Raw genomic sequence first — 70688 nt, 5'->3', positions numbered from 1 at the left:
GGTGCTATATGTTGTCTCTCTCAGTGCATAGTGACGGTGCTGTATGTTGTCTCTCTCAGTGCATAGTGACGGTGCTGTATGTTGTCTCTCTCAGTGCATAGTGACGGTGCTGTATGTTGTCTCTCTCTCAGTGCATAGTGACGGTGCTGTATGTTGTCTCTCTCAGTGCATAGTGACGGTGCTGTATGTTGTCTCTCTCAGTGCATAGTGACGGTGCTATATGTTGTCTCTCTCAGTGCATAGTGACGGTGCTGTATGTTGTCTCTCAGTGCATAGTGACGGTGCTATATGTTGTCTCTCTCAGTGCATAGTGACGGTGCTGTATGTTGTCTCTCTCAGTGCATAGTGACGGTGCTGTATGTTGTCTTTCTCAGTGCATAGTGACGGTGCTGTATGTTGTCTCTCTCAGTGCATAGTGACGGTGCTGTATGTTGTCTCTCTCAGTGCATAGTGACGGTGCTGTATGTTGTCTCTCTCAGTGCATAGTGACGGTGCTGTATGTTGTCTCTCTCTGTGCATAGTGACGGTGCTGTATGTTGTCTCTCTCTCAGTGCATAGTGACGGTGCTGTATGTTGTCTCGTTCAGTGCATAATGACGGTGCTGTATGTTGTCTCTCAGTGCATAGTGACGGTGCTGTATGTTGTCTCGTTCAGTGCATAGTGACGGTGCTGTATGTTGTCTCATTGCATAATGACGGTGCTGTATGTTGTCTCTCTCTCAGTGCATAGTGACGGTGCTGTATGTTGTCTCTCTCTGTGCATAGTGACGGTGCTGTATGTTGTCTCGTTCAGTGCATAATGACGGTGCTGTATGTTGTCTCTCTCATTGCATAATGACGGTGCTGTATGTTGTCTCTCTCTCAGTGCATAGTGACGGTGCTGTATGTTGTCTCTCTCTCAGTGCATAGTGACGGTGCTGTATGTTGTCTCTCTCAGTGCATAGTGACGGTGCTGTATGTTGTCTCTCTGAGTGCATAGTGACGGTGCTGTATGTTGTCTCTCTCAGTGCATAGTGACGGAGCTGTATGTTGTCTCTCTCAGTGCATAGTGACGGTGCTGTATGTTGTCTCTCAGTGCATAATGACGTTGCTGTATGTTGTCTCTCTCAGTGCATAGTGACGGTGCTGTATGTTGTCTCTCAGTGCATAGTGATGGTGCTGTATGTTGTCTCTCAGTGCATAGTGACGGTGCTGTATGTTGTCTCTCTCAGTGCATAGTGACGGTGCTGTATGTTGTCTCTCAGTGCATAGTGATGGTGCTGTATGTTGTCTGTCAGTGCATAGTGATGGTGCTGTATGTTGTCTCTCAGTGCATAGTGATGGTGCTGTATGTTGTCTCTCTCAGTGCATAGTGATGGTGCTGTATGTTGTCTCTCAGTGCATAGTGATGGTGCTGTATGTTGTCTCTCAGTGCATAGTGACGGTGCTGTATGTTGTCTTTCTCAGTGCATAGTGACGGTGCTGTATGTTGTCTCTCTCTCAGTGCATAGTGACGGTGCTGTATGTTGTCTCTCTCAGTGCATAGTGACGGTGCTGTACGTTGTCTCTCTCTCAGTGCATAGTGACGGTGCTGTATGTTGCCTCTCTCAGTGCATAGTGACGGTGCTGTACATTGTCTCTAATTGCATAGTGACGGTGCTGTATGTTGTCTCTCTCTCAGTGCATAGTGACGGTGCTGTATGTTGTCTCTTTCAGTGCATAATGACGGTGCTGTATGTTGTCTCTCAGTGCATAATGACGGTGCTGTATGTTGTCTCTCTCAGTGCATAGTGACGGTGCTGTATGTTGTCTCTCTCAGTGCATAGTGACGGTGCTGTATGTTGTCTCTCAGTGCATAATGACGTTGCTGTATGTTGTCTCTCTCAGTGCATAATGACGGGGCTGTATGTTGTCTCTCTCAGTGCATAGTGACGGTGCTGTATGTTGTCTCAGTGCATAGTGACGGTGCTGTATGTTGTCTCTCTCAGTGCATAGTGACGGTGCTGTATGTTGTCTCTCTCAGTGCATAGTGACGGTGCTGTATGTTGTCTCTCTCAGTGCATAGTGACGGTGCTGTATGTTGTCTCTCTCAGTGCATAGTGACGGTGCTGTATGTTGTCTCTCTCTGTGCATAGTGACGGTGCTGTATGTTGTCTCTCTCTCAGTGCATAGTGACGGTGCTGTATGTTGTCTCGTTCAGTGCATAATGACGGTGCTGTATGTTGTCTCTCAGTGCATAGTGACGGTGCTGTATGTTGTCTCGTTCAGTGCATAATGACGTTGCTGTATGTTGTCTCTCTCATTGCATAATGACGGTGCTGTATGTTGTCTCTCTCTCAGTGCATAGTGACGGTGCTGTATGTTGTCTCTCTCTGTGCATAGTGACGGTGCTGTATGTTGTCTCTCTCTCAGTGAATAGTGACGGTGCTGTATGTTGTCTCGTTCAGTGCATAATGACGGTGCTGTATGTTGTCTCTCAGTGCATAGTGACGGTGCTGTATGTTGTCTCGTTCAGTGCATAATGACGTTGCTGTATGTTGTCTCTCTCATTGCATAATGACGGTGCTGTAGTTGTCTCTCTCTCAGTGCATAGTGACGGTGCTGTATGTTGTCTCTCTCTCAGTGCATAGTGACGGTGCTGTATGTTGTCTCTCTCAGTGCATAGTGACGGTGCTGTATGTTGTCTCAGTGCATAGTGACGGTGCTGTATGTTGTCTCTCTCAGTGCATAGTGACGGAGCTGTATGTTGTCTCTCTCAGTGCATAGTGACGGTGCTGTATGTTGTCTCTCAGTGCATAATGACGTTGCTGTATGTTGTCTCTCTCAGTGCATAGTGACGGTGCTGTATGTTGTCTCTCTCAGTGCATAATGACGGTGCTGTATGTTGTCTCTCAGTGCATAGTGACGGTGCTGTATGTTGTCTCTCTCTCAGTGCATAGTGACGGTGCTGTATGTTGTCTCTCTCTCAGTGCATAATGACGGTGCTGTATGTTGTCTCTCTCAGTGCATAATGACGGTGCTGTATGTTGTCTCTCTCTCAGTGCATAATGACGGTGCTGTATGTTGTCTCTCTCAGTGCATAATGACGGTGCTGTATGTTGTCTCAGTGCATAGTGACGGTGCTGTATGTTGTCTCTCTCAGTGCATAATGACGGTGCTGTATGTTGTCTCTCAGTGCATAGTGACGGTGCTGTATGTTGTCTCTCTCAGTGCATAGTGACGGTGCTGTATGTTGTCTCTCTCTTAGTGCATAATGACGTTGCTGTATGTTGTCTCTCTCAGTGCTTAATGATGGTGCTGTATGTTGTCTCTCTCAGTGCATAGTGACGGTGCTGTATGTTGTCTCTCTCTCAGTGCATAGTGACGGTGCTGTATGTTGTCTCTCTCAGTGCATAATGACGGTGCTGTATGTTGTCTCTCTCAGTGCATAATGACGGTGCTGTATGTTGTCTCAGTGCATAGTGACGGTGCTGTATGTTGTCTCTCTCAGTGCATAATGACGGTGCTGTATGTTGTCTCTCAGTGCATAGTGACGGTGCTGTATGTTGTCTCTCTCTCAGTGCATAGTGACGGTGCTGTATGTTGTCTCTCTCTCAGTGCATAATGACGGTGCTGTATGTTGTCTCTCTCAGTGCATAATGACGGTGCTGTATGTTGTCTCAGTGCATAGTGACGGTGCTGTATGTTGTCTCTCAGTGCATAGTGACGGTGCTGTATGTTGTCTCTCTCAGTGCATAATGACGTTGCTGTATGTTGTCTCTCTCTTAGTGCATAATGACGTTGCTGTATGTTGTCTCTCTCAGTGCTTAATGATGGTGCTGTATGTTGTCTCTCTCAGTGCATAGTGACGGTGCTGTATGTTGTCTCAGTGCATAGTGACGTTGCTGTATGTTGTCTCTCTCAGTGCATAATGACGTTGCTGTATGTTGTCTCTCTCAGTGCATAATGATGGTGCTGTATGTTGTCTCTCTCAGTGCATAATGATGGTGCTGTATGTTGTCTCTCTCAGTGCATAATGACGTTGCTGTATGTTGTCTCTCTCAGTGCATAATGATGGTGCTGTATGTTGTCTCTCTCAGTGCATAATGACGTTGCTGTATGTTGTCTCTCTCTTAGTGCATAATGACGGTGCTGTATGTTGTCTCTCTCAGTGCATAGTGACGTTGCTGTATGTTGTCTCTCAGTGCATAGTGACGTTGCTGTATGTTGTCTCTCTCAGTGCATAATGACGGTGCTGTATGTTGTCTCTCTCAGTGCATAATGACGGTGCTGTATGTTGTCTCAGTGCATAGTGACGTTGCTGTATGTTGTCTCTCTCAGTGCATAATGACGGTGCTGTATGTTGTCTCTCTCAGTGCATAGTGACGGTGCTGTATGTTGTCTCTCTCTCAGTGCATAATGACGGTGCTGTATGTTGTCTCTCTCAGTGCATAGTGACGGTGCTGTATGTTGTCTCTCTCAGTGCATAGTGACGGTGCTGTATGTTGTCTCTCAGTGCATAGTGACGGTGCTGTATGTTGTCTCTCAGTGCATAGTGACGTTGCTGTATGTTGTCTCAGTGCATAGTGACGGTGCTGTATGTTGTCTCTCAGTGCATAGTGACGGTGCTGTATGTTGTCTCTCAGTGCATAGTGACGGTGCTGTATGTTGTCTCTCAGTGCATAATGACGGTGCTGTATGTTGTCTCTCTCTCAGTGCATAATGACGGTGCTGTATGTTGTCTCTCTCAGTGCATAATGACGTTGCTGTATGTTGTCTCTCTCTTAGTGCATAATGACGGTGCTGTATGTTGTCTCTCTCTCAGTGCATAATGACGGTGCTGTATATTGTCTCTCTCTCAGTGCATAATGACGGTGCTGTATGTTGTCTCTCTCAGTGCATAATGACGGTGCTGTATGTTGTCTCTCTCAGTGCATAATGACGGTGCTGTATGTTGTCTCTCTCAGTGCATAATGACGGTGCTGTATGTTGTCTCTCTCAGTGCATAATGACGGTGCTGTATGTTTTTGTCTCTCTCAGTGCATAATGACGGTGCTGTATGTTGTCTCTCTCAGTGCATAATGACGGTGCTGTATGTTGTCTCTCTCAGTGCATAGTGACGGTGCTGTATGTTGTCTCTCTCAGTGCATAATGACGGTGCTGTATGTTGTCTCTCTCAGTGCATAGTGACGGTGCTGTATGTTGTCTCTCTCAGTGCATAGTGACGGTGCTGTATGTTGTCTCTCTCAGTGCATAATGACGGTGCTGTATGTTGTCTCTCTCAGTGCATAATGACTGTGCTGTATGTTGTCTCTCTCTCAGTGCATAATGACGTTGCTGTATGTTGTCTCTCTCAGTGCATAATGACGGTGCTGTATGTTGTCTCTCTCAGTGCATAATGACGTTGCTGTACGCATTATCCAGCGACATCTTCTCTATCATCAACTTCTTCAGCTTCGTCAACTGGCTCTGCGTCGCCATGGCGATCATCGGCATGATGTGGCTGCGATACAAGAGACCTGAACTGGAGCGACCCGTCAAGGTAAGTCTGTCTGTGTGTGTGTGTCCGTTTGTATAAGTGTTTCTGTGTGTGTTTCTCCTGTGGGTCCTACATCGTTGTGTGTGTGTGTTCCAGGTGAATCTTCTACTCCCGGTGAGTTTCGTGGTAGTGTGTGTCTTCCTCATTGTGGTGTCATTTTGGAAGACGCCCGTGGAGTGTGGCATCGGCATCGGTATCATCACCACTGGAGTACCCGTCTATTTCTTTGGTGTTTGGTGGCAGAAGAAACCCAGCTGGATCATCAATGGCATCAGTGAGTAACTGAACACTGATGTCACTTCCTGTAGAAAATCACTAAACAATCACTTCTACTAACAAGGTTAATGTACAGTACACATCAATATACTAAACTATTCCTTCTACTCACAAGGTTAGTGTATAGTACACATCAAGATACTAAACTATCACTTCTACTAACAAGGTTAATGTACAGTACACATCAAGATACTAAACTATCACTTCTACTAACAAGGTTAGTGTATAGTACACATCAAGATACTAAACTATTCCTTCTACTCACAAGGTTAGTGTACAGTACACATCAAGATACTAAACTATCACTTCTACTAACAAGGTTAATGTATAGTACACATCAAGATACTAAACTATCACTTCTACTAACAAGGTTAATGTACAGTACACATCAAGATACTAAACTATCACTTCTACTAACAAGGTTAATGTATAGTACACATCAAGATACTAAACTATCACTTCTACTAACAAGGTTAATGTACAGTACACATCAAGATACTAAACTATCACTTCTACTAACAAGGTTAATGTACAGTACACATCAAGATGACATCTAGATGAATTAAATACACTACTACTAATACCGCTGCTGCTGCTAGTACTGCTGCTGCTAGTACTGCTAGTACTACTACTACTACTACTACTAGTAATAGTTTAGTATACTAATAGTAATAGTACTGCTACTACTAGTACTGCCACTACCAGTACTACTACTACTAGTAATAGGTTAGTATACTACCAGTACTAGTACTGCTGCTGCTAGTACCGCTACTACTACTACTACTAGTAATAGTTGAGTATACTACTAGTACTAGTACTGCTACTACTAGTACTGCCACTACTAGTAATAGTTTAGTATACTACTAGTACTAATACTGCTAGTACTAGTACTGCTACCACTAGTACTACTACTACTAGTAATAGTTTAGTATACTACTAGTACTGCTACTACTAGTACTGCTACTACTAGTACTGCTACTACTAGTAAAGGTTTAGTATACTACTACTACTAGTACTGCTACTACTAGTACTGCTACTACTAGTGCTGCTACTACTAGTACTGCTACTACTCCTACTACTGCTGTGCTGCTACTACTACTACTAGTACTAGTACTACTACTACTAGTACTGCTATTGCTAGTACTACTTGTACTGCTACTACTGCTACTTGTACTGCTACTACTACTACTACTACTACTACTACTACTACTAGTACTACTACTGATGATGATGAAAGGGTGTAATAGTAGAGCTGGGTTTCTTGCAGGCTTGTTGACCGTGTTCTGTCAGAAGCTGCTGAACGTGGTTCCTCAGGACTCATGAACTCAACCTATTCTCCACTGCAACCCAAGCCGCTGTACCACCACTGAAGCAGTACTGGACAGTTAATGTGTGTTCATCTCAGGCTGATCACTGTGAATACTCTCTAACCTTTGACCCCTAACCTTGATTAAGGAGTCAGTGGTGATGGGGGGGTGGGTTTATTGTGTCCAGAAGGAAGGGGTGGGGGACCAACTAGTAAGTAGGCCTAACTATTCGGTTGTTTACACAGAAAACCCACCTTGCTGTCTTTTCTTTACATTTTCAAATGGTCTTTTCTTTACATTTTCAAACGGTCTTTTCTTTACATTGTCAAACGGTCTTTTCTTTACATTTTCAAACGTTCTTTTCTTTACATTTTCAAATGGTCTTTTCTAACATTTTCAAATGGTCTTTTCTTTACATTTTCAAACGGTCTTTTCTTTACCTTTTCTTTACATTTTCAAATGGTCTTTTCTTTACATTTTCAAGTGGTCTTTTCTTTACATTTTCAAATGGTCTTTTCTTTACATTTTCAAGTGGTCTTTTCTTTACATTTTCAAATGGTCTTTTCTTAACATTTTCAAATGGTCTTTTCAGTATTTTTGTCTCTGTTTTATATTTCTTCCTATATTTAAATAGCAGTTATGTAGACTGTTGTGTTCTTCTTCTTTTGACCGTGTCTTTAAATGTTAAACTGGGGAGTTCTGGAGGACTACCTAGCAGGGTTAGGCTCAATTTCAATTCCATTCAGAAAGTAAACCAAATTCCACATTTTCCTCATTGAAATGCATTGAAGAGAATATTCATTTCATTGTAGTTCCTGAATTTAAATGGAATTGACCCCAGCCTTGATACTGTTTCCCGGGGCGCCGAAGACGTGGATGTCGATTAAGGCAGCCCCCCCGCATCTCTGATTCAGAGGGGTTGGGTTAAATGCGGAAGACACCATTTCAGTTGAATACATTCAGTTGGACAACTGACTAAGTACCCCCCTTTACTTTCCCTTTTTATTTACATAAACGGGTAGTATGAAGGCATGATATTTGGTCCTGAAGAGGTTGGTTCTTTAGGAAGCGCACATCTCGGAAGATAAAATAGTAGAATTCAGAATTAGAAGTCAGAGCTCTAGAGTCCCCAGGCTTCATTCCTACAGAGAGAGAGAGAGCGCCGGCTGGAGGACGAGATGACCTATTGAACTAGTTATCTAATGTTATCATCGGTTGTTACTGTCTGTATTCTACCCACAGAGATATTCCTGAAGCTTTCTTGACACTTCCTGTGCCTTGTCTTGTTATTATTATTATTTTTTAAATACTCTGTTTGCTCTGAATGTTACAAACTCTATTTTTATATGAAATACCAAGACATTGTTCGAAGTGTCCTTCCTGTGCTGCACTTTGAATGTGAATTTGGTTTCATAAATAAAGTTTTTGAAACAACCAATGATGACGGGAGTGAAGAGTGATTGTAGTGTGTGGGGTTTTGAATGTTGTTTCTTGAGGGCTGGCTGACCTTTTTTACACGTTGGTTGTATTGACAGTAACTTACTGCAGAGAGACAAGTCAATACAGGAAGCCTGTAGTTACTATACATTCATACACTTGGAATGGATTTTAACATCTGAAATCCAGTCGACTGTACGTGTGTCAGGCTATATGAGGAGATGGATTTTAACATCTGAAATCCGGTCGACTGTACCTGTGTCTGAGGCTATATGAGGAGATGGATTTTAACATCTGAAATCCGGTCGACTGTACCTGTGTCTGAGGCTATATGAGGAGATGGATTTTAACATCTGAAATCCGGTCGACTGTACCTGTGTCTGAGGCTATATGAGGAGATGGATTTTAACATCTGAAATCCGGTCGACTGTACCTGTGTATGAGGCTATATGAGGAGATGGATTTTAACATCTGAAATCCAGTCGACTGTACCTGTGTCTGAGGCTATATGAGGAGATGGATTTTAACATCTGAAATCCGGTCGACTGTACATGTGTCTGAGGCTATATGAGGAGATGGATTTTAACATCTGAAATCCGGTCGACTGTGTATGAGGCTATATGAGGAGATGGATTTTAACATCTGAAATCCGGTCGACTACATGTGTCTGAGGCTATATGAGGAGATGGATTTTAACATCTGAAATCCAGTCGACTGTACCTGTGTCTGAGGCTATATGAGGAGATGGATTTTAACATCTGAAATCCAGTCGACTGTACGCGTGTGTATGAGGAGAGCAGCAGTAACCACACCGACGCGCACACACAGTCATTTCAAACATTTCATTATTTTTCTCCACATATCATAAACCAAAAGCGTAAGAAAAGAGCATGCTTGGGCATGCAATGATGTCACAACATGATGTCACAACATGATGTCACAACATGATGTCACCGGGTGCCAAGTATAAAACAGCAGAACAGATTTTTTTTTAGCTCATTCATAAAACTCTGGATCGAACATTTTTAAAATCCACAAGAGTTTTTAAAAGCTAGCGTTTTTATTTATTTGACCCCGATGATGGTCTCTGCCTCAGCGCCAGCCACCTGTTGCTGGGTAAAAAACACTAGGAGAGCCGGAGAGAGAGAGACTCACAAACTGACTGACACCAGATTTGAGCAGGCTAAACAAACATGCTGAAAAACATCTCATGGGTCCCCCAGCATGTCTGGAGGTGACACTGAAGGAGAACACATCCAGGCTGTATTCCCAAATAGCACCCTATTCACTATATACCATGCACCATTCTGGACCAGGGCCTACTGTTCTCCCAAAGTAGTGCACTAGCTATATAGGGAAGAGGGTTCCATTTGGGACTTTGGACTGGTCTGGAAGAGACCCAGTTCTCCCTGTGGACTGGTCTGGAAGAAGTCCGACTGGGAGAGAGACTAAACGGTGCATGCCACTTCAGGAGGGGTCAACCTTTCACCATTCTGAAGGTCGACCCCCCCCTTCCCAGACTGCATGTCCCACGAGGGGTGTTTCATCAAGTGAATCATTACATGAATAATAAATAAATAAATAAATACGAGGCACTCAGCATTCTCTCTGTCTGGCAAAATGCTCAACAGTAACAAACATCTGAATAATAATGATACATACATATATATATATATATACTTAGAATCAGTGTTATAACGTAACAGTCTCAATGCTGTACACAGGGGCAAGCCTGAATTCTCCCACCTCCATAGTCCTCAGTATGTCAGTAGTGTGTGTGTGTCTGTGGGTGTGGACACTGCGTGTGTTTTGTTGTGTAAGTGATAGGGTTGAGATCATTCATGAATGATTCATGAATCAAAAAAAAAACTCATAGAAAAGTGTGGGTTTTATTCAATTCATGAATCGAATCTTAAATCTTAAAAATGTCAGTTTCCTGATTCGACTGAATGTGAAACGGCATTGATCCCAACTCTCGGTTCATAGTTGCAGTGAAGGGAACCATAAGAATGGATATCTGGGTGGGTTTGTGTACAAATGAAGAACACCAGATGTAAAAGACAGAGGGAGAGGAAGATGCTATTTTAACTGCACACACCCTCATGCAATGGCTGTGTGTGTGTGTGTGTGTGTGTGTGTGTGTGTGTGTGTGTGTGTGTGTGTGTGTGTGTGTGTGTGTGTGTGTGTGTGTGTGTGTGTGTGTGTGTGTGTGTGTGTGTGTGTGTGTGTGTGTGCGTGCCTGTGTATGTGTGAGAGAGTGTGTGTGTGCGTGTGTATGTGTGAGAGAGTGTGTATGTGAGAGAGTGTGTGTGTGCGTGTGTATGTGAGAGTGTGTGCGTGTGTATGTGTGTGTGAGAGAGTGTGTGTGTGTGTGTGTGTGTGTGTGTGTGTGTGTGTGTGTGTGTGTGAGAGAGAGAGTGTGTGCGTGCCTGTGTATGTGTGAGAGAGTGTGTGTGTGCGTGTGTATGTGTGTGAGAGTGTGTATGTGAGAGAGTGTGTGTGTGTGTGTGTGTGTGTGTGTGTGTGTGTGTGTGTGTGTGAGAGAGAGTGTGTGCGTGCCTGTGTATGTGTGAGAGAGTGTGTGTGTGCGTGTGTATGTGTGAGAGAGTGTGTATGTGTGTGTGTGTGTGCGTGTGTATGTGTGTGTGTGTGTGTGTGTGTGTGTGTGTGTATGTGTGTGTGTGTGTGTGAGAGAGAGTGTGTGCGTGCCTGTGTATTTGTGAGAGAGTGTGTGTGTGCGTGTGTATGTGTGAGAGAGTGTATGTGAGAGAGTGTGTGTGTGCGTGTGTATGTGTGAGAGAGTGTGCGTGTGTATGTGTGAGAGAGTGTGTATGTGAGAGAGTGTGTGTGTGTGAGAGTGTGTGCGTGTGTATGTGTGAGAGAGTGTGTGTGTGTGTGTGTGTGTGCGTGTGTGTGTGAGAGAGTGTGTGTGTGCGTGTGTTATGGTGAACAGGAAAATAAACATGGCGGAGCCCTTTAACATGGATCTTCTCTTGCAGCATAGTTTGGTAGCATAGATCAGGACTACGTCCCTAATGGCACCTTATACCCTCTATCATGCACTATGTTTAACTGTAGCCTCCATAGAGCTCTGGTCAAAAGTAGTACACTATATAGGGAATAGGGTGCCATTTGAGAGGCACCCCAGCGGTTGGTGGATGAGTTCATAGGGTATAGGGTTAGGGGCTAGGGTGGGTGAAGAAGTGTGATCACCATGCCCTGGGCTAGCATGTCATATTGTTAAGTGGGATAAAGTGTAGGACAGAGGGTGCTGTACACTAGTCTTGGATGGATGGGCCAAGTGGACATAGTCTGTGCCCTGTGTATCCTGTCCTCTATACAGCAGGTGCCCTACTAACAAAACCCGTGCATTTGTGGCCGACTACGCCACCACATCACATCGCACCATCTCAAAGCTGCTGTTCTAATCCCCTTCCACAGTCGTAATGCAATACCTTTCCACGTGGTTGCAAGCACAACAAAAGGCCAATTCATAAAAATAAAAAATAAACTGTAGTGTTTTAGAAACTCAAGGCAGATAGATAAATCTGTTGAATTATATACCTTAACTGAGTCTGTGACATGAGATGAGATTAACATCAAAGGGCTGGAGAAGGGAACAACAGGCGGTTAACAATAGAAACACTATGCTGTCGATGTCCGTCGTCACTCCTCCGCTCCTTCCACGCTGCAGCCTCCCGTTGGCTGGGCAGAGTCACGTCTGGATCAATAATAACTCATGGAATATGTCATCATAATAATAATAATAATAGTAAGACTTAGTAGATCATAGAAGGAAGGTTAAATAAAGAAATGGATGAAGAGGATGGCTACTCCAATGTTGAGTAAAATAACCATGACAACCAGGACAGAGCTGGAGCCCTGGGAGAGACAGGAGAAGAGAGGAGAGAGAGAGGAAGGAGGAGAGAGGAAAAGAGAGACAGGAGGAGAGAGAAGAGAGAGAGGAAGGAGGAGAGAGAGACAGGAGAAGAGAGGAGAGAGAGAGACAGGAGGAGAGAGAGACAGGAGGAGAGAGAGACAGGAGAAGAGAGGAGAGAGAGAGGAAGGAGGAGAGAGGAAAAGAGAGACAGGAGGAGAGAGGAGAGAGAGAGGAAGGAGGAGAGAGGAAAAGAGAGACAGGAGGAGAGAGGAGAGAGAGAGGAAGGAGGAGAGAGAGACAGGAGAAGAGAGGAGAGAGAGAGACAGGAGGAGAGAGAGACAGGAGGAGAGAGACAGGAGAAGAGAGGAGAGAGAGAGGAAGGAGGAGAGAGGAAAAGAGAGACAGGAGGAGAGAGGAGAGAGAGGAAGGAGGAGAGAGAGACAGAAGAGAGGAGAGAGAGAGACAGGAGGAGAGAGAGACAGGAGGAGAGAAGAGAGAGAAATGAGAAGAGAGGAGAGAGAGACAGGAGGAGAGAGAGAGACAGGAGGAGAGAGAAGAGAGAGAAAGGAGAAGAGAGGAGAGAGAGAGACAGGAGGAGAGAGAGAGACAGGAGGAGAGAGAAGAGAGAGAAAGGAGAAGAGAGGAGAGAGAGAGAGAGACAGGAGGAGAGAGAAAGGAGAAGAGAGGAGAGAGAGAGAGAGACAGGAGGAGAGAGAGACAGGAGGAGAGAGAAGAGAGAGAAAGGAGAAGAGAGGAGAGAGAGAGACAGGAGGAGAGAGGAGAGAAAGTGTTAAATCTCAGACTTCATTTTACAGTTAAGAGTACAGTATCAGTATTTAAAACCTGAGGTCCAGTTAACAGATCAATCTGATTCTACAGTTAAGAGTACAGTATCAGTATTTAAAACCTGAGGTCCAGTTAACAGATCAATCTGATTCTACAGTTAAGAGTACAGTATCAGTATTTAAAACCTGAGGTCCAGTTAACAGATCAATCTGATACCAATAAATCACTCACTGAGTTTGATTTGAGGGTGAGGTGCTCCCCGTCCTGCTCCAAGGTGATTGGCTGAGACTTGAGAGGCGGGGAGAGAGTGAGGTCCCTCTGCAGGGGCCACTCCTCCTGCTCTGCCCCCACATTCAGAGTGTCCAGCATCTGTACAGAGTCCATGGAGCCCTCCTTGAACGGCCGCTGGCCCCGCGGGCGCAACCTGCTTTTGGGGCCCGGGCCAGGGGACATCTGGGTAGTGGAGTCCAGGGGCTGGAACCTCATGTCTACTGTGTAGTCTCCCAGCCTGTCCTCCTCCTCCTCTCGGTCCGTGAGGCGCGAGTGGGCAGGGCTCCACCGCAGGGCGTCGTCGGCAGTCCAGCCCCCTGCGGGGCTGTCGAGCCCAGGGTCGGGCAAGGCATGCTTGCTAAGCTTGTGATTGGATGAGATGTGCTGCTGCTTGAAATGGTGGTTGGAGTACACATGCTCTCGGGGGTCGTTGTGATTGGCTGAGGAGACATGGTCCTTTGGGATGTGATTGGAGCAGGTATAATCTTGGCACGACTTGTGATTGGAAGAAGCATGCTCAGAAGTCTTGTGATTGGACAGGTTATGCTCCAAGGCTTTGTGATTGGATGAAATGTGCACCTGCTGCTTGTAATTGGAAGAGGCATTCTCACAGGCCCTGTGATTGGTGGAGGAGGAATGATCCCATGTTTTGTGATTGGAAGGCATGTACTCCCTCGACTTGTGATTGGATGAGGTGTGCTTTGAGGGCTTCTGGTTGTACGAGGAAGAGTGCTCCCACGACCTATAGGAAGAGGAAGTGTGCTCCCGGGACTTGTGGTTGGTCGAGGCCTTCTCCCTCGGTTTGTGGTTGGACGGGGCCTGCTCGTGACCGTTGACTTGTCCCTCCTGCTCCTCAGGTAGAGATGGGGATTGGCTGCTGAGACCCCCCCGGTCTGGATACATGTCCTCTGTCCAGTTGTTAGCTCCTCCCCTCTGGAGATCCATGCCCCGCCCCTCCACTAGCACCTGTATCTCTGCTCCTCCATGGTCGTCCACAGCGCTCTGCCGCATGAAGCAGGCGTTTCTGGGACGGTGAGAGTGGCCGTGTTTAGAGGTCGGCGGGCTGCGGGGGGGCGAGGGGGGGACGCTCAGGACTGGGCTGAGGTCAGGCGTTATCACGGGAGGCGTGGTGTCCGGGGTGCACAGCTCAGGACTGTCAGTTCCCGTGGAAACGATCTCGTGGTCTTTGTTGTCCTGGTGCTTATTGGGCCGCTGGCACTCCAGACCTGACAGACAGGCAGACAGACAGACAGACAGGCAGACAGGCAGACAGGCAGACAGGCAGACAGACAGGCAGACAGGCAGACAGACAGACAGGCAGACAGGCGGGAGGAGACGAAACACAATGAATGAGGGGATTTGGCAGAGATCCACCAGACACACAGTACAGTCTAAAGTTTGGACACCGACTCATTCCAGGTTTTTTCTTTATTTTTTACTATTTTCTACATTATAGAATAATAGTGAAGACATCAAAACTATGAAATAACACATATGGAATCATGTAGTAACCAAAAAAGTGTTAAACAAATCAAAATATATTTTATATTTGAGATTCTTCAAAGTAGCCACCCTTTGCCTTGATGACAGCTTTCCACACGCTTGGCATTCTCTCAACCATGAGGTGGAAGGCATTTCAATTCAACGGTTTACCTTGTTAAAAGTTAATTTGTGGAATTTCTTTCCTTTAAATGCATTTGAGCCAATCAGTTGTGTTGTGACATGGTATAGGGTCATATACAGAAGATAGCCCTATTTGATAAAAGACCAAGTCCATATTATGGCAAGAACAACTCAAATAAGCAAAGAGAAATGACAGTCCACCATTACTTTAAGACTTTGAAAGTGCAGTCACAAAAACCATCAAGTGCTATGATGAAACTGGCTCTCATGAGGACCTCCACAGGAAAGGAAGACCCAGAGTACCTCTGCTGCAGAGGGTGAGTTCATTAGAGTTACCAGCCTCAGATTGGAAAGGAAGACCCAGAGTACCTCTGCTGCAGAGGGTGAGTTCATTAGAGTTATCAGTCTCAGATTGCAGCCCAAATGAATGTTTCACAGAGTTAAAGTAACAGACACATCTCAACATCAACTGTTCAGAGGAGACTGTGAGAATCAGGCCTTCATGGTCGAATTGCTGCAAAGAAACCACTACTAAAGGACACCAATAAGAAGAAGAGACTTGCTTGGGCAAAGAAACACGAGCAATGGACATTAGACCGGTGGAAATCTGTCCTTTGGTCTGATGAGTGAAAATTTGAGATTTTTGGTTCCAACCACCGTGTCTTTGTGAGACGCAGAGTAGGCGAACAGATGATCTCTGCATGTGTGGTTCCCACCGTGAAGCATGGAGGAGTAGGTGTGATGGTGTGGGGGTGCTTTGCTGGTGACACTGTTTGTGATTTATTTAGAATTCAAGGCACACTTAACCAGCATGGCTACCACAGCATTCTGCAGCAAAACGCCATCCAATCTGGTTTGCGCTTAGTGGGACTATCATTTGTTTTTCAACAGGACAATGACCCAACACACCTCCAGGCTGTGTAAGGGCTATTTGACCAAGAAGGAGAGTAATGGAGTGCTGCATCTGATGACCTGGCCTACACAATCACCCGACCTCAACCCAATTGAGATGGCTTGGGATGAGCTGGACCGCAGAGTGAAGGAAAAGCAGCCAACAAGTGCTCAGCATATGTGGGAACTCCTTCAAGACTGTATTCCAGGTGAAGCTGGTTGAGAGAATGCTAAGAGTGTGCAAAACTGTCGTCAAGGCAAAGGGTGGCTACTTTGAAGAATCTAAAATCTAAAATATATTTTCATTTGTTTAACACTTTTTTGGTTACTACATGTATCCATATGTGTTATGTCATAGTGTTGATGTCTTTACTATTATTCTACAATGTAGAACATAGTAAAAAAAGAAAGAAAAATCCTAGAATGAGTCGGTGTTGTAAAACTTCTGACTGGTACAGTACATCAGGATTACACAGCTAGACTACTGTGTTACTCAGGTAAGAGGACAATATAAGGTCAATAATATTACACAGCTAGACCACTGTGTTACTCAGGTAAGAGGACAATGTAATGAGAATAATATTACACAGCTGATTACTGTGCTACTCAGGTAAGAGGATAATATAAGGTCAATAATATTACACAGCTAGACTACTGTGTTACTCAGGTAAGAGGACAATATAAGGTCAATAATATTACACAGCTAGACCACTGTGTTAACTCAGGTAAGAGGACAATGTAATGAGAATAATATTACACAGCTAGACTACTGTGTTACTCAGGTAAGAGGACAATATAAGGAGAATAATATTACACAGCTAGATTACTGTGTTAATTCAGGTAAGAGGACAATAAAAGGAGAATAATATTACACAGCTAGATTACTGTGTTACTCAGGTAAGAGGACAATATAAGGAGAATAATATTACACAGCTAGATTACTGTGTTAATTCAGGTAAGAGGACAATATAAGGAGAATAATATTACACAGCTAGACCACTGTGTTACTCAGGTAAGAGGACAATATAAGGTCAATAATATTACACAGCTAGACCACTGTGTTACTCGGGTAAGAGGACAATATAAGGAGAATAATATTACACAGCTAGATTACTGTCTTACTCAGGTAAGAGGACAATATAATGAGAATTTGAATTTGGGTACACTACTGACTGAATCCAACCCAGATTGTCTGTAAGGGAAGTTTCAATAAAGTTACTTCAAATTCTACAATAATTTGAATAATTTTTCTCTGCCTGGTTGGGCATGTATACAGTAGTTACTGTAGCTAAGTCAATTTCTCTGTGATTGACTCACCGTTGGATTCACCGTTTCCATGGATATGGAAGGACGGCGAGAGTTCCTTGGCAACGACCCTGGCCATCCGGCATTCCTCGCTAGCCTTCAGGGCCACACCTTCAGCTGCATCCGACTTTCCCCTCGCGTGGCTCATCCTGAGAGACAGAGATTGACAGAGAGAGAGACACAGAGAAAGAGAGAGAGAGAGACACAGAGAGAGAAAGACACAGAGAAAGAGAGAGAGAGACACAGAGAGAAAGACACAGAGAAAGAGAGAGAGACAGAGAGAGACAGAGAGACAGAGAGACAGAGAGAGAGAGACACACACAGAGAGAGAGAAAGAGACAGAGAGAGAGAGACACAGAGAGAAAGACAGAGAGAAAGACAGAGAGAAAGAGAGAGAGAGAGAGAGAGAGAGAGACAGAGATATTAAAATACTTGATGTAGATGCTGGTTGTAGATTTAAATCTGTGTGTTGATTGTCTTGTTGCTGTGTGATGCCTTAAAAACTGTTGTGTACAGTATCTGTCTGGCCTGGGTTTTGTGTTGTCTGTTGCCTTAACGACTGTTGTGTACACCCTGTATCTGTCTGGCCTGGGTTTTGTGTTGTCTGTTGCCTTAACGACTGTTGTGTACACCCTGTATCTGTCTGGCCTGGGTTTTGTGTTGTCTGTTGCCTTAAGGACTGTTGTGTACACCCTGTATCTGTCTGGCCTGGGTTTTGTGTTGTGTGTTACCTTAAGGACTGTTGTGTACACCCTGTATCTGTCTGGCCTGGGTTTTGTGTTGTGTGTTACCTTAAGGACTGTTGTGTACACCCTGTATCTGTCTGGCCTGGGTTTTGTGTTGTCTGTTGCCTTAACGACTGTTGTGTACACCCTGTATCTGTCTGGCCTGGGTTTTGTTCTTTACCAGGATACTTCTCTTTTTGAGACTGTTCCTCCGGTGAGTATAATATTTTCCCGGAACATTCCAGTAAATGGCCTGGTTTTCTGTTCAGCCCTTTTCATCCATTTTATGTGTTGATGATTTTCAACACTAGAATGACATCCAGAAGCTGTTTTCTGCTAACATTCCACTCCTTGTGTCAAATGTGTTTGACATGACAAGGATTGGCAAGGAGTGGAATGTTTCCACAAACAGATCCCAACAGGACAGCACAGCCATCCACTGTATCACCATGATCCCAACAGGACAGCACAGACATCCACTGTATCACCATGATCCCAACAGGACAGTACAGCCATCCACTGTATCACCATGATCCCAACAGAACAGCTCAGACATCCACTGTATCACCATGATCCCAACAGGACAGCACAGCCATCCACTGTATCACCATGATCCCAACAGAACAGCTCAGACATCCACTGTATCACCACGTTCCCAACAGGACAGCACAGCCATCCACTGTATCACCACGTTCCCAACAGGACAGCACAGCCATCCACTGTATCACCATCATCCCAACAGGACAGCACAGACATCCACTGTATCACCATGATCCCAACAGGACAGCTCAGACATCCACTGTATCACCATGATCCCAACAGGACAGCACAGCCATCCACTGTATCACTACGTTCCCAACAGGACAGCACAGCCATCCACTGTATCACCATCATCCCAACAGGACAGCACAGCCATCCACTGTATCACTACGTTCCCAACAGGACAGCTCAGCCATCCACTGTATCACCATGATCCCAACAGGACAGCTCAGCCATCCACTGTATCACCATGATCCCAACAGGACAGCTCAGCCATCCACTGTATCACCATAATCCCAACAGGACAGCACAGCCATCCACTGTATCACCATGATCCCAACAGGACAGCTCAGCCATCCACTGTATCACTACGTTCCCAACAGGACAGCACAGCCATCCACTGTATCACCATCATCCCAACAGGACAGATCAGCCATCCACTGTATCACCATGATCCCAACAGGACAGCTCAGCCATCCACTGTATCACTACGTTCCCAACAGGACAGCACAGCCATCCACTGTATCACCATCATCCCAACAGGACAGCTCAGCCATCCACTGTATCACCACGATCCCAACAGGACAGCTCAGACATCCACTGTATCACTATGATCCCAACAGGACAGCTCAGCCATCCACTGTATCACTATGATCCCAACAGGACTGCACAGCCATCCACTGTATCACCATCATCCCAACAGGACAGCTCAGCCATCCACTGTATCACCATGATCCCAACAGGACAGCACAGCCATCCACTGTATCACTACGTTCCCAACAGGACAGCACAGACATCCACTGTATCACCATCATCCCAACAGGACAGCACAGCCATCCACTGTATCACTACGTTCCCAACAGGACAGCACAGCCAACCACTGTATCACCATGATCCCAACAGGACAGATCAGCCATCCACTGTATCACCATGATCCCAACAGGACAGCTCAGCCATCCACTGTATCACCACGATCCCAACAGGACAGCACAGCCATCCACTGTATCACCATGATCCCAACAGGACAGCACAGCCATCCACTGTATCACTATGATCCCAACGGGACAGATCAGCCATCCACTGTATCACTATGATCCCAACAGGACAGCTCAGACATCCACTGTATCACTATGATCCCAACAGGACAGATCAGCCATCCACTGTATCACTATGATCCCAACAGGACAGCTCAGACATCCACTGTATCACCACGATCCCAACAGGACAGCTCAGCCATCCACTGTATCACCACAATCCCTTACGGTTCTCTTTCTGACAGTAGCATCGGCTCAAATGTAATCAATTCACCACAACGGGATGTCTTCTTTTTTTATTGATTTGGTTTACTTGACATAATACAGTCATCCAAAACAATCAATCTGCATGGGTTCGTTTTTCTAAGGAAATGGTTTGCTTGCTTGGTGAACAACTTCATAATTTGACCTGTTACCTCAGTACGGCACAACCATACTGCTTGAAGAGTTGCTGAGACTACAGGTCTATCGGACCCCTAGGGACAGTTTACCTGACCCAGATTAAACCTGACCCAGATTAAACCTATTTCTGGACTTAAAAACAACATTTTATGGATTTTCTCAACTAGGCCTTTTAGTCTGGAAACCGGCCCATTTGGCACATCGCAAGATAACAGAGAATCTTTAAGTGCACTTGTCAAAGACAAAGATGTTGGCCACCTTCTCCGGTTCCCTAACCTAAGCCTAACCTTAGCCCTAGCTCTAACCCGACTACTGTTACCACAGCAACAGAGGTCAACACCACAGGTCTGTTTCTCACCTGGACAGGACGATCTCAGCCTTCTGCTTGGAGGTCAACACCACGGGTCTGTTTCTCACCTGGACAGGGCGATCTCAGCCTTCTGCTTGGAGGTCAACACCACGGGTCTGTTTCTCACCTGGACAGGGCGATCTCAGCCTTCTGCTTGGAGGTCAACACCACGGGTCTGTTTCTCACCTGGACAGGACGATCTCTGCCTTCTGCTTGGAGGTCAACACCACGGGTCTGTTTCTCACCTGGACAGGACGATCTCTGCCTTCTGCTTGGAGGTCAACACCACGGGTCTGTTTCTCACCTGGACAGGACGATCTCTGCCTTCTGCTTGGAGGTCAACACCACGGGTCTGTTTCTCACCTGGACAGGGCGATCTCAGCCTTCTGCTTGGAGGTCAACACCACGGGTCTGTTTCTCACCTGGACAGGGCGATCTCAGCCTTCTGCTTGGAGGTCAACACCACGGGTCTGTTTCTCACCTGGACAGGACGATCTCTGCCTTCTGCTTGGAGGTCAACACCACGGGTCTGTTTCTCACCTGGACAGGACGATCTCTACCTTCTGCTTGGAGGTCAACACCACGGGTCTGTTTCTCACCTGGACATTGCGATCTCTGCCTTCTGCTTGGCGATGTCTGCAGCCTTCTCAGCCGCTTCCACAGCCCGCTCCACCTTCTCCCTGATCTTACTGGCTCTCAGAGGAATCAGGTTCTTCCGCTTCCCGCTGACCAGCGCGTTCTGCTTGTACTTCCCTTCCTCTTTGGTGCTGTCGGGGAACGTTGTACAGCCATAACCGTGGCGCTTGTTGGCCACCCACTCCCCCTCGTAGCGTAGACCGTCGGAGCGCCGGCTCACGCCCCAACCCGCCCGCTGGTCGCTGCGCCACTCGCCGGCGTAGGCCTCGGTGACCGTGGCATCCACAGGAGCACCCTGCTCGCCATCCTGGCTAGCGTTGGAGTGTATGTCGGAGGTGGCAGAGGAGACGGTGCTCATGCCGGCCTCGCTGCAGAACGAGCTCTGTTTACTCAGCTGGCTGGCCAGGGAACTCTTGGACTCGGAGCGACGCAGCTTCAGACCACTCAGGATCGACTGACGGAAACGGCCTGGGATATTAAACGACACGATACAACGTTATTTATCCTACAGTACGATATGATACAACTTTACAGCAATGGACAATTGACATACAAACACAAGCGTGACATAATAACACATGCAATGGGAAATCCAGTCCATATCAAAGTGCAAGGCCAATAGATTTGACTAGAAAAGCAGGGCTAATGTATAAGTATTAGCTCATAGAGCCCGGCCAGCTGCCCACAACCAGCACATCAGCAGTCTTACCTTTCCTCTTCCCTCGACGGTCAGCCTCGCTGGGCGCAGTTAGAGCGAAGCCCCCCCTCCCCACAGGACTCCCGACCAGCCCGCCCCCCACCACCCCGTCGGCAGGCGAGACAGCGGTCCCGGTGCCGTCCTCCAGCGGGGTGGGGGGGCCGTGGCTGTGCTCGGAGCGGAGGGAGTTTATGGACGTGCGGAGCGGGTAGAGGATGACGGCCGCCATGCCGTATGGCACGCTCTGCCGGACCCCATAGCCGTGCCGCATCCCCCCCAGCCACTGGCCCTGGAACGTACCTATAGGAGAGAGTCACAGGGGTCAAATTATAGGGCGATCTGAGGGCATGCATTGCACCACAAAACCAATTAGGTCACCCCCCCCCCAGAAAGGTGCATGGATGGAAAGAGGCATAACATAAGGCTTAATTATGAGACACTATAAAAGGCTTTTAGTGCTTATAACAAGTTATAAAGCATTATACCTGCATGCTTTGTGACATTGTATTTCATTGGGAGAAAATTCTGACTTTGGGTAGCAGGAAGTGACTACCTGATATCCCACACGGCTTGTTAATTCCATGTGAATCAACTAGGACCCACAAGAGAGAGACATTAGCTTACATCAACATTCAAGCTCTGCTACCTGGCTTCAGGTGAACGGGTCTAAAAGGACTATATGATGGGATGAATGGTGTGAAACGACTATGTATACATGAAAGCAATATGGGGACATAATAGGTGTAAGGGACCGACACATCATGCCATGACAACAGTTTAACCCTTGTGTGGTTTATGGGTCTGTGGGACCCATTTTCAATGTTTACTAAAATAAAGATGATACAATTAAATATTTTGTTCAACCTGAGACTCATTGGCCGCTGTGAAGAACATGTAAAATAACACATTTTCATTGAGCGCACACTGTGCACACCCCCTACACATGTATATTACATACGAGGTGTTAGGTCAGCTGGACCCAAGGGTAATAAAAGTGTGGAAAAGTGTGTGTGTAGGTGAAAACAAGTAAAAATGAAACAAAAAAGGTTTGCTGTGTGCCTTCACTCTGTCTTCCTCCTCCCTGGGCCTGCTGTTTACGCACAGCACCAAGAACCTGTCTCTCTCCTTGCCTGTCTGCCTGTCTCTCGCTTTTCTCACACTATTTACCCTTTGTAGTGTGTGAAACTACACAATGTCTTGCGGGAACCTGCACAATGTTATTACAATACATTATTTTGATACATTATTTTGATACATTGTTAAAAATTCAGTATGTTCCCACAGTCTACCGCAGCCAGGTGCAAATTGGGGGAGGGACACAACAAATAAATAGCTTTGCATGTGTGGCTCCTTACCACAATCAATCACTATGGCAAAAATATTCTCTGATCAGAGAGCCTTAGAATGTATTTTTTTACAGAGAGAGAAGCTGGTGTGGAAGGAACGGAAGATGAGGAAATTTCCGAATATGAGGATCATGTCTCTGTCAATTCGGAGTCTGACTGTGAATTGGAAGAAGAGGATGAGATTGACCCTCAGCCAGCCACAGGACCAGCCCGTTAACAACTAGCTCATCATCAGCCTGCAGGAGGAGAAATATAGATGTAAAAAAAAAGAATGGTGAAATTGAATGGTGTTCTTGCCCAAGGAATGAGCCACCATGACTGCTAATGTGATAAGGATGCAGCCAGGGCCGACGCAGATGACGGTTACTCATTTCATACAAGTAGTGTAGGACATAAAGTCTTCTTTTGAACTGTCCATCCCAGACACCATCCAGAAAATCATTCTGGACTGCACTAATTTGGAGGGAAGGTGTGTTTTTGGAGAGAGATGGAAGGAGTTGGACCAAACTCATTTACGTGCATACTTTGGGGTTCTTATCCTCGTTGGTGTTTTCAGATCCAATGGGGAATCCACAGAATCCCTGTGGGATGGAGAAACTGGCAGAGAACTTTTCCGTGCAATAATTTCTATGGAAAACTTTCACATTATTTCCAGGATTATCTGCTTCGATAACCGAGTCACAAGACCAGCTCGGCGGCAGAGAGACAAGCTAGCTGCAATCAGGTCAGTGTGGGACAAGTGGGAGGACAGGCTTCCCCTGTTTTACAACCCTGGGCCCAACGTTACTGTTGATGAGCAGCTTATATCATTTAGGCGCCGCTGCCCCTTCAGGCAGTACATACCAGCAAAATATGGAATCAAGATCTGGGCTGCCTGTGATGCTGCTCATCATATGCGTGGAACTTGCAAGTGTATATGGGGAAGCTGGCTGGAGGAGCCCCTGAGAAGAACCAAGGGATGAGGGTTGTCCTGGACGTGACACGGGGACTGGACGTGACACGGGGACTCTCCGTGAACACAACATCAAGATACAATTACTTTTTTACTTCGCACAAGCTGGGACAGGAGCTCCTCAAGCTGGGACAGGAGCTCCTCAAGCTGGGACAGGAGCTCCTCAAGCTGGGACAGGAGCTCCTCAAGCTGGGACAGGAGCTCCTCAAGAGGAAGCTGACGATGGGACAGGAGCTCCTCAAGAGGAAGCTGACGATGGGACAGGAGCTCCTCAAGAGGAAGCTGACGATGGGACAGGAGCTCCTCAAGAGGAAGCTGACGATGGGACAGGAGCTCCTCAAGAGGAAGCTGACGATGGGACAGGAGCTCCTCAAGAGGAAGCTGACGATGGGACAGGAGCTCCTCAAGAGGAAGCTGACGATGGGACAGGAGCTCCTCAAGAGGAAGCTGACGATGGGACAGGAGCTCCTCAAGAGGAAGCTGACGATGGGACAGGAGATCCTCAAGAGGAAGCTGACGATGGGACAGGAGCTCCTCAAGAGGAAGCTGACGATGGGACAGGAGATCCTCAAGAGGAAGCTGACGATGGGACAGGAGCTCCTCAAGAGGAAGCTGACGATGGGACAGGAGCTCCTCAAGAGGAAGCTGACGATGGGACAGGAGCTCCTCAAGAGGAAGCTGACGATGGCAGGAACATTGCGGAAAAACAAGCCAGAGTTCCCACCTCAGCTGTTGAATACACGGAACAGGCCTATCGATGCCTCTACGTTTGTGTTCACGGCCGACACGTCCCTAGTGTCCCACTTGCCAAAGAAAGGCAAAAATGGGGTATATATGAGTATGCTGCATAGAAATGGGATAATCTGTTGACAGGAACAGCAAAAACCAGAAATCATCATGGATTACAATGCCACAAAAGGAGGGGTGGACAATTTAGACAAGCTGGTGACTGGCTACAGCTGCAAAAGGAGAGCCCTACGCTGGCCACTTGTGATATGCTTCAACATCTTGGACATCTTGGCGTACAACGCATTTGTCATCTGGATGGCGTTGAACCCAGATTGGAACAGAGGGAAGCTCCAGAGGAGACGGCTCTTTCTCGAAGAGCTGGGCAAGGCATTGGTAATACCTCAAATCCAGAGGAGGTGTCACATCCCAAGGACCCCAGCTTCTGCAGCCATCGTGAGGAGGATTCAGGAGGAGGATGCTGATGCCCCATACGCCCGACCCACAGAACCAACAACTCCAATACAGGAAGTAAGTGTGAGGGATGTTGTTGCATGTGTGTCTGACTCTCCTACCTTGGCCTGCTGTAACTATATATGTGTGTGTGTCTGACTCTCCTACCTTGACCTGCTGTAACTATATACGTGAGTGAGTGAGATGTTAGTAAAATCCCTAAACTAAGAGTTTTCATCATTCTAGATTACAGCCACAAGCAACAAGAAGAAGCGCTGCGATGTGTGTGGACCCTTGAAGGACAGGAAGACACAGTACACATACATCAAGTGCAATTAATTGTCACACGCTGATCTGTTTCACCTGTCTTGTGATTGTCTCCACCCCCTCCAGGTGTCGCTTATTATCCCCGGTGTATTTATCCCTGTGTTTCCTGTCTATCTGTGCCAGTTCGTCTTGTATGTTTTTCAAGTCAACCAGCGTATTTTCCCGTACTCCTGCTTCTATTCTCTTTTGCTAGTCCTCATGTTTTTTGACCCTTGCCTGTTTTCTGGACTCCGTACCCGCCTGCCTGACCATTCTGCCTGCCTTGACCACGAGCCTGCCTGCCACTCTGTACCTCCTGGACTCTGATCTGGTTATGACCTTTTGCCTGTCCACGACCATTCTCTTGCCTACCCCTTTTGGATTATTTAATAAATATCAAGACTCAAACCATCTGCCTCCCGTGTCTGCATCTGGGTCTCGTCTTGTGCCCTTATATAAATACATTTGCAAAACACAGAAACTCTGTCTCTCATGTGGTGTGTCGACTGGCCTTAATTTGTGTTCAATGGGGCTCATTTATCATTTCCATAAAATACTGTATGTAAAATGTGTCCTTCCAGTATGTTCAGTTCAAAGCAATAAACATCAATAGTGATGAAAATCTTGTTTCATTTATATTTGTTTAAGATAAACATGATTTATTCCACCCATGTCTTGATTATAATTACGTTTTATTTAAAAAAAGATTAGCACTTTTATTGATAAGTGTGATCTAGCAGAGGTAAATGGCAAATATGAACCATGTATGCTGTCTATATGAACCATGTATGCTGTCTATATTAACCATGTATACTGTCTATATTAACCATGTATGCTGTCTATATTAACCATGTATGCTGTCTATATTAACCATGTATGCTGTCTATATTAACCATGTATGCTGTCTATATGAACCATGTATGCTGTCTATATGAACCATGTATGCTGTCTATATTAACCATGTATGCTGTCTATATTAACCATGTATGCTGTCTATATTAACCATGTATGCTGTCTATATTAACCATGTATGCTGTCTATATTAACCATGTATGCTGTCTATATTAACCATGTATGCTGTCTATATTAACCATGTATGCTGTCTATATTAACCATGTATGCTGTCTATATTAACCATGTATGCTGTCTATATTAACCATGTATGCTGTCTATATTAACCATGTATGCTGTCTATTGTCACGCCCTGACCGTAGAGAGCTTTTTATGTCTCTATTTTGGTTTGGTCAGGGTGTGATTTGGGTGGGCAGTCTATGTTCATTCTCTATGTTTTGTATTTCTTTGTTTTTTGGCCGGGTGTGGTTCTCAATCAGAGGCAGCTGTCTATCGTTGTCTCTGATTGAGAACCATACTTAGTTAGCTTTTTCCCACCTGTGTTTGTGGGGAGTTATTTTCGGTTTAGTGTTTTGCACCTTACAGGACTGTTTCGGTTTCGGTTATTCCCTTTGTTATTTTGTTAATAGTTTTCAGTTGTAATAAAAAGCATGAACACTTGCCACGCTGCGCTTTGGTCCGATTCCTGTTCTTCAGACGACGAAAACCGCTACATCTATATTGCTTCAATACCAGTTTAAATATCATGGACCGCACATCATGTCATGACAACAGTTTAAATATCATGGACCGCACATCATGTCATGACAACAGGTTAAATATCATGGACCGCACATCATGCCATGACAACAGTTTAAATATCATGGACCACACATCATGTCATGACAACGGGTTAAATATCATGGACCGCACATCATGTCATGACAACAGTTTAAATATCATGGACCGGACATCATGCCATGACAACAGTTTAAATATCATGGACCGCACATCATGTCATGACAACGGGTTAAATATCATGGACCGCACATCATGTCATGACAACAGTTTAAATATCATGGACCACACATCATGTCATGACAACGGGTTAAATATCATGGACCGCACATCATGTCATGACAACAGTTTAAATATCATGGACCACACATCATGTCATGACAACAGTTTAAATATCATGGACCACACATCATGTCATGACAACAGTTTAAATATCATGGACCACACATCATGTCATGACAACGGGTTAAATATCATGGACCGCACATCATGTCATGACAACAGTTTAAATATCATGGACCGCACATCATGTCATGACAACGGGTTAAATATCATGGACTGCACATCATGTCATGACAACACGCCATGACAACAGTTTAAATATCACGGACCACACGTCATGTCATGACAACAGTTTAAATTTCACGGACTGCACATCATGTCATGACAACACGCCATGACAACCGTTTAAATATCACGGACCGCACATCACGCCATGACAACCGTTTAAATATCACGGACCGCACATCACGCCATGACAACCGTTTAAATATCACTGACCGCACATCACGCCATGACAACCGTTTAAATATCACTGACCGCAATGCTCTCAACCTCAGGAAAAAATCATGTTTTCTCATTTTCCATTGATTAAAACTAAGATATTGGGTTTTATTTCACAACTTGGCTGAAGCCGACCGCAAATAATGATCAGTTTTATCTTATGTTGTTTTATACAATAGATTATTTAAAGAGCGTTTCCATCTCATTTCAGTAGTGAGGCTTTTAACACGAACATTTACACGTTTTAGTGGCCGGGAAAGGACTAATAAACGGTATTTCCCCCCATTTCAATCATCTAAAAACAGAGGAATTACATGCCATGAACCTTCGCTGTGGTGTGTCTGTCAAAGTGTAAGAGATCGGGACCTGTCCATGGTGCTGAAATGTAGATCGCAACAGACAAAGCTATGCTGCGCCGACCCCATGTAAATACCGATTCATGTTGTTAGCCTACACTTCACACAATATTACACGTGTAGCTGTTGGTATAGCGACAATAGCACGTTTATTGGGTTGTGGAAAATGTGTCAGCTCGTGCGTGCTATATTAATCTGTCCGCGGTCTCCCAGGTGAGAGACCGAAGGTGCTCTCTCGTGACGCAGTCTTTATTTTTATTTATTTCTATCTCGTTCTGGAGTGTTATTACGGTCGCCTCCGCTACTTCATAAATCAAATAACACCAAGGTTATCTACTGGTATGTAAAACCATTGCGGTATATTTGATAGTAGACTATAGGCTACGCTGGTAAACAACCTCTAGCTACACCAATGCAGCAGCGACGGATCTTGTTTCCATGGTCCCCTCTGCATCACTTATTGACCTCTCTCTCTCTACCTTTCCCCGTCTCTACCTCTCTTCCTTCCTTCCCTCACTCTACCTGCCTCTCTTCCTTCCCCGGGACCCTCCCTGCCTCTCTCGGCTCATCCCGGTTTAGTGCAATGGCGTTGCTTTGGTTATCAAACGGCCTAGATTAGGGACAGTTCGACATTTACTGTGTGTGTGTGGGGGGGGGGGGGGAGATGGGGGGGTTGAAACAGATGTCTCTTTATATTACAGTGGAGTGGATGAACATGCACAGGTAGCCTACAAGAGACATTTTAAGTAGCCTAATCAAATTAATACGTTTTAAAAGTTAAGTGACCAATATTTAGACAATATTGAAGCGCTTGAGATCAAGGAATAGCTACTCTGATTGTTAAGGAGGCAGAACGCGCGTTCATTTTTCCTGAGTAACTGGGCCTGCTGGGAGCATGAGACTATGTGGCTACGCAATATAGGACGACTTGGGAGAATGATGACGGGCAACAGACAGCACATCAGTATCAGAAGTAAAAATACAGCCAGACTGTCCTGTTCTGTGCCTTATCTAGATCAAGAGTAGACCCACAATTCATCCAGACGGAATGAAACATTCAGATAACAGGGCTTTTGCGCCATTATTCAATGACATTTTCACTTCAGTTTACAATATTTCACTCACTTGAAAACAATAATAAAGTATTCATTTTAATGTGGTTATGTAGGCTAGTCTAGAGAGGATCATTGTGTTGTAGACTAGTCTAGGGAGGATCATTGTGTTGTTATAGACTAGTCTAGGGAGGACAATTTTGTTGTAGACTAGTCTAGGGAGGATCATTCTGTTGTTGTAGACTAGTCTAGGGAGGATCATTGTGTTGTTGTAGACTAGTCTAGGGAGGATCATTGTGTTGTTGTAGGCTAGTCTAGGGAGGATCATTGTGTTGTAGGCTAGTCTAGGGAGCATCATTGTGTTGTTGTAGGCTAGTCTAGGGAGGATCATTGTGTTGTAGGCTAGTCTAGGGAGGATCATTGTGTTGTTGTAGGCTAGTCTAGGGAGGATCATTGTGTTGTAGGCTAGTCTAGGGAGGATCATTGTGTTGTAGGCTAGTCTAGGGAGGATCATTGTGTTGTAGGCTAGTCTAGGGAGGATTATTGTGTTGTAGGCTAGTCTAGGGAGGATCATTGTGTTGTTGTAGGCTAGTCTAGGGAGGATCATTGTGGTGTTGTAGGCTAGTCTAGGGAGGATCATTGTGTTGTAGGCTAGTCTAGGGAGGATTATTGTGTTGTAGGCTAGTCTAGGGAGGATCATTGTGGTGTTGTAGGCTAGTCTAGGGAGGATCATTGTGTTGTTGTAGGCTAGTCTAGGGAGCATCATTGTGTTGTTGTAGACTAGTCTAGGGAGGATCATTGTGTTGTAGGCTAGTCTAGGGAGGATCATTGTGTTGTTGTAGGCTAGTCTAGGGAGGATCATTGTGTTGTAGGCTAGTCTAGGGAGGATCATTGTGTTGTTGTAGGCTAGTCTAGGGAGGATCATTGTGTTGTAGGCTAGTCTAGGGAGGATCATTGTGTTGTTGTAGGCTAGTCTAGGGAGGATCATTGTGTTGTAGACTAGTCTAGGGAGGATCATTGTGTTGTAGGCTAGTCTAGGGAGGATCATTGTGTTGTAGACTAGTCTAGGGAGGATCATTGTGTTGTTGTAGGCTAGTCTAGGGAGGATCATTGTGTTGTTGTAGGCTAGTCTAGGGAGGATCATTGTGTTGTAGGCTAGTCTAGGGAGGATCATTGTGTTGTAGGCTAGTCTAGGGAGGAGCATTGTGTTGTAGGCTAGTCTAGGGAGGATCATTGTGTTGTAGGCTAGTCTAGGGAGGATTATTGTGTTGTAGGCTAGTCTAGGGAGGATTATTGTGTTGTTGTAGGCTAGTCTAGGGAGGATCATTGTGTTGTAGGCTAGTCTAGGGAGGAGCATTGTGTTGTAGGCTAGTCTAGGGAGGATCATTGTGTTGTAGGCTAGTCTAGGGAGGATTATTGTGTTGTAGGCTAGTCTAGGGAGGATCATTGTGTTGTTGTAGACTAGTCTAGGGAGGATCATTGTGTTGTAGACTAGTCTAGGGAGGATCATTGTGTTGTAGACTAGTCTAGGGAGGATCATTGTGTTGTTGTAGACTAGTCTAGGGAGGATCATTGTGTTGTAGACTAGTCTAGGGAGGATCATTGTGTTGTAGACTAGTCTAGGGAGGATCATTGTGTTGTAGACTAGTCTAGGGAGGATCATTGTGTTGTTGTAGACTAGTCTAGGGAGGATCATTGTGTTGTTGTAGACTAGTCTAGGGAGGATCATTGTGTTGTAGACTAGTCTAGGGAGGATCATTGTGTTGTAGACTAGTCTAGGGAGGATCATTGTGTTGTAGACTAGTCTAGGGAGGATCATTGTGTTGTAGACTAGTCTAGGGAGGATCATTGTGTTGTAGACTAGTCTAGGGAGGATCATTGTGGTGTTGTAGGCTAGTCTAGGGAGGATCATTGTGTTGTAGGCTAGTCTAGGGAGGATCATTGTGTTGTAGACTAGTCTAGGGAGGATCATTGTGTTGTAGTCTAGTCTAGGGAGGATCATTGTGTTGTTGTAGGCTAGTCTAGGGAGGAGCATTGTGTTGTAGACTAGTCTAGGGAGGATCATTGTGGTGTTGTAGGCTAGTCTAGGGAGGATCATTGTGTTGTAGGCTAGTCTAGGGAGGATCATTGTGGTGTTGTAGGCTAGTCTAGGGAGGATCATTGTGGTGTTGTAGGCTAGTCTAGGGAGGATCATTGTGTTGTTGTAGACTAGTCTAGGGAGGATCATTGTGTTGTTGTAGGCTAGTCTAGGGAGGATCATTGTGTTGTAGGCTAGTCTAGGGAGGATCATTGTGTTGTAGGCTAGTCTAGGGAGGATCATTGTGGTGTTGTAGGCTAGTCTAGGGAGGATCATTGTGTTGTAGACTAGTCTAGGGAGGATCATTGTGTTGTAGACTAGTCTAGGGAGGATCATTGTGGTGTTGTAGACTAGTCTAGGGAGGATCATTGTGGTGTTGTAGGCTAGTCTAGGGAGGATCATTGTATTGTTGTAGGCTAGTCTAGGGAGGATTATTGTGTTGTAGGCTAGTCTAGGGAGGATCATTGTGTTGTAGGCTAGTCTAGGGAGGATCATTGTGTTGTTGTAGGCTAGTCTAGGGAGGATCATTGTGTTGTAGGCTAGTCTAGGGAGGATCATTGTGTTGTTGTAGACTAGTCTAGGGAGGATCATTGTGTTGTTGTAGGCTAGTCTAGGGAGGATCATTGTGGTGTTGTAGACTAGTCTAGGGAGGATCATTGTGTTGTTGTAGGCTAGTCTAGGGAGGATCATTGTGTTGTAGGCTAGTCTAGGGAGGATCATTGTGTTGTTGTAGACTAGTCTAGGGAGGATCATTGTGTTGTAGACTAGTCTAGGGAGGATCATTGTGTTGTTGTAGACTAGTCTAGGGAGGATCATTGTGTTGTAGACTAGTCTAGGGAGGAGCATTGTGTTGTTGTAGACTAGTCTAGGGAGGATCATTGTGGTGTTGTAGGCTAGTCTAGGGAGGATCATTGTGGTGTTGTAGGCTAGTCTAGGGAGGATCATTGTGTTGTAGACTAGTCTAGGGAGGATCATTGTGTTGTAGGCTAGTCTAGGGAGGATCATTGTATTGTTGTAGGCTAGTCTAGGGAGGATCATTGTATTGTTGTAGGCTAGTCTAGGGAGGATCATTGTGTTGTAGACTAGTCTAGGGAGGATCATTGTGGTGTTGTAGGCTAGTCTAGGGAGGATCATTGTGTTGTAGGCTAGTCTAGGGAGGATCATTGTGTTGTAGACTAGTCTAGGGAGGATCATTGTGGTGTTGTAGGCTAGTCTAGGGAGGATCATTGTGTTGTAGAATAGTCTAGGGAGGATCATTGTGTTGTAGACTAGTCTAGGGAGGATCATTGTGGTGTTGTAGACTAGTCTAGGGAGGATCATTGTATTGTTGTAGGCTAGTCTAGGGAGGATCATTGTGGTGTTGTAGGCTAGTCTAGGGAGGATCATTGTGTTGTTGTAGGCTAGTCTAGGGAGGATTATTGTGTTGTAGACTAGTCTAGGGAGGATCATTGTATTGTTGTAGACTAGTCTAGGGAGGATTATTGTGTTGTAGACTAGTCTAGGGAGGATCATTGTGTTGTAGGCTAGTCTAGGGAGGATCATTGTGGTGTTGTAGGCTAGTCTAGGGAGGATCATTGTGTTGTAGCCTAGTCTAGGGAGCATCATTGTGTTGTTGTAGGCTAGTCTAGGGAGGATCATTGTGTTGTAGGCTAGTCTAGGGAGCATCATTGTGTTGTTGTAGGCTAGTCTAGGGAGGATCATTGTGTTGTTGTAGACTAGTCTAGGGAGCATCATTGTGTTGTTGTAGGCTAGTCTAGGGAGGATCATTGTGTTGTAGGCTAGTCTAGGGAGGATCATTGTGGTGTTGTAGGCTAGTCTAGGGAGGAGCATTGTGTTGTAGACTAGTCTAGGGAGGATCATTGTGTTGTTGTAGGCTAGTCTAGGGAGGATTATTGTGTTGTAGGCTAGTCTAGGGAGGATCATTGTGGTGTTGTAGGCTAGTCTAGGGAGGATCATTGTATTGTTGTAGACTAGTCTAGGGAGGATCATTGTGTTGTAGGCTAGTCTAGGGAGGATCATTGTGGTGTTGTAGGCTAGTCTAGGGAGGATCATTGTATTGTTGTAGGCTAGTCTAGGGAGGATCATTGTGTTGTTGTAGGCTAGTCTAGGGAGGATCATTGTGGTGTTGTAGGCTAGTCTAGGGAGGATCATTGTGTTGTTGTAGGCTAGTCTAGGGAGGATTATTGTGGTGTTGTAGGCTAGTCTAGGGAGGAGCATTGTGTTGTAGACTAGTCTAGGGAGGATCATTGTGTTGTTGTAGGCTAGTCTAGGGAGGATCATTGTGTTGTAGGCTAGTCTAGGGAGGATCATTGTGTTGTAGACTAGTCTAGGGAGGATCATTGTGTTGTTGTAGGCTAGTCTAGGGAGGATCATTGTGTTGTAGGCTAGTCTAGGGAGGATCATTGTGTTGTAGGCTAGTCTAGGGAGGATCATTGTGGTGTTGTAGACTAGTCTAGGGAGGATCATTGTGTTGTTGTAGACTAGTCTAGGGAGGATCATTGTGGTGTTGTAGACTAGTCTAGGGAGGATCATTGTGTTGTTGTAGACTAGTCTAGGGAGGATCATTGTGTTGTTGTAGGCTAGTCTAGGGAGGATCATTGTCACCAAGGCCATACAAACTTAATTAGCTGATACGTTATTTTGAAAAGAGAGGCGTGCCAGCGAAAAGAGAAAAAAATCATCATGAAAAATCTAGTAAAAGTTGTACCCTTTGTAATAATACTAAACACCTTCTGTACAACACCTAGCGACCTCACCAAGATACTTGAGCCTTTGGGTGTTCCCACTTCTGACACCAACGTACCGAACGGCAGGACAAGGGAGTGAAACCGGGTCATTGGCGTGAAAGGAAAACCCCCCTAATGCATCGTGCCAATAGGGTGAACCCGCTCTACATGTAAGGGAATCCTAATATATAGTAAATTACATTTGTTTGAGCTGTGTGTCTTCACTCTTCTTTCATGTGTAATGATGCACCTGGCCTCTCCTCTGTACCTGGCCCCTCCTCTGTACCTGGCCTCTACCCTGCACCTGGCCTCTCCTCTGTACCTGGCCTCTCCTCTGTACCTGGCCTCTCCTCTGCACCTGGCCTCTCCTCTGCACCTGGCCTCTCCTCTGTACCTGGCCTCTCCTCTGTACCTGGCCTCTCCTCTGCACCTGGCCTCTCCTCTGCACCTGGCCTCTCCTCTGCATCTGGCCTCTCGGTTGCCAATCAGTTATTCCTCTATGTTCTTGTGGATTTCTATAGAAAATTGGTGCAGATTTGAATGTTTTTATGTGTGGTATGATTGCTCGTTGCAGATCTGGACAAAAGATCCACCGACCACTATTGTCACTATGTATAGAGGGCAGGATAGAGTTGACTGTATACTAAGCGTGCAGAAAAGCATAGAGCATAAGGGAAATACCAAAACACCTTGTTAGGGGAGGAGCGTGCAGGCAGATGAGGAAATGTGGCTATATTGAAGAAATTATGGAGTAAAACCTGCAAAATGGGGAATGTAAACCAGGGGAAAATGCACTACCCTCCCCTGTGCCTAATAATAAAAATAAATACAAATCCCCAATCCCTCCCCAAAGCAAAACAAAAAGTTAGCCAAACCTCCCCTATTTTGGACCGGCCCACCTCAGTCAATTTCAAACTGTCCCTTTGCGCCCAAGTCAGAAAACCTCAGTGACAATGCCAAAGCACCAATCAGGGCGCAGAACACAGATAGTCTCCAGTGACACGCTGACCTGCTGTCTCGGTGTTACCATGGCGATTTACAGTACAGAGGCGTCTGTGGTATAATGCAGAGAGAGAGAGAGGGATGGAGAGAGAGAGAGAATGGATGTGTATATAGTAGGGAAGAATAGAGGGGGAATACAGGAGGGGGAATAGAGGAGGTGGAATAGAGGAGGGGGAATAGAGGAGGTGGAATAGAGGAGGGGGTAATAGAGGAGGGAGGAATAGAGGAGGTGGAATAGAGGAGGGGGAATAGAGGAGGGAGGAATAGAGGAGGGGGAATAGAGGAGGGAGGAATAGAGGAGGGGGAATAGAGGAGGTGGAATAGAGGAGGGGGAATAGAGGAGGGAGGAATAGAGGAGGGGGAATAGAGGAGGGGGAATAGAGGAGGGGGAATAGAGGAGGGGGAATAGAGGAGGGGGAATAGAGGGGGAGGAATAGAGGAGGGGGAATAGAGGAGGGGGAATAGAGGAGGGGGAATAGAGGAGGGGGGAATAGAGGAGGGGGAATAGAGGAGGGGGAATAGAGGAGGGGGAATAGAGGAGGGGGGAATAGAGGGGGAGGAATAGAGGAGGGGGAATAGAGGATGGGGGAATAGAGGAGGAGGAATAGAGGAGGGGGAATAGAGGAGGGGGAATAGAGGAGGGGGGAATAGAGGAGGAGGCATAGAGGAGGGAGGAATAGAGGGGGAGGAATAGAGGAGGGGGAATAGAGGAGGGGGAATAGAGGAGGGGGGAATAGAGGAGGTGGAATAGAGGAGGGGGGAATAGAGGAGGGGGAATAGAGGAGGGGGAATAGAGGAGGGGGAATAGAGGAGGAGGAATAGAGGAGGGGGGAATAGAGGGGGAGGAATAGAGGAGGGGGAATAGAGGAGGTGGAATAGAGGGGGAGGAATAGAGGAGGTGGAATAGAGGATGGGGAATAGAGGAGGGGGAATAGAGGAGGTGGAATAGAGGAGGGGGGAATAGAGGAGGGGGAATAGAGGAGGGGGAATAGAGGAGGGGGAATAGAGGAGGAGGAATAGAGGAGGGGGGAATAGAGGGGGAGGAATAGAGGAGGGGGAATAGAGGAGGTGGAATAGAGGGGGAGGAATAGAGGAGGTGGAATAGAGGATGGGGAATAGAGGAGGGGGAATAGAGGAGGGGGAATAGAGGAGGGGGGAATAGAGGAGGGGGAATAGAGGGGGAGGAATAGAGGAGGGGGAATAGAGGAGGGGGAATAGAGGAGGGGGAATAGAGGAGGGGGGAATAGAGGGGGAGGAATAGAGGATGGGGAATAGAGGAGGGGGAATAGAGGAGGGGGGAATAGAGGAGGAGGCATAGAGGAGGGAGGAATAGAGGGGGAGGAATAGAGGAGGGGGAATAGAGGAGGGGGAATAGAGGAGGGGGAATAGAGGGGAGGAATAGAGGAGGGGGAATAGAGGAGGGGGAATAGAGGAGGAGGAATAGAGGAGGGGGGAATAGAGGGGGAGGAATAGAGGAGGGGGAATAGAGGAGGTGGAATAGAGGAGGGGGGAATAGAGGAGGAGGAATAGAGGAGGGGGAATAGAGGAGGGGGGAATAGAGGAGGGGGAATAGAGGAGGGGGAATAGAGGAGGAGGAATAGAGGAGGAGGAATAGAGGAGGGGGAATAGAGGAGAGAGGAATAGAGGAGGAGGAATAGAGGAGGGGGAAATAGAGAAGGGGGAATAGAGGAGGGGGAAATAGAGGAGGGGGAATAGAGGAGGGGGGAATAGAGGAGGGGGCATAGAGAAGGGGGAATAGAGGAGGGGGAATAGATGAGGAGGAATAGAAGAGGGGGAATAGAAGAGGAGGAATAGAGGAGGGGGAATAGAGGAGGGGGAATAGAGGAGGGGGGATAGAGGAGGGGGAATAGAGGAGGGGGGAATAGAGGAGGGGGGAATAGAGGGTTGGGGAATAGAGATGGATGCTGAGAGGATATAAAGATTCAACAGGCTTCAAATAAGATGGTGGCAGGCAGTCAGATGCTGTATACATGTATAAACACTGATGCATTTCTGTTAGCTGACATTACTGGCAGCATCATTGTTTGTCTTTGCGTGGTAACATGTACTATACCGCTAGCCCACATTAAGTGTTCTGCTTTCACACCACTTTATTACAGAACTGGAAATAGCAATATAGCCTACATACTCTGTCTTTGTAAAGCTTGTACACACACATAGGGCCTAGCCCAGATCCAGACCTAGTCTTAAATGTTCTCTAGAATCTAGTGCCAGTCTGCAGAGGCTCCTCTCTGATTCAGCTAGCCCAGACCCAGACCTAGTCCTGAATGTTCTCTAGAATCTAGTGCCAGTCTGCAGAGGCTCCTCTCTGATTCAGCTAGCCCAGACCCAGACCTAGTCCTGAATGTTCTCTAGAATCTAGTGCCAGTCTGCAGAGGCTCCTCTCTGATTCAGATAGCCCAGATCCAGACCTAGTCCTGAATGTTCTCTAGAATCTAGTGCCAGTCTGCAGAGGCTCCTCTCTGATTCAGATAGCCCAGATCCAGACCTAGTCCTGAATGTTCTCTAGAATCTAGTGCCAGTCTGCAGAGGCTCCTCTCTGATTCAGCTAGCCCAGATCCAGACCTAGTCCTGAATGTTCTCTAGAATCTAGTGCCAGTCTGCAGAGGCTCCTCTCTGATTCAGCTAGCCCAGATCCAGACCTAGTCCTGAATGTTCTCTAGAATCTAGTGCCAGTCTGCAGAGGCTCCTCTCTGATTCAGCTAGCCCAGATCCAGACATAGTCCTGAATGTTCTCTAGGATCTAGTGCCAGTCTGCAGGGGCTCCTCTCTGATTCGGTGTATGTTTCAGGCCTATTACTGCTGACTGGGGAGGTGACCTGTATATTGTTATCAATCCCAGCTGAAATAGTTCTCAGATATGGATAACCATTTCAGATACAAGGGGAGGCAGGTAGAGATACTGTATGAAAAGAGATGGAGAGAACAGAATGAAATGGGATGAGGGTTGAAAGGAGGATGAGAGGTACAGGAGAAGGAGAGGGTAGAGTGACCCTTATAGCACCTATTTTATAGTGTGTTAAAACCAAAATAGAATGAATACAAGTGTGCTGCATAGTAAGAGCAACCTCAGCTTGATGGCTTGGTGTGTCCCTTCCTTACCTCCATCGGAGTACGTCTCAGTCCCGTATCCATCCTGCAGGCCGTTGCTCCAGGTCCCTTCGTAACGGGCCCCGCTAACCGTGCTCTCCAGTTGGCCGTAGCGTCCCTTGAAGCCCTGCGTCCACTCCCCCCTGTAGTCCCAGCGGCCCTTACTCTCCACGCCCACACCGTGGCGCTTCCCCTGCGCCCACGTGCCCTGGTAGCTATTCCCACTGGGCCAGGTGTAGACGCCCAGGACCTCGAAGCCGTGGCTCCAGGCCCCAGCGTACTCCCCCTGACCCTGTGGCCCTGTGCAGACCCCCCGGCCATGGGCCTTGCCCTGCTCCCACCCTCCACAGTACGACCCCCCGTCATCAAAGTCAAACCTTCCTCCAGTGGACATGCATGAAACAGGTTTAGGCAAAATCCTCAGAACGTCAAGAAGAGAAAATCAGGTTTCCACAGAAAGATCAGGGCCGGGAGGTGAGGATGGAGGTAGTCTCATGGAGGTTTAGATCTCCTAGTATTTCCCTTTACCTTTTTGTTGTTGGGTTTTTATGATAATGGAATCAAAAACAGGTTCCCCGTCTTGTACAAAGCAAGGCTTGGTCCAGAGAGCATCACCTGGGACGGAGAGAGAGGTTTTGTCTGTCTGTCAATGGAGGTGGCAGGGTCTGGATCTGGGTCTGGGCCTGGCGCGACGTTAAGGATGCTAGATGCTACTGCCGTCCGAGCATTCTGCTTCCCATGGGCATGCAGGCTGTATGCGCTCCTCCTCCTCTCCTCCTCCTCCTCCTCCACCCTCCTCTACACAGCCTCGCCAGCTGGGATGGCACGAACCCACTCACCTCTCCGTTGGCTGGGGCGCTCCAGACAGGCTAGGCCCAGGCTTTTCTAATAGTCCCAGAGGCCCTGACGGCAGCAGCGACACAGCGAGCACAGCCGATGAGCTCAATCAGACATTACACCACCACCCGTCTAGCTGTGCCGTACTGGCACACAGAAATGGAGAGAGGATAGAGACAGGAGAGGGAGAGAGGATAGAGACAGGAGAGGGATCGTACCGCACCAGTACGCCCCAAAAATAAACAGAGATGGGATTTAGCTATAGAATGGCCTGGAAACATCCGAACACACACATCCATAAACACACACACACACACTGAACACACACACACACACCTCAGACGACCTAACTGACTGTGTATTTCCCCTTTGCTCCTCTCTTCTTCTGTCTTGTTCTCTCCTTCCTCCTCCTCTCCTCCTCACTGTGCTCCTGCTGCGCTGTAGCGATGGAGCTGCAGTCTCTCCTGAACAACATGGGAGGAGGGTTGATGCAACAACAAAATATATATATATAATGATTGTCTTCCTTTCCGCTTTATCTTCTGTATTTTAGAGCTCAACCCCCTTATGTCTGGGTCGTTAATATATCCAGTTTCCCACAAGTCATATGGTGGTGGTCTCTCGGTCTCTTCTCTCCCTTGCTCTCTCTCTCTCTCTCGCTCTAAAATCCGCTCATTACTGAAGGACTGTTCCACCCCATCCAATACCCCTCCCCCACATGCTCTCTCCCTCCCTCCTCCTGTAGGCTCTTAAAGAGATAGGGATACAGGGACCGGGGAAGAGCAGTATGTGTTCGGTTCACTGCGCTGGCCCTTTGGGGATATATCCTGCTTTCCCTAATTACCTGGCAGTCTAAAGATCTACCTCTCTCTCTCCTCTCTACCTCTCTCTCAATTCAATTCAATTCAAGGGGCTTTATTGGCATGGGAAACATGTGTTAACATTGCCAAAGCAAGTGAAATAGATAATAAACAAAAGTGAAATAAACAATAAAAATGAACAGTAAACATTACACTCACAAAACTTCCAAAAGAATAAAGACATTACAAATGTCATATTATGTCTATATACAGTGTTGTAACGATGTACAAATAGTTAAAGTACAAAAGGGAAAATAAATAAGCATAAATATGGGTTGTATTTACAATGGTGTTTGTTCTTCACTGGTTGACCTTTTCTTGTGGCAACAGGTCACAAACCTTGCTGCTATGATGCACACTGTGGTATTTCACCCAGTAGATATGGAAGTTTATCAAAACCGGGTTTGTTTTCAAATTCTTTGTAGATCTGTGTAATCTGAGGGAAATATGTGTCTCTAATATGGTCATACATTGGGCAGGAGGTTAGGAAGTGCAGCTCAGTTTCCACCTCATTTTGTTGGCAGTGTGCACATAGCCTGTCTTCTCTTCAGAGCCAGGTCTGCCTACGGCGGCCATTCTCAATAGCAAGTCTATGCTCACTGAGTCTGTACATAGTCAAAGCTTTCCTTAAGTTTGGGTCAGTCACAGTGGTCAGGTATTCTGCCACTGTGTACTCTCTGTTTTGGGCCAAATAGCATTCCAGTTTGCTCAGTTTTTTTGTTAATTCTTTCCAATGTGTCAAGTAATTATCTTTTTGTTCTCATGATTTGGTTGGGTCTAATTGTGTTGCTGTCCTGGGGATCTGTGGGGTCTGTTTGTGTTAGTGAACAGAGCCCCAGGACCAGCTTGCTTAGGGGACTCTTCTCCAGGTTCATCTCTTTGTTACAAAGGTTTGGGAATCGCTTCCTTTTAGGTGGTTGTAGAATTTAACATCTCTTTTCTGGATTTTGATAATTAGCTGGTATCGTCCTAATTCTGCTCTGCATGCATTATTTGGTGTTCTACATTGTACACAGAGGATATTTTTGCAGAATTCTACATGCAGAGTCTCAATTTGGTGTTTGTCCCATTTTGTGAATTCTTGGTTAGGGAAGGGACACCAGACTTCACAACCATAAAGGGCAATGGGTTCTATAACTGATTCAAGTGTTTTTATCCAGATCCTAATTGGTATGTTGAATTTTATGTTCCTCTTGATGCCATAGAAGGCCCTTCTTGCCTTGTCTCTCAGATCGTTCACAGCTTTGTGGAAGTTACCTGTGGCGCTGATGTTTAGGCCGAGGTATGTATAGTTTGTGTTTCTAGATGGAATTTGTATTTGTTGTCCTGGCAACTGGACCTTTTTTGGAACACCATTATTTTTGTCTTACTGAGATTTACTGTCAGGGCCCAGGTCTGACAGAATCTGTGCAGAAGATCTAGGTGCTGCTGTAGGCCCTCCTTGGTTGGTGACAGAAGCACCAGATCATCAGCAAACAGTAGACATTTGACTTCAGATTCTAGTAGGGTGAGGCCGGGTGCTGCAGACGGTTGCCCTCGCCAATTTGTTTATATATATGTTGAAGAGGGTGGGGCTTTAGCTGCATGCCGGTCTTACCCCCCGGGCCCTGTGGAAAGAAATGTTAGTTTTTTGCCAATTTTAACCGCACACTTGTTTGTGTTCGTGGATTTTATAATGTCGGATGTTTTTCCCCCAACACCACTTTCCATCAATTTGTACAACCCTCATGCCAAATTGAGAGAACGTAGGATCAATTAGGGTGTGCAGGGTGAATACGGGGTCTTTCGTATGGTAATTTGGTAAAAAGCCCATTTGACATTTGCTCAGTACATTGTTTATGCTGTGGAAATGTACGAGTCTGCTGTTAATGATAATGCAGAGGATTTTCCCAAGGTTGCTGTTGACTCAAATCCCACGGTAGTTATTGGGGTCAAATTTGTCTCCACTTTTGTGGATTGGGGTGATCAGTCCTTGGTTCCAAATATTGGGGAAGATGCCAGAGCTAAGGAGGATGTTAAGGAGTTTAATAATAGCCAATTGGAATTTGTGGTCTGTATATTTGATAATTTCACTGAAGATACCATCAACCCCACAGGCTTTTTTGGGTTGGAGGGTTTTTATTTTGTCCTGTAGTTCATTCAATGTAATTGGAGAATCCAGTGGGTTCTGGTAGTCTTTAATAGTTGATTCTAAACTTTGTATGTAACGATCGTCTACTTCGTCCTCCTCCTCAGACGAAGGATCAGAGGACCAATATGCAGCGTGGTAATTTGACATAATGATTTATTAACTGAAGTCAAAGACGAACACGAAAAACACTTGGAAAATTACAAAACAACAAACGAACGTAGACTGACCTAAAACATGTGAACTTACATATAACGAAGAACGCACGAACAGGTACACGACTACAAACAAACGATACAGTCCCGTGTGGTAACATATACGGACACAGGAGACAACCACCCACAACAAACAATGTGAAACAACCTCCCTATATATGGTTCTCAATCAGAGGAAAACGTAAAACACCTGCCTCTGATTGAGAGCCATACAAGGTCAATTAAACCTGACACTTAACATAGAACAAACACAGACTGCCCACCCAGCTCACGTCCTGACCCACTAAACACAACTATACAAAAGGAAAACAAGGCCAGGAACGTGACATTGTATTTTATCATGTATATGTTTTTGCTGTTTGTTCTTTGTTATAGAGCCAAAAAGATTGGAGAAGTGGTTTACCCATACATCTCCATTTTGGATAGATAATTCTTCGTGTTGTTGTTTGTTTAGTGTTTTCCAATTTTCCCCAGAAGTGGTTAGAGTCTATGGATTCTTCAATTACATTGAGCTGATTTCTGACATGCTGTTCCTTATTTTTCCGTAGTGTATTTCTGTATTGTTTTAGTGATTCACCATAGTGAAGGCGTAGACTCAGGTTTTCCGCGTCTCTATGTTTTTGGTTGGACAGGTTTCTCAATATCTTTGTTAGGTTTTTGCATTCTTCATCAAACCATTTGTCATTGTTGTTCATTTTCTTCGGTTTTCTATTTGAGATTTTTAGATTTGATAGGGAAGCTGAGAGGTCAAATATACTGTTAAGATTTTCTACTGCCAAGTTACCACCTTCGCTATTATGCTGTATGCTCGCGTTGGCTGGCCCTCGCTTCATATTCGTCGCCAAACCCACTGGCTCCAGGTCATCTACAAGTCTTTACTAGGTAAAGCCCTGCCTTATCTCAGCTCACTGGTCACCATAGCAGCACCCACCCGTAGCACGCACTCCAGCAGGTATATTTCACTGGTCACCCCCAAAGCCAATTCCTCATTTGGCCGCCTTTCCTTCCAGTTCTCTGCTGCCAATGACTGGAACAAACTACAAAAATCACTGAAGCTGGAGAATCATATCTCCCTCACTAACGGTAAGCTCCAGCTGTCAGAGCAGCTCACAGATCACTGCACCTGTACACAGCCCATCTGTAAACAGCCCATACAACTACCTCATCCCCATACCGTTATTTATTTATTTATTTTGCTCCTTTGCACCCCAGTATCTCTACTTGCACATTCATCTTCTGCACATCAATCACTCCAGTGTTTAATTGCTAAATTGTAATTACTTCGCCACTACGGCCTATTTATTGCCTTACCTCCCTAATCTTACCTCATTGGCACACACTGTATATAGACTTTCCTATTGTGTTATTGACTGTATGTTTGTTTATTCCATGTGTAACTCTGTGTTGTTTGTGTCGCACTGCTTTGCTTTATCTTGGCCAGGTCGCAGTTGTAAATGAGAACTTGTTCTCAACTAGCCTACCTGGTTAAATAAAGGTGAAATAAATAAATAAATACAAATTACAGTGTAACGATTTGTCCAGGAAGTTGTCTAAAATGGATTGAATTTGTTGTTGCCTAATTGTTTTTTTGGTATGTTTCCAAACTACATTCCTTCCATCTATAGCATTTCTTAATATTACTCAGTTCCTTTGGCTTTGATGCCTCATGATTAAGTATTATTGCTCTGTGATTTTGCTGTGGTCTGATAGGGGTGTCAGTGGACTGACTCGGAGAGACTCTGGGTTGAGGTCAGTGATAAAGTAGTCTACAGTACTACTGCCAAGAGATGAGCTATAGGTGAACCTACCATAGGAGTCCCCTCGAAGCCTACCATTGACTATGTACATACCCAGCGTGCGACAGAGCTGCAGGAGTTGTGACCCGTTTTTGTTGGTTATGTTGTCGTAGTTGTGTCCAGTGAGGCATATGGGGGAGGGAATGCTGTCACCTCTTGGTAGGTGTTTGTCCCTCTGTATGCTGAGGGTGTCAGGTTCTTGTTTGGTTCTGGCATTTAGGTCACCACAGACTAGTACATGTCCCTGGGCCTGGAAATGATTGATCTCCCCCTCTAGGATGGAGAAGCTGTCTTCATTAAAACTTCTTAGACATAGGGGCCGACATTTTCTCTTTTGGATGAAATGATGCCCAAATTAAACGGCCTCGCACTCTGTCCTAGATCATATGATATGCATATTATTATTACTATTGGATAGAAAACACTTTGAAGTTTCTAAAACTGTTTGAATTATATCTGTGAGTAAAACAGAACTAATTTGGCAGGCAAACCTCCAAACAGGAAGTGAAAATTCTGAAATGGGTCGCTGTGAAAGGCATCGCCTATTCAATTGCCTAATATTTATGGATATGTATGCACTTCATACGACTTCCACTAGATGTCAACAGGCAGTAGAACGTGGAATGAAGTGTCTAGCCTTATGTGGGACCGAATGAGAGCCTTTGGAGTGACAGGTCAGTCATATTGCCAGTATTTGGCCACGCACTTGGGTATGTCATATCTTTGTCTGCAAATCGTTAGATAGACACGAAGAAATGTTCCGTCTGGGACGTTATTGGATATATATGAGAAAAACATCCTGAAGATTGATTCTCAACTGAGTTTGACCAGTTTTCGTTCATTAGCGCAAAGTTCTTTGGACATGTGAGCTACACATGCTAGCCAAAGTTGCTAATTCGACAGAAGTAATGGACATTATGAAACAAAACAACGATTTATTGTGGAACTAGGATTCCTGGCACTGCATTCTGATGAAAGTTCATCAAAGGTAAGGGAATATTTATGATGTTATTTCGTATTTCTTTTGACTCTGTTGACTCCAACATGGCGGAGAATGGCTGAGCGCTGTCTCAGATTATTGCATGCTGTGCTTTTTACTAAAGTTATTTTTTTAAATCTAACACAGCTGTTGCATTAAGAACCAGTGTATCTTTAATTATATGTACAACATGTATTTTTCATCAAAGTTTATGATGAGTTTTTCTGTTAGATTAAGTGGCTCTCTAAAATTTCTCCGGATATTTTGGAGCCATTTCTGAACATGGCGCCAATGTAAAACCACGATTTGTAGCTATAAATATGCACATTTTCGAACAAAACATAAATGTATTGTATAACATGATGTCATAAGACTGTCATCTGATGAAGTTGTTCAAAGGTTAGTGATTCATTTTATCTCTATTTGTGGGTTTTGTGAAAGCTATCTTTGCGGTGAAAAAATGGCGGTGTGTTTTGGGCTATTGTGGTGAGCTAACATAAATATATGTTGTGTTTTCGCTGTAAAACATTTTAAAAATCGGACATGTTGGCTGGATTCACAAGATGTTTATCTTTCGTTTGCTGTATTGGACTTGTGATTTCATGATATTATATTATATTATTTACCTGTGGCGCTATGCTAGGCTATGCTAGTCAGCTTTTCTGATGACAGTTATCCCGGATGGGTATTGAGTAGAAGGGTGTTCTAGTGGGGGGATATAGGTAGCACGCAGGAGGACAATTTTCTCTGTTGAGATAATTTCCTTTTGAATTTCTAGCCAAATGTAAAATGTTCCTGTTTTGATTAATTTAATGGAGTGAGTTAGGTCTGCTCCATACCAAATTAGCATACCCCCTGAGTCCCTTCCCTGTTTCACACCTCTCCCTCTCTCTGTCTCTCTCGATTCAATTTGAAGGGCTTTATTGGCATGGGAAACATACACTGAGTGTACAAAACATTAGGAACACCTTCCTTATATTGAGTTGCACCCCCTTTTAGTCCTCGGAACAGCCTCAACTTATCGGGCCATGGACTCTACAAGGTGTTGAAGACGTTCCACAGGGATGCTGGCCCATGTTGACTCCAATGCTTCCCACAGTTGTGTCAGGTTGGTTGGATGTCCTTTGGGTGGTGGACCATTCTTGATACACACGGAAAACTGTTGATCGTGAAAAACCCAGCAGCAATGCAGTTCTTGACACACTCAAACTGGTGTGCCTGGCACCTACTACCATACCCTGTTTAAAGGCATGTACATCTTTTGTCTTGCCCATTCACCCTCTGAATGGCACACATACACAATCCATGTCTCAATTGTCTCAAGGATTAAAAATCCTTCTTTAACCCGTCTCCTCTCCTTCATCTACACTGATTGAAGTGGATTTAACAAGTGACATCAATAAGGGATCATAGCTTTCACCTGGATTCACCTGGTCAGTATGTGTCTTTTGTACAGTCATTGGATGTTTACATTGCCAAGGCAAGTGAAATAGACAATAAACAAAAGGGGAATGAACATTCAGAAATGAACAGTAAACATTACACTTACAAAATAATTTAGATATTTCAAATGTCTGTCTTTCCTCTCTCTTGCCTCTCTACCTCTCTCTGTCTCTCTCTCTCTCTCCTCTCTCTCCCCCCTCACTCCTCTCCCCATCACTCCTCTCTCTCCCCCTCACTCCTCTCTCTCCCCCTCACTCCTCTCTCTCCTGCTCACTCCTCTCTCTCTCCCCGTCACTCCTCTCTCTCTCCCCGTCACTCCTCTCTCTCCCCCTCACTCCTCTCTCTCCTGCTCACTCCTCTCTCTCTCCCCATCACTCCTATCTCTCCCCCTCACTCCTCTCTCTCCCCTCACTCCTCTCTCTCCCCACTCCTCTCTCTCCACACTTCTCTCTCCCCCCTCACTCCTCTCTCTCCCCCTCACTCCTCTCTCTCCCCCTCACTCCTCTCTCGCCACACTCCTCTCTCTCCCCCTCACTCCTCTCTCTCCCCCCTCACTCCTCTCTCTCCCCCCTCACTCCTCTCTCTCCCCGTCACTCCTCTCTCTCCCCCTCACTCCTCTCTCTCCCCCTCACTCCTCTCTCTCCCCCTCACTCCTCTCTCTCTACACTTCTCTCTCCCCCCTCACTCCTCTCTCTCCCCCTCACTCCTCTCTCTCCCCCTCACTCCTCTCTCGCCACACTCCTCTCTCTCCCCCTCACTCCTCTCTCTCCCCCTCACTCCTCTCTCTCCACACTCCTCTCTCTCCCCGTCACTCCTCTCTCTCCCCCTCACTCCTCTCTCTCCACACTCCTCTCTCTCCCCCCTCACTCCTCTCTCTCTACACTTCTCTCTCCCCCCTCACTCCTCTCTCTCACCACACTCCTCTCTCTCCCCCCTCACTCCTCTCTCTTCCCCTCACTCCTCTCTCGCCACACTCCTCTCTCTCCCCCTCACTCCTCTCTCTCCACACTCCTCTCTCTCCAACCCTCACTCCTCTCTCTCTCTCCGTCCTCTCCCTTTCTCATCTTTAAGAGAAACAACTGGAAAGTCAGCTATGTATTTTGCTGTATACTTGTGGCTCTGTGTCTGTGATTCTCTGATTCGTAAAGTGTACTTTTATATCATTCTAATAAAACAAAGCTGACAAACTGATGAGATGACTTCCGACTGACATGACCTTTAGTTGGAGTTCTCCTGCTCTTCTCTGGCCAATTGCATGTCAGAGGATCAATAGATCTTTACTGTGCATCATAAGATCCATTGTCTTCAGAAAGTGTTCACACCCCTTGACTTATTCCACATCTTGTTGTCTTGTCCTCTCTCTCCCCTCACTCCTCTCTCTCTACACTTCTCTCTCCCCGTCACTCCTCTCTCTCCCCTCACTCCTCTCTCCCCCCCTCACTCCTCTCTCTCTCTACACTTCTCTCTCCCCCTCACTCCTCTCTCTCCCCTCACTCCTCTCTCCCCCCCTCACTCCTCTCTCTCTACACTTCTCTCTCCCCCTCACTCCTCTCTCTCCCCTCACTCCTCTCTCTCCCCCTCACTCCTCTCTCTCTACACTTCTCTCTCCCCCCTCACTCCTCTCTCTCCCCCTCACTCCTCTCTCTCCCCCTCACTCCTCTCTCGCCACACTCCTCTCCCTCCCCCCTTAAGTGGACATTGTGTTGTTTAAGTGTTCCCTTTATTTTTTTGAGCAGTGTATAATAAATAACAGTGGCACAAGACAAGAGACAAGGAAAACCATATGATATGACCACAATACTGGTAATAACATGTGTAGTTCCATTAGGCCGGTACAACAGGGTGATTATAGTGTAGGTACAGATTGTTCTTCCTGTTTACAGCATGTTGGCCTTTTGATTTTGTGTTAAACAAACTCCTTGATTGTAGCTACGCCTACCAGTCTAGGATTATTGTTTTAGTTTATTTGCAAATCCTTGAAATTGTTGATGCTGCACACAGGTAACGGTTGTATGCACTGTGTAATAATGTGTAGCTAAACTGTAATTACTGTGTTCAGTATGTAGCCATTTAACAGAGATGAAATCACAGCCTACGACTCAAATGGCACCCTATTCCCTATATGGTACACTACTTTTCACCAGGGACCATAGGGCTCTATAGGGAATAGGGGGCCATTTGAGATGCAGCCACAGTCAAGAACACAATTCCCACTGATAACACTGCAGATAATCAGAGCCTCCCACGTCCTTCGCTGTCTGCCAATAGAAAGCTACTGGGAGAGTCTGAACCATTTTCTTGGATAAGAACCACACATTTTCAACATTTTCTCTCTTAATAAAGTGCATTAAAATAAAAGCAAGGGCATCTTCATAAATTAAGATTATCTAATAATTTTGATAATTATTAAATACCTGATTAAAATCAAACGTTTTCCGTTTTTTTAAAATTTGTTTTCTGTTTTCACATCAATTTTTTATTATTTGAATTCATAACAGTTTCAAGGTGTTCAATTACATATTTTTTTTAATCACCCCAATGTTTCCCCGATGATAATCAAGGTGGCATTTTGAATAATGTGGTTATGTACAGTGGTTCATAGCCTGATAATTCAGGTATTCAGTCTGGCCTCATAAAATGTATTGATTGAATGGAAGACTTTAATGAATCACCTTGGAACAGAGTAGTGAGCTGGTGGGTGTGTTTGTCACGATCTCCTCTCGCTGTTGGTTGCTGTTCCTTTACCTCAGGGACAATCTAAGACTAATTTAGCTCAATAGATTTCCTGTAGACATTTTCTGAAAACCCTTCATTAAGATTGAATTAATAGATATTCATAATACTGTATCTATAAATGCAATGCATCGATTTAATTATTTGTTAAATGGTAAATCAGTGGTTATAACTTCGCCTACGTTTACACTGAGTGGACAAAACATTAGGAACACATGCTCTTTCGATGACATAGACTGACCCGGTAAAAGCTATGATCCCTTGTTGACGTCACTTGTTAAATCCACTTCAATCAATTTAAGTGCCTTTGAACGAGGTATGGCAATATGTGCCAGGCGCACCGGTTTGAGTGTGTCAAGAACTGCAACACTTTTTCATGTTGAACAGTTTCCTGTGTGTATCAAGAAGGGTCCACCACCCAAAGGACATCCAGCCAACTTGACACAACTGTGGGAAGCATTGTAGTCAACATGGGCCAGCATCCCTGTGGAACACTTTTCGACACCTTGTAGAGTCCATGACCCGATGAATTGAGGCTGTTCTGAGGACAAAGGGGGTGCAACTCAATGTTAGGCAGATGTTCCTAAGGTTTGGGATGTATACTCAGTGTAAATCAGTAGGCGTTTAAGCACAGTAGTTGAAGAGATGAATAGAAAATAACTGAAATGATGGAATATCAATAATATGAACAGTTTCCCTCTAGTCCTGGACCTCATGTACCTCTGGGGTCATATCCCTCTAGTCCTGGACCTCATGTACCTCTGGGTTCATACCCCTCTAGTTCTGGACCTCATGTACCCCTGGGTTCATACCCCTCTAGTTCTGGACCTCATGTACCCCTGGGTTCACCATACCCCTCTAGTCCTGGACCTCATGTACCCCTGGGTTCACCATACCCCTCTAGTCCTGGACCTCATGTACCCCTGGGTTCACCATAACCCTCTAGTGCTGGACCTCATGTACCCCTGGGTTCACCATACCCCTCTAGTCCTGGACCTCATGTACCCCTGGGTTCACCATACCCCTCTGGTCCTGGACCTTATGAACCCCTGGGTTCACCCCCCCCCAGAAGCATAACATTCTATCTGCTTCTATAGAACTATTAAATCAACTGTTAGCCAGATGGACTGACCTTTATTTGAAGGTGCCTTGAGTGTATTAGAAATGTTATGTATTTGGATGTCTTGGAAACCACATACTGTTATGGCATATGGGCAGAGCGGGGTGTAACAGAGGATGTGATCTGGAACATTCCTTGAGAACCTCGAATGTAATTTCAGCAGCTGTCAACTCAGAGGCTTGTTGTTACAACTCTCCTAAACACAATATAACCTTCTGGTTAAATATACCTCAGGATCCAGGGTTGGGGAAACCGTGTCATTCTATTAGTCAATATAACCAATAGATCTAAAACAGTCACATCCACAATTCATGCTTGAAGGGTAATGTTACATCAACCAGCATTTGTAATTTTTATTTCAAAATTCAACAATGTTTTCTTTTATTTATTTACTGCTATAGAGTAACAAGAACGTACACAGCATCCCAACAAAAATACAAATACAAAAAAACTGAAAAAGTTGGATGCATCAGTCCTTCTGGGAGATCGGTAGGTAGAGGAATGAAGAGAGGATTCCTGTGGTGGTGTCTGTTCTAGGGGTGAACAGGCTGGGAGAAGGGCCCTGTCCAGAAGAAAATCCTGCCACCTCCACCTTAGACCCTTGTCTGAGAGGATCTGACTGGTGTAAGCAATATGGCCAAAACTCTACCTAGCCTATCAGAGGGCAAGGTACTATCAGCATACTGCATAAACCTATCAAATCTTCTCTGATCTCTACAAGTGTCTAGAGGTTAGGGGGGTTGTTCTGGACAGGGCCATGGAGACCAGCGGGAGACCAGAGGGAGGAGGCCTGTCTAAGTGAGGCTAAACCAGGGGGAGGAGGCCTGTCTAGGTGAGGATAAACCAGGGGGAGGAGGCCTGTCTAGGTGAGGATAAACCAGAGGGAGGAGGCCTGTCTAGGTGAGGATATCGTGGGCCTGCTGTTCCACCAACACAGCCATGTTCTTCACATCCCCACACCAGACGTCCAACCGGTCCTTCATGCCCTTGATCTGAAGAGGGACAGGGAAGAGAGTCAGGGTCAAAGGTTAACAGTCACAAGCTTTTCTATATCTCGAGGATGATTTCTATAGTTCAAAGCCACTTATTTTAACTACAACTAGGATTGGTCTCAATGTCTTATGTTACACAGGACATTATAGTAAAACAGAATATTCCCTGTTTCTGGTCCAAACCAGGAGTCATGTCCAGCCCCTGAGAACCAGTGTATCATAGATTGATTATTATTCCTTGGCCCGTGAATATGAATGTGTTAAGGCGTATGTATTTACCTGCTGCAGGTCCAGTACTCGGGGCTGCACCCAGGTCATCTGAACCTTCTGGTCCACCTCATCAATGTTTCCTTTGATCAGACCCACAGACAGAGCCTTCATCACTAACAGCTCCACCTGCAGGGGACAAGAACCACAATCAGACCCACAGACAGAGCCTTCATCACTAGCAGCTCCACCTGCAGGGGACAAGAACCACAATCAGACCCACAGACAGAGCCTTCATCACTAGCAGCTCCACCTGCAGGGGACAAGAACCACAATCAGACCCAGAGACAGAGCCTTCATCACTAGCAGCTCCACATGCAGGGGACAAGAACCACAATCAGACCCACAGACAGAGCCTTCATCACTAGCAGCTCCACCTGCAGGGGACAAGAACCACAATCAGACCCACAGACAGAGCCTTCATCACTAGCAGCTCCACCTGCAGGGGACAAGAACCACAATCAGACCCACAGACAGAGCCTTCATCACTAGCAGCTCCACCTGCAGAGGACAAGAACCACAATCAGACCCACAGACAGAGCCTTCATCACTAGCAGCTCCACCTGCAGAGGACAAGAACCACAACCAGACCCACAGACAGAGCCTTCATCACTAGCAGCTCCACCTGCAGAGGACAAGAACCACAATCAGACCCACAGACAGAGCCTTCATCACTAGCAGCTCCACATGCAGAGGACAAGAACCACAACCAGACCCACAGACAGAGCCTTCATCACTAGCAGCTCCACCTGCAGAGGACAAGAACCACAATCAGACCCACAGACAGAGCCTTCATCACTAGCAGCTCCACCTGCAGAGGACAAGAACCACAACCAGACCCACAGACAGAGCCTTCATCACTAGCAGCTCCACCTGCAGGGGACAAGAACCACAATCAGACCCACAGACAGAGCCTTCATCACTAGCAGCTCCACCTGCAGGGGACAAGAACCACAATCAGACCCACAGACAGAGCCTTCATCACTAGCAGCTACACCTGCAGAGGACAAGAACCACAATCAGACCCACATACAGAGCCTTCATCACTAGCAGCTCCACCTGCAGGGGACAAGAACCACAATCAGACCCACAGACAGAGCCTTCATCACTAGCAGCTCCACCTGCAGGGGACAAGAACCACAATCAGACCCAGAGACAGAGCCTTCATCACTAGCAGCTCCACCTGCAGGGGACAAGAACCACAATCAGACCCACAGACAGAGCCTTCATCACTAGCAGCTCCACCTGCAGAGGACAAGAACCACAATCAGACCCACAGACAGAGCCTTCATCACTAGCAGCTCCACCTGCAGGGGACAAGAACCACAATCAGACCCAGAGACAGAGCCTTCATCACTAGCAGCTCCACCTGCAGAGGACAAGAACCACAATCAGACCCACAGACAGAGCCTTCATCACTAGCAGCTCCACCTGCAGGGGACAAGAACCACAATCAGACCCACATACAGAGCCTTCATCACTAGCAGCTCCACATGCAGAGGACAAGAACCACAACCAGACCCAGTCAGGAGGTTCAAACAGTTTACAATCAACTCTCCAGATAAACCCCAGTTGTCACCAACCCTGGTCTCCAGATAAACCCCGGTTGTCAGCAACCCTGGTCTCCAGATAAACCCCAGTTGTCAGCAACCCTGGTCTCCAGATAAACCCCAGTTGTCAACAACCCTGGTCTCCAGATAAACCCCAGTTGTCAACAACCCTGGTCTCCAGATAAACCCCAGTTGTCAACAACCCTGGTCTCCAGATAAACCCCGGTTGTCAGCAACCCTGGTCTCCAGATAAACCCCGGTTGTCAGCAACCCTGGTCTCCAGATAAACCCCGGTTGTCAGCAACCCTGGTCTCCAGATAAACCCCAGTTGTCAGCAACCCTGGTCTCCAGATAAACCCCAGTTGTCAGCAACCCTGGGCTCCAGATAAACCCCAGTTGTCAGCAACCCTGGGCTCCAGATAAACCCCAGTTGTCAGCAACCCTGGAGGCGGAGCTACAGGATGTGTAGGCCTATAGTTCCAGACAGTAAAGCACCGACTCAACTAAATGTTATTGTGCTGGGAAATCGCCTGTGGACCAGGTGACCACGGATACAGACCTATGTTTATTAGAAGCCTCCAGATATTAATGATTTGGTATAAGTGACATACGATTGGTGGATTGATGACCAACTGACCTCGTTCACGGGGATCTTGGCACTCTGTCCAATCTCATGGAAGGTCAGCTGTCTGTTGTTGGCGGGACGAGTGAACGTCATCTAGACGGAGGAGAGAAGAAGAGGTAGACACGTTAGGGCTGTTTGAGTGCATAATTTACATGTATCCTCGTCATTAAGCAGGCGCTGTAATCCACAGACTGACCAATCAGTGCATTCAACAGTAAGTTTGTAAAAGTCGGTAAAATTAGGTGTTGGAACCCAAAAAAAAATCCTATTTTTTTTCGTTCTGAACCATTATTTTATATAGGTTTTTACATTTAGCTCGACATTAAATGACTTCACCAATCAGTGTGAACAGAGCAGCTTGCTATGGAACGGGGCAAACTATTGTTTACATGCATTGGACAGACAAGTGTAGGGCGCGAGAAGCGACTGAAATTTGGGCAGGTGGGGAGAGAGACGGTGGTGGAGGAGGCTTGAAGCGCTGGGCATCTTATGACATAACATTATCTGAATTACACCCAGAGAATTATACCTACAGAGGAGCGGCTTCTATGGAGGAACGTTGAATGTCTTTGAACTTCGGAGAGTTGGTTTAACGTTGGACCACAGCTAACTAGCTTGTGTGTACAGAGCGGCACCAGAAATACCAATTTAAAAAAATTAGTTTTACCATTTTGTAGTTAATACATCCAATGTGAAACGTGATAACTATAGTATCATTAATTAGCATTGAAAAATTGAAGCCATTCTTCTGAATCATGCCTGTAACCTCAGTAGGCTATAGTAGCCTATGCTTCAGAGGGGGGAGGGGCTACAGTAGCCTACACACTCACACACACTGGCAAAGATCATCTGACAGGCAGACACTGGAAGGCGTTTCTGAGTGACAGAGTGAGGGCTTCAGAAGAAGGGGGAGGGTCAGGCATACACTGGAAGAAGTTTCTGAGTGACAGAGGGAGGGCTTTGCATAGCCACTTTGTTGTGTTTTTGTGGGACTAGAAAAAATACACGAAATTTAAGGGAACGTTATTAACCGGTTCCCATGCTTTCAAAATATCTGTTCTGTTCCGGAACAGTATAGATCACTTTCGTTCTCGGTTCAGATTCTGTTCCTCTACAAATATGGCGTTATTTTTCAGTTTTCGGTTCCAACCCTTGGATAAAACAACCACATATCACATTCATTGTGAAAAGTAAAACCTTCCGTACTCAACCGTCAGTTCTCCTGCTCTATAAAACACACACACAGAGAGACAGAGAAGAGAATCCACCTCCATCACACACAGAGACAGAGAAGAGAACCCACCTCCATCACACACAGAGAGAGAGAGAAGAACCCACCTCCATCACACACAGCAGCTGAATCTTCTGCATCAGTTTGGATTCATTGGCTGCCAGGTCAGGCTGCAACACAGACACAGGTTGAAATGAGTTGTGTTTGTTGGCTAATGACAGGTGATTTCTAATCTTCTGTGAGTATTGTAACATTATTAACTTGCATGATCATTTTTAAAATCATAGCGCCTCAACAAAACCACGTCCATGTGTATAAACAACAACCCATTCTGGAAAGAGACAACAGGAGCTACAATAGATTTCGCTCTTTATTTCTTGCAGTGATAGTTTCCATAGATACATTCAACCGACTGTTGTAGGCCGTACTATAGCCAGTTGTGCTGGTTACCTGCGCTCCCCAGGCAGACTTGTAGGCCTGGAACTTCTCCACGTTGCCTCCGTTGAAGGCGTACAATGTGTCTATCAGCCACTGCTTGTCTGTGCTCCTTAGGGACTCCAGTACTGGGTGCATCAGCTAAAAACACAAGCAGAGGCAGGCTGTCAAACAAAGGCTGTCAAAGCCATCTGGTGCTTCGAAGGCAAAACTTGAGCCCAAACTTTTGTGGCTGTAGCTCAGCCAAAACTAGCTTTAAATGGCTGCTTGATGTTTATTATTGGTTAGGCTAATATCTCACCAAATGGGAGGATAGCTCAAAAACACAACTATCATGAGGGTGGTGATGGGTACTTACCAGCTCTCCGAAGTTGTAAACTCCTTCTCCTAAGAGTCCAGCCAGACCCAGTGTGAAAGCCCTCTCCTGCTTCTCTGTCTCTGATGGATATAAAGACATCAGTTATGACAGCTAGTGAGTACTAGCATAAAGACCTCATCAGTTATGACAGCTAGTGAGTACTAGCATAAAGACCTCATCAGTTATGACAGCTAGTGAGTACTAGCATAAAGACCTCATCAGTTATGACAGCTAGTGAGTACTAGCATAAAGACCTCATCAGTTATGACAGCTACTGAGTACTAGCATAAAGACCTCATCAGTTATGACAGCTACTGAGTACTAGCATAAAGACCTCATCAGTTATGACAGCTACTGAGTACTAGCATAAATACCTCATCAGTTATGACAGCTAGTGAGTACTAGCATAAAGACCTCATCAGTTATGACAGCTACTGAGTACTAGCATAAAGACCTCATCAGTTATGACAGCTAGTGAGTACTAGCATAAAGACCTCATCAGTTATGACAGCTACTGAGTACTAGCATAAAGACCTCATCAGTTATGACAGCTACTGAGTACTAGCATAAAGACCTCATCAGTTATGACAGCTACTGAGTACTAGCACACAAAAAACTAATAACGCCTTCAAACAATTGTAAAAATAATAATATTGTGATTTAACCAACATTAAATTCTGCTGTATGATTTCAGTGCAACATACTGCCTTTGTACATTGTAAACAGATGTTACCTGGCAGGTCTTTGATGTCGACACAGCCGAGGTAGCGCAGAGCGTCCTTGTAGTAAGAGGCATGGTTCCCCACGATGCGGTAGTATTTGCTGGACAGGTCGTAGAATCGCCCGTGGACTGACGTCACACCCGGCAAGTTATTCAGCGTCTCCTCCACCTCCTCAATTAATATCTGCAGGACGGAAGGCAGGGTTTGCATACATATACACTGGATTGAAATGTACATACATGTACATCTGGCTACAGTAACCTACTGTATGCTTTTGATTACTGCCGTCTTGGGACAGGTCTCCATTGAGATGTTTGTTTTCCAGGTTTTTACCTACAAGTTACTGTACGCCCAGACAGTGTGTTACCTTTGTGGCTGGAAGGTCATTTATCTCCAGTTTTAGGGCTCCAATAGATGTCTTGCACAGAATGACCGACTCGTCGTTGCTCTTCACCTTCTCCTTAGTCTTCTCAAGGAAAGTGATAGCATCTTTAGGATCTGAAAAAGGAGAGCTTGGTTGAGCTGGTTGGAATCCCATGAGTGGATACATGCTGTATCTGAGTGGATTCAAGGTCAATTACTTAGCATCAGCGAAGAAGAAGGTGATAGGACTACAGACTGCATGTCACGACTGTGTTCTTACCTGTCTTTTGTCTGGCAACATACAGGATGATCTCCACCAGAGACAGGGGGTTGATTCTAGAAAAGACAGAGAGATGGAGAAAGAAAGGAAACAACTGAACGCCCAGAGATTAGACTCTCTGTGTTGTAATTCTAGCTACTATTCCAATTGTCAGAGAAGCAGTTATTACTGTAGGTTGGTGTTGGTCCTACCTGTGGTCAAAGTCACTGAGGAAGTTATCGTACAGCTGTATGAGGCCATCTCCTGTGGCAAAGCAAGGGTCTTTTACAAAGTCTGTGAGCTTTAGGGTCAACTGATGCCACAACCTGTCAATGGAAAGACGAGGTATGGTTAGGTACTAGCATTACATGATGAATAAGAAACAATCCTGCACTGAATGGGGTTAGTGGCAAGCTGGTCAGATTTATTTTACCTTTATTTAACTAGGCAAGTCAGTTAAGAACAAATTCTTATTTTCAATGACGGCCTAGGAACAGTGGGTTAACTGCCTTGTTCAGGGGCAGAACGACAGATTTGTACCTCGTCAGTTTGGGGATTCGATCTTGCAACCTTTCGGTTACTAGTCCAACGCTCTAACCACTAGTCTACCTGCCAATAGACGAAGGAAAGACGGAGACTATGAATACCTACGGCCTTGCAAGATTGCAAAATCAAAAGTCCCTAAACGCAAAAAAAAACTAACGTTAACTAGCTAACTAACTAACATTGGCTAATTAGCTAGCCTCCCTGTCTACTGAAGCATTTTAGCAGCCGTTAATCGCATAGCATCAGGGAAGATTGTGGACATGACGACTATCATAACAATACATTTCGGGAGCGTTAGTCACATGTTACGAATAAAACATATTTGATATGTTCCACTCTACACAATTCACAGTTGGTGGATTGTTTGTGTGTCATTCATTGATGGTTGGTGTTTAGCTAGCTACTGTAGCATTAGTAAGCTAACTCCATGACTCAGCGCATGAATGACATACAAAAGCTAACTATCGTAGACAGACGCTATCCTTACTTTTTGTTGTAAAACTCCTCTAGTGTGTGCCATTCCGATGCCATCTCCGGAGTTGAGCTCATGCTCTGTTGCGTTTTGAGGTACCCGGTAACATCTTTCATTGTCGCGGTAGGTTTGATTTAGATACCGAATGAGAAACGTGTTGACAACTTGTATCTATAATTTCTGTACCTAGCTAGCTAACTGTACAGCTAGCACCACAAGCAACGATTAGACGCAAAGAATCATGGGAGCTGAGTTGACACAGGAATGTCTACCGTAATGTTTCTAACAAATACGCGTTTACGTGTTTTACGTGTTTTTATTACCCCATATATTTTTTAGATGTAATCACGATAAGTGGTTTGATTACTCGATATTAGTGAACCAAACTGATATTTACAATTTACAATAATGGCAGTGAGCACTTATATTTAAATTGTTTATTCTAAACTGTAATATAATTTTACATATTTTACGGTATAATCAGATGTCGTCACGAGTTCAAAGGTAATCAGAGCAACAACAGACTACTGCAGCGGCTCACATTTGTTTTGAGCGAATGTTGTGATTTATGAAATGTAGCTAAAGATTATGAGAGTTATGCTATTGAAATGGTTCTTCTTGTGTAAAAACATGCGCTTAAACTGCCTGCTTCCAAAATGAAGACGCGGCTCTAGAAAAGCTGCACATATACTGTGTATTTCTTGCAGCTAGCTATGACTTATTTAATGTCCTCCCCACTGGTCCACAAGGGCAGGTTATCTCTGTATCACACTATTACATCGAGTACAGCTAGATTCATCCAACTGAAACGTAAGTAAGAGTGTAAATATCTAATTGAAAGGAATTGTGACTTGAAAGCTTCTTTTGAGATTGATGTGAACATTGCATAGACCTACAGGTAATATGATGGATGAGGATAGTAGCTAGTTACTCAGTAACTTCACCACATGCATTACCTTCTTAGATCAACAGCAAAGAACATTATTCCTTGCTCCAAGGCAAAGGGATGTCCACGGTCTACGTCCAAGCCAAGACAGGACAGTCTGGTGGCCTGGGTTTCGAGGACTGTTCTGTAGAGGAGGAGTGGAGGGCTCCAAGCAGCAGACGCTAGAGGACCTCACTAAGAACATCAGAGGCAGACAGTATAAGAGGATCATAGTGATGGCCGGGGCTGGGATCAGCACACCTAGTGGTATCCCAGACTTCAGGTGACCACCGATATATTTTAAATGCTTGAGGTGCACTTGACCGGTGGGCAGGGTGCATTTTTGCACTTTTGGGATGATTCCATTGGTTGCATTGTAGTGGACGAAGAAGGTAAATCAAATGCAACCTCAAGTATTTGGAAAGTGTTTGAGATTTTCAGTCAAATGAAAATCCATGTCAGGAAAACAATGAATGCACAGACTTTGTAGGAAACCTTTTTCTCCCTAATTTCCTTGGACAGGTCGCCTGGCAGTGGTCTCTATGACAACCTCCAGCAGTATAATCTTCCTTACGCAGAAGCCATCTTTGAGATCAACTACTTCCATCACAACCCCAACCCTTTCTTTGCCCTGGCCAAAGAGCTGTACCCAGGCAACTACCAACCCAACCTCACACACTATTTCGTACGGCTCCTTCATGACAAGGGCCAGCTCCTCAGAATGTACACGCAGAATATCGACGGCCTGGAGAGACGTAAGTTGATCCACTAATATGACCATATTGAAAAACAGTTCAGATAATACACACAGGCGCCTGTCATCTCTCTCTCTCTCTCTCTCACTCGCTGTGTTTCACTGTGTTTGTGACTCTAGTGGCAGGAATCCCCCCTGAGAAACTGGTGGAGGCACATGGCTCGTTTGCTACTGCTACCTGTACTGTGTGTCTCAGAGACTACAAGGGGGAGGAGCTACGTGTGAGTCGGTTAACTATCACACCATTCTCAGAGCATTTCCCCGTTATAACTTATTCATATTATTTTAACTTCAATCCATCTAGCTCTGATACTGTCATTTGTGAAAGTTTCTTAAAAGTTTGAAAGATAATAGTTTGATGCAGTGGCTTGTTGTTAAAATATATCTAGTTTTGATTTCCTGTATTCCTCCTGTGTGTTTGTCTGCTTCTCCATCCCTGGTTTAGCCTGATATTATGAAGGGGACAGTCCCTAAGTGTCCCACTTGTAAGGGCGTGGTGAAGCCTGACATTGTCTTCTTTGGGGAGGAGCTACCTCCTCACTACTTCAGCTACCTGAAGGACTTTCCCCTGGCAGACCTCCTCATTATCATGGGTACCTCTCTGGAGGTGAGGAACACTGCTATTCATGTGTTTTTAAGATGTTATACACATGTTAATCGGCTGTTAGTAAGCTGTTATTCACAGTTATTAACATGTTATAAACCAGTTATTAACACTCTATTCTCCTGTTATTCACCTGCCAATCAGGCAGGACAGGGTTTCACTCAGTAGTCCAGGGGTCTTATAAAAGATATCTCCGGTGTATATATATATAATTCATTTATTTACTGGAGACTTATAAAAGCATGTTGTTCCATGTGGTGGTACACTAGGTGGAGCCCTTTGCCAGTCTGGCCGGAGCTGTGAGGGACTCTGTCCCTCGCCTGCTTATCAATAGAGACCTGGTGGGGCCCTTCGCTTGGGGGACCCCGCGACACAATGATGTGGCCCAGCTAGGGGATGTGGTCGGTGGGGTGCAGATGCTGGCTGATGCCCTGGGCTGGAAGCACCAGCTGGAGGCTCTCATGGCTGCCAATGCTAAGAAGGTTGGTTATGGGAAATCATATGATTTACACACGTGTCACGTATGCATTTAACACACAAACACACCTAAACCCTGGGTTCTTTGCATTCACTGATTTTCAGAGCATTCAGAAACTTAATATATATCAGGGATTCTTCAAAGTCTGGACAATCCTTGTCAGGAAAAATGTATTTGTATGAAATAAAATAAATTGTTGCGTTATTTGACTTTAAATAATATTTCTCTCAAAACTGTGATTACTAAAAAATGTGTCTGGAGATTTGGTCGACTCAGTCAGATTTGTCTGAAATCCTAAATGAATCAGGAATGAGCAGGGACAGCTCTACCATAAGGACCCCTTATTCATGTCCTCATTACATGGAGTGCAACAAGGCCAGTCATGGTCTGGAAAGTTCTCAAATGGTGATAGAATTAAACAAACAATATTTAAATCACTGGCCACAACCATAAACTGTCAACTCCATCTCCCTGATAGGATGTGAATTTTGGTTCAATTTTTTTTTATTTGAATGAGGTTTTAGAGTCATGAAGCACCTGAGGAAAAACTAAATTGCTACTTTGTATACCACTTGAATGAATAAACATTTACATTTTTTGTCAACTCCATAAAACAAACTCCTCAGATGTTCATGTGACATCAATTCTGTCTGAAAAATTTGATAGATCGCTGCTTTTATTGCCAATTTTTTTAATGAATTATTTTCTATATTTTACTAAATGTTTGTGTTGAACTTCTATTTTTAGAGGCAAAAATATGTCTGTTTTGAATATTTGTTGTCGACTCCATCGGTGACTTGGCAACTCCGTCACAGATGGCTAACCCCCTTAAGATACGTCGTTCTGAAACATACTTCAACTATTGAAGTACTTACTGTGCAACACCTAAGGGATAATGATTGTTTTATACATTTTGTTTTAGGTTCTGAATATAGAAAAACATACCAAAATGCTAATGAAATTAGCCTGGAGTATTATATAGCGCTATAAAATAAAACAAAAGGAAGTTTGTCCCTTACATTAAATTCAAATCTACAATCTATTGAAAATAATGAACGAAGTGGAAGGTGTGTTCACGGAGTGGAACTGACCTTTCACAGAGTTACATTATTTTCCAAAGACTGTATAGAATCTCGAGTTGATTATCCCTTTTATACCAAAGCTATAATTTTAACATATTTGCCGCTAGGAATGTGTTAATTTTCCGGTAGAAATATGTTCAACATCCACTGAAGTAGCTAGCGAGTTGACTAGACAGCTTCAGGAGTTGCCATGGTAACCAAACAGACTTGCTAGTTTAGCTAACCAAACCATCAGTACTAGCTTGCCATTATGAAAATCGAATTCAACAATGGCAAAAATGTTTTCAATTGGACGTTTGCTTTCAAAAGCAGCTCAAACATAGAACATGTAAGAATGAACTATAGCCAATTTATTCTATCATGCAAATATACCGTGCGTTATAGGGAAATAATGCACACTCTCTAGAATGCCCTTCAAGCCAATCAGAAACAAGTATTCAACAATGCCCATGGTATAATTAAGCAATAAGGGTGTGGTATATGGCCAATATACCACGGCTAAGGGCCGGTCTTAGGCAGGAGACAACGCGGTGCCAGCCAATCAGCATTCAGATTGGCTGAATTCGGATTGGCTGAAAGCCATGGTATATCAGGCCATATACCACGGATATGACAAAAAAGTTTAGAATAGCAATAAGGCTCCTCTGGGGTTTGTGATATATGGCCAATGTACCACGGCTAAGGGCTGTGTCCAGGCACTCCGCGATGCGTCGTGCATAAGAACAGCTTTTGAATAATCGAATGTTAGAATTAAACAATCAAGGCATTTAAACACTTGTTGAACAATAAACTTAAAAATGTAATGTATTTTAAGGTGTCTGATGGTGTTGACTATTAATTTGTAATATCAAGAAAAATATTTGTGAAAAAGTTTATTTTCCCATCTTTCAAGAATCCCTGATGTATTATAATGTACGCCATTGAGCAGACATTTTTATCCAAAGTGACTAAGTCATGCGTGCATCCATTTTACATACGTGTGGTCCTGGGAATCGAGCAGCACTACCCTGGAGTTGCACTGAGCTACAAAGGACCACTTCAAAATATAAATTCAACCTCCACTATGTGGATCTTCTGCTTCTTTTTCTAATCCGCAGGCCACAGAGAAGGAGGAATGAGACGGTCAGTGTCTTTAAGATACCTTTCAGAATGCCTCACCGCTGCAGTCCACCTCAGTCCCCCTGCCTCATAGCTCAGGACTACAGCAGAGTGTCTACTCAGCAGAGAATCTATAATTTAAATGAACTCCAACAGACTTTGATCCACACACCGTACAATCAGCACAACACAGAGGCAGCAATGGTTTCCTGTCTGGCTTTTGGAGGAAGATATTTAGTACAAATTGGGAATGTATTGGGTTGGTTTAATAGATTATATTTATTAGTCTTCTGTGAAATGTGTAAATATCTTGAGATATTCTTTTATGCTTTTTATTCTGTCTCATGTACAGTTTTTGCAGTAAATAATTAGCATAAAGACCCGTACAGAGCTGGTTTTGTTGTCAATGTCATCGACCAGACCTGCAGACCATGATGCTGCTAATAATCTTGGCACTTCGAAAACAAAATCAGCTACTCTGTTTTGTCAGTCACAAGAGATTATGCTGCTAATAAAGCTGAGCAACAATTGGAACTCTTAGTGTGTGTGTGTGTGTGTGTGTGTGTGTGTGTGTGTGTGTGTGTGTGTGTGTGTGTGTGTGTGTGTGTGTGTGTGTGTGTGTGTGTGTGTGTGTGTGTGTGTGTGTGTGTGTGTGTGTGTGTGTGTGTCCATGTGACCACCAGATGAAGCTAAAGTACAGTATTGTGAACTCCGTTCAGCCCTCTTGAACTCAAATAGGTCATTGATTCATTAAATGGAATTCAATCAATGCAGTTATACTTTGTTTAAGGTCAAATCCATTGACCTGTGAACTTCCTAATGGCTGCTGAAAGCCACAGGATGAGGACAATGGTAGATCTTCTATGGCTAACCGCCCTCTCCTCCCAACGTGCGTACACACACACACTAGATGATGGTCATACTATAGGACCCTTTGAAATGCCCTTCCACGGCTTCCACCCTGCTACACAGCCTTGACTACCTGTCACCCCCCCATCCTAATGTTAAATAACACCATTAATAATTGAACTTGTTTCTATACTGTCCTGACAGGTTTGCATCGAAGAGATGCACATTGGGTACGGAACATAATATAGCAGACGTCAGATTCTCTCAATAGTAGTAGGTGATTGGAGCGAGGCAATGAGAAACTTAACTAGCTGATAAATACCTCTAGATCGGTTAGTCGCACAACAGTGGATTCATTTCACTGACAGAAGTTGACATTTGGTCAGTCTTGATACAAAATATTGAACAGAAATGCAATGGTTCATTGGGTCAGTCTTAAACTTTGTACATACACTGCTGCCAACTAGTGGCCAAAATCTAAATTGCACCTGGGCTGGAATAATACATTATGGCCATTCTCTTGCATTTTAAAGATGATGGTAAAAAATAATACAAAATATATATATATTTTTTGTATTATCAGATTTATATTCTCCTACATTCCTTTCACATTTCCACAAACTTCAAAAGTGTTTCCTTTCAAATGGTAAGCGGATCCTTATTAATATGAATACTTATTATGTTCTAATCATACTGATTTTTAGCTTGGTCTGAATCTGTTTGACTGGCCTCTCTCTTCCTCTACTGTGAATCCCCCGCCACAGCCATTAGAATGAGTTTAATCTGTGTTGTAGTCCACAGCCATTAGAATGAGTTTAATCTGTTGTAGTCCACAGCCATTACAATGAGTTTAATCTGATGTAGTCCACAGCCATTAGAATGAGTTTAATCTGATGTAGTCCACAGCCATTAGAATGAGTTTAATCTGTTGTAGCACACAGCCATTAGAATGAGTTTAATCTGTTGTACTCCACAGCCATTAGAATGAGTTTAATCTGTGTTGTACTCCACAGCCATTAGAATGAGTTTAATCTGTTGTAATCCACAGCCATTAGAATGAGTTTAATCTGTTGTAGTCCACAGCCGTTAGAATGAGTTTAATCTGTTGTACTCCACAGCCATTAGAATGAGTTTAATCTGTTGTAGTCCACAGCCATTAGAATGAGTTTAATCTGTTGTACTCCACAGCCATTAGAATGAGTTTAATCTGTTGTACTCCACAGCCATTAGAATGAGTTTAATCTGTGTTGTAGTCCACAGCCATTAGATTGAGTTTAATCTGTTGTACTCCACAGCCATTAGAATGAGTTTAATCTGTGTTGTAGTCCACAGCCATTAGAATGAGTTTAATCTGTTGTAGTCCACAGCCATTAGAATGAGTTTAATCTGTTGTACTCCACAGCCATTAGAATGAGTTTAATCTGTTGTAGTCCACAGCCATTAGAATGAGTTTAATCTGTTGTAGTCCACAGCCATTAGAATGAGTTTAATCTGTTGTACTCCACAGCCATTAGAATGAGTTTAATCTGTTGTAGTCCACAGCCATTAGAATGAGTTTAATCTGTTGTAGCACACAGCCATTAGAATGAGTTTAATCTGTTGTAGTCCACAGCCATTAGAATGAGTTTAATCTGTTGTAGCACACAGCCATTAGAATGAGTTTAATCTGTTGTAGCACACAGCCATTAGAATGAGTTTAATCTGTTGTAGTCCACAGCCATTAGAATGAGTTTAATCTGTTGTAGCACACAGCCATTAGAATGAGTTTAATCTGATGTAGTCCACAGCCATTAGAATGAGTTTAATCTGTTGTAGCACACAGCCATTAGAATGAGTTTAATCTGATGTAGTCCACAGCCATTAGAATGAGTTTAATCTGTTGTAGCACACAGCCATTAGAATGAGTTTAATCTGTTGTACTCCACAGCCATTAGAATGAGTTTAATCTGTTGTACTCCACAGCCATTAGAATGAGTTTAATCTGTTGTAGCACACAGCCATTAGAATGAGTTTAATCTGTTGTAGTCCACAGCCATTAGAATGAGTTTAATCTGTTGTAGTCCACAGCCATTAGAATGAGTTTAATCTGTTGTAGTCCACAGCCATTAGAATGAGTTTAATCTGTTGTAGTCCACAGCCATTAGAATGAGTTTAATCTGTTGTAGTCCACAGCCATTAGAATGAGTTTAATCTGTTGTAGTCCACAGCCATTAGAATGAGTTTAATCTGTTGTAGTCCACAGCCATTAGAATGAGTTTAATCTGTTGTAGTCCACAGCCATTAGAATGAGTTTAATCTGTTGTAGTCCACAGCCATTAGAATGAGTTTAATCTGTTGTAGTCCACAGCCATTAGAATGAGTTTAATCTGTTGTAGTCCACAGCCATTAGAATGAGTTTAATCTGTTGTAGTCCACAGCCATTAGAATGAGTTTAATCTGTTGTAGTCCACAGCCATTAGAATGAGTTTAATCTGTTGTAGTCCACAGCCATTAGAATGAGTTTAATCTGTTGTTGTCCACAGCCATTAGAATGAGTTTAATCTGTTGTAGTCCACAGCCATTAGAATGAGTTTAATCTGTTGTAGTCCACAGCCATTAGAATGAGTTTAATCTGTTGTAGTCCACAGCCATTAGAATGAGTTTAATCTGTTGTAGTCCACAGCCATTAGAATGAGTTTAATCTGTTGTAGCACACAGCCATTAGAATGAGTTTAATCTGTTGTAGTCCACAGCCATTAGAATGAGTTTAATCTGTTGTAGCACACAGCCATTAGAATGAGTTTAATCTGTTGTAGCACACAGCCATTAGAATGAGTTTAATCTGTTGTAGCACACAGCCATTAGAATGAGTTTAATCTGTTGTAGCACACAGCCATTAGAATGAGTTTAATCTGTTGTAGCACACAGCCATTAGAATGAGTTTAATCTGTTGTACTCCACAGCCATTAGAATGAGTTTAATCTGTTGTAGCACACAGCCATTAGAATGAGTTTAATCTGTTGTACTCCACAGCCATTAGAATGAGTTTAATCTGTTGTAATCCACAGCCATTAGAATGAGTTTAATCTGTTGTAGTCCACAGCCATTAGAATGAGTTTAATCTGTTGTACTCCACAGCCATTAGAATGAGTTTAATCTGTTGTAGTCCACAGCCATTAGAATGAGTTTAATCTGTTGTAGTCCACAGCCATTAGAATGAGTTTAATCTGTGTTGTACTCCACAGCCATTAGAATGAGTTTAATCTGTGTTGTACTCCACAGCCATTAGAATGAGTTTAATCTGTGTTGTAGTCCACAGCCATTAGAATGAGTTTAATCTGTTGTACTCCACAGCCATTAGAATGAGTTTAATCTGTTGTACTCCACAGCCATTAGAATGAGTTTAATCTGTTGTAGTCCACAGCCATTAGAATGAGTTTAATCTGTTGTACTCCACAGCCATTAGAATGAGTTTAATCTGTTGTACTCCACAGCCATTAGAATGAGTTTAATCTGTTGTAGCACACAGCCATTAGAATGAGTTTAATCTGTTGTAGCACACAGCCATTAGAATGAGTTTAATCTGTTGTACTCCACAGCCATTAGAATTAGTTTAATCTGTTGTAGCACACAGCCATTAGAATGAGTTTAATCTGTTGTACTCCACAGCCATTAGAATGAGTTTAATCTGTGTTGTAGTCCACAGCCATTAGAATGAGTTTAATCTGTTGTAATCCACAGCCATTAGAATGAGTTTAATCTGTTGTAGTCCACAGCCATTAGAATGAGTTTAATCTGTTGTACTCCACAGCCATTAGAATGAGTTTAATCTGTTGTAGTCCACAGCCATTAGAATGAGTTTAATCTGTTGTAGTCCACAGTCGTTAGAATGAGTTTAATCTGTGTTGTAGTCCACAGCCATTAGAATGAGTTTAATCTGTGTTGTAGTCCACAGCCATTAGAATGAGTTTAATCTGTGTTGTAGTCCACAGCCATTAGAATGAGTTTAATCTGTGTTGTAGTCCACAGCCATTAGAATGAGTTTAATCTGTGTTGTAGTCCACAGTCGTTAGAATGAGTTTAATCTGTTGTAGTCCACAGCCATTAGAATGAGTTTAATCTGTGTTGTACTCCACAGCCATTAGAATGAGTTTAATCTGTGTTGTACTCCACAGCCATTAGAATGAGTTTAATCTGTGTTGTAGTCCACAGCCATTAGAATGAGTTTAATCTGTTGTACTCCACAGCCATTAGAATGAGTTTAATCTGTTGTACTCCACAGCCATTAGAATGAGTTTAATCTGTTGTACTCCACAGCCATTAGAATGAGTTTAATCTGTTGTAGCACACAGCCATTAGAATGAGTTTAATCTGTTGTAGCACACAGCCATTAGAATGAGTTTAATCTGTTGTAGCACACAGCCATTAGAATGAGTTTAATCTGTTGTAGCACACAGCCATTAGAATGAGTTTAATCTGTTGTACTCCACAGCCATTAGAATGAGTTTAATCTGTTGTAGCACACAGCCATTAGAATGAGTTTAATCTGTTGTACTCCACAGCCATTAGAATGAGTTTAATCTGTGTTGTAGTCCACAGCCATTAGAATGAGTTTAATCTGTTGTAATCCACAGCCATTAGAATGAGTTTAATCTGTTGTAGTTCACAGCCATTAGAATGAGTTTAATCTGTTGTACTCCACAGCCATTAGAATGAGTTTAATCTGTTGTACTCCACAGCCATTAGAATGAGTTTAATCTGTTGTAGTCCACAGTCGTTAGAATGAGTTTAATCTGTTGTAGTTCACAGCCATTAGAATGAGTTTAATCTGTTGTACTCCACAGCCATTAGAATGAGTTTAATCTGTTGTACTCCACAGCCGTTAGAATGAGTTTAATCTGTTGTAGTCCACAGTCGTTAGAATGAGTTTAATCTGTGTTGTAGTCCACAGCCATTAGAATGAGTTTAATCTGTGTTGTACTCCACAGCCATTAGAATGAGTTTAATCTGTGTTGTAGTCCACAGCCATTAGAATGAGTTTAATCTGTTGTACTCCACAGCCATTAGAATGAGTTTAATCTGTTGTACTCCACAGCCATTAGAATGAGTTTAATCTGTTGTACTCCACAGCCATTAGAATGAGTTTAATCTGTTGTACTCCACAGCCATTAGAATGAGTTTAATCTGTGTTGTAGTCCACAGTCGTTAGAATGAGTTTAATCTGTTGTAGTCCACAGTCGTTAGAATGAGTTTAATCTGTTGTACTCCACAGCCATTAGAATGAGTTTAATCTGTTGTACTCCACAGCCATTAGAATGAGTTTAATCTGTTGTAGTTCACAGCCATTAGAATGAGTTTAATCTGTTGTAGTCCACAGCCATTAGATTGAGTTTAATCTGTGTTGTAATCCACAGCCGTTAGAATGAGTTTAATCTGTGTTGTAGTCCACTGTCGTTAGAATGAGTTTAATCTGTTGTAGTCCACAGCCATTAGAATGAGTTTAATCTGTGTTGTAGTCCACAGCCATTAGAATGAGTTTAATCTGTGTTGTAGTCCACTGTCGTTAGAATAAGTTTAATCTGTTGTAGTCCACTGTCGTTAGAATGAGTTTAATCTGTTGTACTCCACAGTCGTTAGAATGAGTTTAATCTGTTGTAGTCCACAGTCGTTAGAATGAGTTTAATCTGTTGTAGTCCACAGCCATTAGAATGAGTTTAATCTGTTGTAGTCCACAGCCATTAGAATGAGTTTAATCTGTTGTAGTCCACAGCCATTAGAATGAGTTTAATCTGTTGTACTCCACAGCCATTAGAATGAGTTTAATCTGATGTACTCCACAGCCGTTAGAATGAGTTTAATCTGTGTTGTAGTCCACAGCCATTAGAATGAGTTTAATCTGTTGTAGTCCACAGCCATTAGAATGAGTTTAATCTGTTGTACTCCACAGCCATTAGAATGAGTTTAATCTGTGTTGTACTGCACAGCCATTAGAATGAGTTTAATCTGTGTTGTAGAACACAGCCATTAGATTGAGTTTAATCTGTTGTAGTCCACAGCCATTAGAATGAGTTTAATCTGTTGTACTACGCAGCCATTAGAATGAGTTTAATCTGTGTTGTACTCCACAGCCATTAGATTGAGTTTAATCTATGTTGTAGCCCACAGCCATTACGTTATTGGCTGCTAACAGTATTGATTGTCACACATAATGAAGGTACTGATGTTGCCCTGCTCACTGAAACCCACGCCAACAGAAGACCTCAATCTGTTCTAATCAATAGAGATTGTGTGTCCATTTTGTGAGTTCTAATTGTATTTCTGCGTTGGTAGGCCCACCACCATCTCCTGTAGGGTGAAATGACACAGAGGCAGACAGAGACATGGAGCTGAAAGTAGAAACACAGAATCACTAGATGTGTAATAACTGACCCAGTGAAGGAGGATCATCCTGATGTAAACTACTACCAATACAATAATGTAATAACTGACCCAGTGAACTGCTACCAATATGATACAATAATGTAATAACTGACCCAGTGAAGGAGGATCATCCTGACGTAAACTACTACCAATACAATAATGTAATAACTGACCCA

General features: G+C 44.5%; 4 protein-coding genes across 5 annotated transcripts; 2 read left to right on the top strand and 2 right to left on the bottom strand.

Annotated features, from left to right (window-relative positions):
* The first annotated feature begins 5333 nt into the window (after positions 1-5333).
* On the top strand, positions 5334-7223 carry LOC120037905 (large neutral amino acids transporter small subunit 1-like). The gene is made up of 3 exons (XM_038983867.1): positions 5334-5499; positions 5593-5770; positions 7040-7223. Exons 1-3 carry the CDS (start codon positions 5356-5358, stop codon positions 7093-7095), a joined length of 378 nt encoding a protein of 125 aa, XP_038839795.1. The 5' UTR covers positions 5334-5355; the 3' UTR covers positions 7096-7223.
* A 5094-nt stretch (positions 7224-12317) lies between these two features.
* si:ch211-146m13.3 (junctophilin-3) lies at positions 12318-38786 on the bottom strand. Its single transcript, XM_038983876.1, has 6 exons — positions 38405-38786; positions 21886-22173; positions 21140-21644; positions 17296-17420; positions 13414-14678; positions 12318-12398 (listed from the first exon to the last, which is right to left on the bottom strand). The coding sequence occupies exons 1-6, from the start codon at positions 38784-38786 to the stop codon at positions 12318-12320; spliced, it is 2646 nt and encodes an 881-aa protein (XP_038839804.1).
* Positions 38787-50821: 12035 nt separating this feature from the next.
* LOC120037909 (26S proteasome non-ATPase regulatory subunit 13-like) lies at positions 50822-58563 on the bottom strand. 2 transcript variants are annotated; one of them, XM_038983870.1, is made up of 11 exons: positions 58339-58560; positions 57518-57631; positions 57327-57382; positions 57051-57181; positions 56695-56866; positions 55962-56041; positions 55619-55744; positions 55276-55338; positions 53950-54030; positions 51775-51891; positions 50822-51495 (listed from the first exon to the last, which is right to left on the bottom strand). In XM_038983870.1, the coding sequence occupies exons 1-11, from the start codon at positions 58437-58439 to the stop codon at positions 51400-51402; spliced, it is 1137 nt and encodes a 378-aa protein (XP_038839798.1). In that variant the 5' UTR covers positions 58440-58560; the 3' UTR covers positions 50822-51399. The 2 variants fall into 2 exon arrangements, with proteins under 2 accessions (XP_038839798.1, XP_038839799.1); XM_038983871.1 differs by lacking the exons at positions 50822-51495; positions 51775-51891 and adding an exon at positions 51899-53193 and having other exon boundaries at positions 58339-58563.
* Positions 58564-58832: 269 nt separating this feature from the next.
* LOC120037907 (NAD-dependent protein deacetylase sirtuin-3-like) lies at positions 58833-63638 on the top strand. The gene is made up of 7 exons (XM_038983869.1): positions 58833-59133; positions 59288-59531; positions 59771-60003; positions 60123-60223; positions 60448-60609; positions 60876-61088; positions 63264-63638. The coding sequence occupies exons 1-7, from the start codon at positions 59037-59039 to the stop codon at positions 63282-63284; spliced, it is 1071 nt and encodes a 356-aa protein (XP_038839797.1). The 5' UTR covers positions 58833-59036; the 3' UTR covers positions 63285-63638.
* The last annotated feature ends 7050 nt before the right edge of the window (positions 63639-70688 follow it).

This window comes from Salvelinus namaycush, unplaced genomic scaffold (assembly GCF_016432855.1).
Source record: "Salvelinus namaycush isolate Seneca unplaced genomic scaffold, SaNama_1.0 Scaffold198, whole genome shotgun sequence".
Taxonomy (NCBI): Eukaryota; Metazoa; Chordata; class Actinopteri; order Salmoniformes; family Salmonidae; genus Salvelinus; species Salvelinus namaycush.
The sequence above is the reverse complement of the archived record's forward strand: the minus strand, read 5'-3'. Positions and strand labels throughout refer to the sequence as shown.

What these genes read in the sequence shown, in the direction of transcription:
- LOC120037905 (XM_038983867.1), top strand. Translation starts at nt 5,356, where the DNA reads ATGACGTTGCTGTACGCATTATCCAGCGACATCTTCTCTATCATCAAC. An exon ending in AACTGGAGCGACCCGTCAAG is followed by an intron (nt 5,500 to 5,592) that starts GTAAGTCTGTCT and finishes TGTGTGTTCCAG; the next exon opens with GTGAATCTTCTACTCCCGGT. An exon ending in CTGGATCATCAATGGCATCA is followed by an intron (nt 5,771 to 7,039) that starts GTGAGTAACTGA and finishes GGTTTCTTGCAG; the next exon opens with GCTTGTTGACCGTGTTCTGT.
- si:ch211-146m13.3 (XM_038983876.1), bottom strand. Translation starts at nt 38,786, where the DNA reads ATGTCCACTGGAGGAAGGTTTGACTTTGATGACGGGGGGTCGTACTGT. An exon ending in CCGTCGAGGGAAGAGGAAAG is followed by an intron (nt 21,645 to 21,885) that starts GTAAGACTGCTG and finishes TTAATATCCCAG; the next exon opens with GCCGTTTCCGTCAGTCGATC. An exon ending in TCACCCTCAAATCAAACTCA is followed by an intron (nt 12,399 to 13,413) that starts GTGAGTGATTTA and finishes TGTCTCTCCCAG; the next exon opens with GGCTCCAGCTCTGTCCTGGT.
- LOC120037909 (XM_038983870.1), bottom strand. Translation starts at nt 58,439, where the DNA reads ATGAAAGATGTTACCGGGTACCTCAAAACGCAACAGAGCATGAGCTCA. An exon ending in AGTCTGCCTGGGGAGCGCAG is followed by an intron (nt 55,339 to 55,618) that starts GTAACCAGCACA and finishes TCTGTGTTGCAG; the next exon opens with CCTGACCTGGCAGCCAATGA. An exon ending in GAGTACTGGACCTGCAGCAG is followed by an intron (nt 51,496 to 51,774) that starts GTAAATACATAC and finishes GTCCCTCTTCAG; the next exon opens with ATCAAGGGCATGAAGGACCG.
- LOC120037907 (XM_038983869.1), top strand. Translation starts at nt 59,037, where the DNA reads ATGACTTATTTAATGTCCTCCCCACTGGTCCACAAGGGCAGGTTATCT. An exon ending in AGTGGTATCCCAGACTTCAG is followed by an intron (nt 59,532 to 59,770) that starts GTGACCACCGAT and finishes TTCCTTGGACAG; the next exon opens with GTCGCCTGGCAGTGGTCTCT. An exon ending in TGGCTGCCAATGCTAAGAAG is followed by an intron (nt 61,089 to 63,263) that starts GTTGGTTATGGG and finishes TCTAATCCGCAG; the next exon opens with GCCACAGAGAAGGAGGAATG.